Source organism: Anser brachyrhynchus (assembly GCF_964034855.1).
Source record: "Anser brachyrhynchus genome assembly, chromosome: Z".
Classification (NCBI taxonomy): Eukaryota; Metazoa; Chordata; class Aves; order Anseriformes; family Anatidae; genus Anser; species Anser brachyrhynchus.
Window position 1 is genome coordinate 78,992,497 of NC_137697.1, and position 60,328 is coordinate 79,052,824.

At 43.1% G+C, this 60,328-nt stretch overlaps 2 long non-coding RNA genes across 2 annotated transcripts; one reads left to right on the forward strand and one right to left on the reverse strand.

The window, feature by feature from the left end:
- Positions 1–8,022: 8,022 nt before the first annotated feature.
- Positions 8,023–29,534, reverse strand: LOC308186069. Its single transcript, XR_013943894.1, has 4 exons — positions 29,399–29,534; positions 28,931–28,971; positions 19,220–28,489; positions 8,023–13,338 (listed from the first exon to the last, which is right to left on the reverse strand). It is a non-coding gene; the product is annotated as an uncharacterized lncRNA (long non-coding RNA).
- LOC308186068 lies at positions 21,396–42,546 on the forward strand. The gene is made up of 3 exons (XR_013943893.1): positions 21,396–21,532; positions 21,679–30,265; positions 41,541–42,546. It is a non-coding gene; the product is annotated as an uncharacterized lncRNA (long non-coding RNA).
- Positions 42,547–60,328: the final 17,782 nt, after the last annotated feature.

A 60,328-nucleotide genomic window follows, 5' to 3' on the forward strand; every position in this document is an offset into this window, starting at 1 on the left:
TGTGCAGGATGTCTGCTGGTGGCCAGCGGCTGGCACTCACAAGAAATAATCACAGACAGCAGTCCCGAGCTTCTGCCAAAACCTTCAGCAGCCATCGCTGAAGAAACCTCCCCAGTTTTCCTGTAGCCCTCTTTAGACGTGGGAAGGCCACTGCGGGATCCCTCCAGAGCCTTCTCTTCTCCAGGCTGAACAACCCCAACTCCCTCAGCCTGGCTCCGTAGGAGAGGTGCTCCAAACCTTGATCATCTCTGTGGTCTCCTCTGGACTCACTCCAACAGATCTGTGCCCTTGTGCTGGGGGCCCCAGAGCTGAGCGCAGGGCTCCAGGTGGGGTCTCCCGAGAGCAGAGCAGAGGGGAACAATCCCCTCCCTCGCCCTGCTGGCCACCGTGCGGTTGGTGCAGCCCAGGCTACGAGTGGCTTTCTTTGGGGATACTCTTCTGGAAGCAGGTAAGTTAAGATCCCACAAAATGAAGTCTAAAAGAAAAGATGAGTAGCACAAGACTCCTAATGTACTTTTCCAGGACGACAAAAATTGCCACGTGAAGTAAGATGACAAGGAGCAGAAGTACAACTTGACACGTATTCTGGCTTGGTAGGGTACACTTGTTTTCCATCCAGTGTTACCGTGGTTGTCTCTACAACCAGCCTTGCGAAGATTAATAAGATTAACAATTTGTAGCTTAAATGGGGGAGTAACACCTTATCATTGTTAAGTTACTCAGTAGCAATGAAGAGATCCTACAGCAAGCTGTGAGAAACTGCATACATTAATTTCTGTTTTTCACCTGTCCTCTGAAAAGCTACTGCTAATGATGCGCCAATACCCAGAAGAGAAGGCTAAGAAGCAAATGGAGCATCTCCATCTGAGAAAACACTGCCACAACAAGGAAAACGTAGAATATGTACTAGCCAAATTCTCATTATGTCAGCTGGCCAATTAAGGAACCAGGAGGATTTTGCACTGTCATCTGACACTTTTGTGCTGCAAAGAGGTTAAAAGCCCATTCATCAGTCCCACAGTCACCCTAACTGTGTCTCACTGTGCCTACATCTACCTCCCTTTAATGCGTTTAAGATAGCTATTGCTCCACAGGTATCGAAAGTGTACGACACTTTACTAGGTTGACAGGACTGTCAGGACGTATTTAAACAAGTCATTTCAAATTTTAAATGGGTCAAGTGAAACGAATTGTTCAGTTGCTATGACAGCTCTGCTTTTGTTCAGTATCCACTGGAACAGCAAACTGTGCTCAAAATAAGCGGTTAAGACTGCTGTAAAATCAAGACTTCTGACCATTTCAGAAAGCAAGCGTGAAAATCTGGTGAAGTCAGCCAGGTGAGTGCAAGTTACGTTCCCCGTGGTGATGCAGCCTGCGGCGTTACACGCCTGCAAAGGGGACTGCCCGTGTCCAGCCTCCCCTCACCCAGCAGGCAGGGAGCAGATGCTCATTTCGGACGGCGCGGCTGTCGAACAGTGCGGGTCGCTTGGGTGCACACGCTGGCTGGGAACATCGCTGCACCTCCCCCCGAGGAGAACCCCCTGCCCTCGAGAGGGAGGGAGACAAAGCAGTAAACGAGGAGAGGGGGAAATCAAATTATTTTCTGGCACCTGCAGAAGGCATGAAAATCTAAAAAATAAACGGCAATGTGTTTTCAGCACATCTCCAGCAAACTAGATATGCTTGACTTGAAATACATTCAATGCATTCAAAGGCACACTCAGGAGTTCACTCAAGATGCAGTGCAAATGGATCTAGTGCAAAAAAGGTCCTCTGCTCCTGTCCCTTGACTTGTACTTCCTACATATGCACAGTGTGGGCTGGCTTTTGTTATCAAAAGGCTGCTCATTTCTGAATTTCCCACCCTTCTGTGTGGTTTTCTTCTTTCTTCCTTCCTTTCTCTCTTTCTTTCTTCCTTTCTTCCTTTCTTTCTTCCTTTCTTTCTTCCCCTTTTTCCTTTTTCCTTTTTCCTTTTTCCATTTCCCTTTTCCTTTTTTTTCTATCTCTTTTTTTCATTTTTTCTCCCCCCCACCCCCCATTATAAATCTGAACACTGCATTAAAACAGAGATTTCACTGCACATTGTATTTTCTGAAAAAAAATGGTTGTCAGTTAAAAGAAGTTATATATGAAGAATCCTGGTTATAAATGTGTGTTACATACACATCTGTACTACTTCTGGTTTGCCAGGTCCTTAAGAGATAGAAAAGATTCTCACTGTTTCTGTTGAAATTGTTCCATATTAGGGAAAGTCTTTAATTAAAAGACTCTCAGCTGTATTTCTAAACAGCCTGTCCTTTACTTCAGTGGTAAACAGTTTTTCTCATGAGGATCCCCATCTTCTTTTTAAACACAGAGAAAACGGTGTCCATAGCTAAGTTCATGTTTTGAACATACCTAATATTCATATAAAAGACGTGCTCTATGTCACACATGCTCCTCATGAATGACAATGAAAATTTACAAAAGAAGTAGAGAATAGACTTTATATTTAATTCGATATACCAGTTTGTATCTGAATAGATATGAATTTAAGAATTCACTTTAAAACTCCCATGTTTGAAAATGAGTTCAATGGTATAAGTCATCATGTAAAAGGAAATATCACCAATGCTGTTAGTAATGTAGATGGTATTAAACACACAGGTGGGTGATTTTTCTCCTGGGAAAGCTGCTGAACTTTTATTACACCATTAAGTAAATCCTGTTTTCATTTTTTTGAGGAGCATGAGAAAATGGCATTGCGTTATAATATAAGCTTTCACTGTGTGATTTCCTAATTTTTATTTTTTTTTCCTACATGATTTATGTGTAAAGTTCACATTCCTAGAGGTGAGTGCTTCACAGGATGACAGAAGAGGCTGGGAAAGATGTTTATTAATTATCTCAGTTTGGGCACCCAGAAAATGACAAACACACAGCTAATGATCTCTTGTAAGTTGTTTGGTGTCTCCGTTTTGCTTGGACTCACAAAGAAAATTTCTTCTTAATGAGGGAGTGCAGCCACTCAGACCTGATCCTCCCACGCCCCAAATGAATGCCCTCCTAACAAGTTACTGATTATTTCAGGGAACCTTTTTTCCCTCCTTCTCTTCGCAAAATGTACAAAATACTTGTATCGAATGACCTCTCCCCAAAACAGGTCTTGCTGAAGTTGTTATGTTTCTGCGATTTTTTTGAAAGAATCTGCACTTTCTTCAGGACAGGAAAATTACCTACTAGCTTAATTCTCGAGTATTTTAGGAAACTATATTAAACTTTTCAGAGAGTAATGCATGTACATCTCACAAATTAATTCATTGTGATGCAGATGGGAAAAGAGCAACATGCTATCTTTTTTTGCCTAAACATTATCAGTTATTAAGTAAGAGAACAGAAGCAGTAAAGTATATTGAGTAGTTGATAATAAGGAAATAAAAATTAATTAAAATAAATACCTTATAAGTAACCCAGAAATAGAAAATTATTTGTCCACATTATCTCATAAAATCTATGAACAATGAATACAAGAAGCAAAATCACTGTGTTTTGTTGCAGGATTTCAAAATTAAAAGAAACAAAAAATATCATGACTAATGCCACTATATCTGTTTTTTTGTTTTGCTTTGTCCCTGTAATTCTTTCAAATTAAAAGAAAAGCAAGCAGAAAAGGACTTGCACTACTGTATTTACATATGGCAGAGATGGCAGTTAAAAAAGTCAAGTTATCCAGTTCTCCTGTTTTTCTCATTATTCTGCTTTCTAGCATCACAGCCCTGGAAAATGTTGGGACAGATGGATGCTCAGTCACTCCAATATCTCTGTCCCTTTGTGCCCAAACTAGAGGCTGAAGCGATAGTCCTAAGATACACATCTCTTCTTGCAAAAACTCTGAACGTGCTGGGCCCTCCTCCCCGTGCACAGGCAGCCGGGAAGGGGCTGACTTCCAATTCTGTCCCAGGGCAGCAGGTAGTGCTAGGGCACGGGCAGTTTTTGGAAAGGACAAAGGCCGTCTGGGGACCTGGAATTGCAAGAGGAATTTTCATGGGATGGCCCGAAAGGAGAGCGTCGTTTTCAGGCAGCCGGAGACACCGCCTGAGAGGCAGGCACAGACTGAGAGAAGCAGCGTGTCCCCTGGGCAGTGCACGTGCCATATTATAGTTGGCTCTCTCTGTTTGAGTCTCACTGCAGCTCCTTGTTACGGGATGCAGATACATCAGATACATGCAGATACCTTGTTCTGAGTTTTGTATTTGAGTATTGAGTTGTGAGCTTTGTATTGCTGTAGTGGAAGGCTCTTGTCCCCTTCCAGGCAGCTCTTTTTTCTGTTCCTTTTTTCCAGCTCAGTAAGGCTAAAAAGTTAGGGGGGGTAAAAGCAATGTTTTCTGCCCCAAGGTATTTCACCCTGCACTCATACCAAAAGTAAAATCCTGTGCCTGCTTTCAAGAGGAAAGCAGGAGGACTGGGGGATGTTCTGAGTCATGGCATTCTCTGCCCAGGTCCCCATTAGGTGTGATGAGCCTTGCTCTCCTGGAAATGGCCGAACATCTGCCTGCCGATGGGAAGGAGTGAAGGAATTCCCTCTTTTTCTTTGCTCGTGCACACAGCTTTTCCTTTACCTATCAAGCTGCTTTTATCTCAACCCACTGGTTTTCTCACTTTGGCCCCTTCTATTCTTGCCCCCATCCTGCTGTGTGGAGGGGGAAAGCGGCAGCTCTGTGGGGCTCAGCTGCCCACCCATGGGGTTAACCCATGGCAGACATCCAACAGGAGCATTTCATGTAGAAGAGGTATGACACAACTGGAGACGTCCCTTTCGGAAGGCTTTGTCGCCACGCTTTTCTCTAGCCTCAACAGAGATGCGATGGAGCTGAGTGTGCTCCTCCCCACAGCAGAGCAGGGAGGCCTCCGATCTCCTGGCACAACCAGGCAAAAATGTGTTTCAATAACAGACTCAGTGCTCGTGACATAGCTACTCCTTGGTTCACAAAGAGAAGTGCTTGGACTCATTCAGAAATATCTCCAGTCAGCATGTTTTTAAATGGTTAGTACCCAAAAGACTGTATCTATTACATCTATTAGTTGACGTGGCTTAAAAGTGAGCTTTGTCAGTTAACACAAGCAATGTTTTGGTTCCTTCTGACTTAGTAGGATGCAAAATGAAAAAAAAAAAAATTACTAACAGGTATACGTGAGCATTAAATGAGTTGGTATAAAATATTAAACATGCAAGACAGAAATGACTTTCACTGCAGTGTCATTGCCAAAGTACTGTACCTCACTTAGCTAGCTACCTATACTAACCATGCCAGAGTTAAAATAACCATTTTGCCTGCTAATATTTTAGACAGATAAAGTTTTGCTTTCCATTTCTTCTTGAGTGGAATGATAATTCTGTCTTTACATGTACTAAAGGATGAGTTTTAAAATTCCATCATTGAAAAGGCTTCAGTGAATGCAAAGATGGTCCCGTGCTGGCCTGCAAAGTGTTTTCCTAGATTCCTGTAAAGCTTTAATGGAAGGGCTTTGGTGAATTTTATAAGAATCACCCTTATCCACTGCATTATCTGAGGCTGTGTTTGCATGGCCAATGGTGATGAAATTGCAGCATGGCATCTTCTCTTGTCCAGGCAAATACAGTTGAACATTGTCATCAAAACAGAGCAACAAACAATGCGCCTGTCTGGGGCACACACTACAGTTGTCTTTTGTGTGACTTTCGTTTCTACTCTTTCCCATACTAACAAAAGTAGATCTGACTTGGATATGCCCACATGTATGTCCATCACACCAACATTTTGCAGAGCTCCTGAGAAATATGTGTAAGATAATTTACACTGCAATCTTAAGTCAGGCAAAGGTACAGAAAAGTGGTTTTAAGATTTTTGTTTATAAACATGTACAAGCCTTTGAGCATTTCTACGAGATGTACAGAAGGTGACTGGGCAAAGTGAGTTAGAAAACAGTGTGAAGATAACAGATGCTTTTAGCAACTTACGCATGAAAAATTTTGCTCTTTGCATTGCTTAAGATTCAGTGGTCCCCAGACTGGAAAAGTTGAACCAGTTCCAAGTTCTGTTGAGATTACAGTTGGTAATGGAGACAGCACAAATCAGTAAACATAAAATGACAAGAACCTAACTCTACACCCACCATCTAATATCATACAATTACAATTGTGCAACAGGCATTTATAGAACAGTCTAATTCTTTCAACATAATTGACTCTTCTAGTACTTTATGACCATCTTCCTAGGTCATCCCAGACAGAGAAGGAAATGAACCCTAAAGCTTCTAAAACACTTTCTGAAACATTGCATTAACTTCTCATCTTTTCTGATTACTTTCTCCTTCTCTTCTCTCTCTTGTCAGAGAAAACACAGTGACTGCAACAGAGGAGAAGTTAAGTGACATTGAAAGAGAGACACAGGAAATTGCTGAGATCAATATGTGCAAAGAATGCAGGTGCTCAGATTAGCTCTGCTTTTACAGTGAAATACCTGATTTAGTTTGGATTTTATCTTTCAAAGCCTTGGTCAACTCATAGTGGTATGAACGGCATGCTCTAGGCTCCATTTAAATATGCTTATTGGAGACTGAGAACCACCTCACACTGCTCCAGTGAATGTGTATGACCCACGGGCTGGTAGTTGTCTCTGGAATGATGACTCCTGTTTTGTAGCATGAGAGAGCAGGTGTATATTTTATTTTCTTTTACAAAAGAGAAAGGCAACGAAGCTGGTGAGGGGTCTGGAGAACAAGTCTTAGAGGAGCGGCTGAGGGAGCTGGGATTTTTCAGTCTGGAGAAGAGGAGGCTCAGGGGCGACCTTATTGCACTCTATAGACACCTTAAAGGAGTCTGTAGCGAGGTGGGGGTTGGTCTGTTCTCCCACATGCCTGGTGGCAGGACAAGGGGGAATGGGCTAAAGTTGTGCCAGGGAAGGTATAGGTTGGATGTTAGGAAGAACTTCTTTACTGAAAGGGCTGTTAGGCATTGGAATGGGCTGCCCAGGGAAGTGGTTGAGTCACCATCCCTGGAGGTCTTTAAAAGATGTTTAGATGTGGAGCTTAGTGGTATGGTTTAGTGGAGGACTTATTAGTGTTAGGTCAGAGGTTGGACTAGGGGATCTTGGAGGTCTCTTCCAACCTAGATGATTCTGTGATTCTGTGAAAAGTATAGACTTACTTCACATCATAGACACCATTTTCTTGTTTGAGAAATGGGCATTGCTAGGGAGACCGATCTCAGCTCAGCATTGCAATTACACAGTAGAAAATTCAAGCTTGTTTTCAGAAAACAACACATGTGGTGTCATGCCGAAATGTGTATGAGATAGAAGATGATAAGTTATTATTAAGTGCACAGTGGGAACTTGCTGTGCCAATAGTCTGTTGTACCAACATCCAGCTTTCAAAACGATATTGACTTGAATTCTTTCATAATGCCTGTCCTTGTCAAACAAATTGTTCTGCTATTTATTCTATTTCTGCTGCTGCTATACTGGTGCTCTGAGGATGTCAACTTCTGGAAAAGAGCCAGCTGGCCTGGCAGCACTACTTTATCTGTAGACTCTGTCTCGCTGAGGCTTTGACAGTATGCTGCTTAAAATCAGTAGGATTCTTCCGGTGACTTCCATGTTCTCCAGACCAGACCCTGAATACTTCCTTGGCCTGCACTGCCACATGACACACAATTACAGCACATTTTCAAAAGAGGCTATTGCCTGCAGAAAGTTTCTCTTCCAAATCTGATGATCTTGGCCCTAGGAGCGGAAGACAGGTTGTGGAAGCAGAGGAAGGAGAAAAAGGTTTACAGTTTACCTACTTACAACATTTTGTTCTTAGATATATGCATGTTTTTTGTTAAGAAGGGATGACTATCACCATCTCACTTCACAGATGCCAAAACCCCTTTTCCCTGGCAGTCAGTTTTAAAATAGTTTTACCTGGGGATATGGGCACGCAAAGCTCCAGGCCTATTTCCAAAACTCTGAAATGTTGTTCCACAAACAATCACACACCCATGTATTCATCACGAGTGTTTCTCTGCAGTTTTTTCTGTCATTTTATATAACACGAAGAGAATGTTTTTCTATAACAATTGTTCAGGTGCAGCTTCAGTCCTTGCTGGGTTTGATTTTTCTGTGGTTTAGAGTCTGTTTTTTTAAATAACAGCTCCTGTCTTTGCCTTTTCACAGCCAAATTTATTATTATGCTACCCAGTAATAAGCGCCAAAGAAAATAATGTGTATGACTAGAGGGGGGTCTGGAAAACTGACCTCATTTCTTCTACATCTGACAGTTACCTGGAAGACCAGAGCCCTACACTTCCTTGGCTTACAGGCTTCTCAGAAGTCACTGCTAAAGGGCATGAAAGCCTACCACAACTTCCACGTGATGAGTAAAACATAACGAGGGGAGATTATAACAGGAACCAGAGTACTCGGGAAAGTGTCACTGAGTTGGTAACACTCTGACCTTGTGGCAAAGACATTTGAGCAACTAGCTTCTGTTTGTACAGATTCAGTAATAATAATGTAATTGTGTGACTTAGCCACATGAAGAGTTTGTTGAACACTGTTAGTCATTGACAAACTGAAAAGTGAATACCAGGGGAAATATTCTTTGAAAAACCCTTTCCCTTAATCAGCTACTTTACTTTACACAATCTCTTCTAGGTGTGGACCTCATACAGGTAGAGGTTTTTTTTGTTGTTGTTTTCAGTTTGCAGTTCTGGCAACATTTTTTTTTTTTTCAGGTTTGGAGTAAAAATTATTGAAAACAATGCTATCAAAAAATGGAAGAAATCTAATTAGAATTGACAAAAGCACTAGCTGACCAGTCTTGCCAGTAGCCAAGAGCACAGCTGTGGACACGACCAGACTTTTGCTGAGTACAGGGCCCAGGTGAGGACGGTGGCTGCCAAGCCCACCCCTCCCCATGTGCTAGTGGCCCCTGGGGTTTATGGATCTCCTGGGCAGCCCACCCGTGCGTGCTGCATTTGGCACAAACAGGCTAGTATGAAACCCTTTTGGGCACTTAAATGAGCTGCAGTTTGCTTTTGATGCTGCTAGGGGCCTGCTGACCCAAGCCTTCACTCCAAAACACCATCAACTCCAACAGGTATGTAAAATTTCACTAAAATTGCATAAAATTGTGCAGTGCCCCACCAAACATTTCTTCCTCTCTATTTTCTACAACTGATTCTCAGAGGCACACACAAGGTGATAACATAACCCCTCATGGATCTCCAGGAAAAGACAAAAACTCTATTTCTAAAAGCTCAGATAAAAAAATGATTTTTTTGGTTTTGCTGCTGGCATATGTGAATGAAACCACTCAAAATGAAAGAGAAATATTTTCAAATACAGCTGAAGACAAATATGTTCATTACACCTCTTTTAGAAACAATGCTTGTTTTAACATGTGGGAGTTTTGACTTTAAATTTTTTGGGGCAAGGGTTTAATGGCATTGTGGTCCTCTCTGGAAAAATCAGGGTAAAGTTCCTTGCATATGGGCTACGGTAAGAAAAACAGTAGTGAGTATCACATGTGATTATTGGGCTAGACAATGCAACACTCTTATTCCCATTATCTTAAGTCACTTTCAAGACAACATGACATGAGTAGCAATGCATGTCTGAGTATTTCCAAACCATAGTTCTTCTCCTGAACAGTTTCACACAGTTCCAGGAAATTACATAGCCGTTGACAAGGCAACACATCACCTTCAGCCGGCAGGCTACGCTAATCATTAAAAACATCCCCTTGACTTCCAAAGTTTTTGAATGCAGCCGTGCCTCTGCCCTTTTTTCGTTCTGTCATCCTATGCTGACAATGATTAGAGTAATTTTGCCTATGATGAAGTGAACTTGTAACCTGTGCTAAAAATTAGGATGCATGTGTTTCTTTCCACTTTTGAAGTTTTGTGATCACATCCAGAATTCTACTGCCTATGGATAGCATCAAAAGTTTTGAACAAATATTAAATGTTTTTCCTGCATATGTTACCTGGTTTTGTATATGTTGGCGTACTCCCATTTTATTTTTCTGTTTCATCAGAACTCATTGCAATGTTATAGTAAAGGAGGTTGCTGTCTCCTGTGTTTTTTATCGCACCAATGCATCTGTGCAGTATTCGTAGTCTCTCTTAAATCTGGATAAGTGGGGTTAAAAGAACCCTGACAGTTTTTAAAAGCTGCTCGTCTCATGTTAAATGCATTATAATTCAATACTGTGAGGCATCAAAGCGATTGAGTTGGGTTTAGGGGACCCTGAAAGAGGGAGAGCTGCCACCAGGGCAGGCTGGAGAGAGAGGGCACCAGGGCAGCCAGGAGTGCACCCTGTCCCTGCCCCTGCACCCAAAGGAGCCCCTCAGAAGGTGCAAGAATTTACACGAAGACTGTTGTGGGAGAAAGCATCCCCTAAAAGTGGTTTCTTCCCGCTGCTAATTAGTGGCTGTTTCATGACATGGGACATTGCTGAATTTTAGGCATTGTACCTATGGATTGATATACTCTCCTTAGAGTTTGCTATAAAGCACTTCACAGAACTATGTATTCTGAATATAACATTAATACTGTACACGTATACAAACGTTACTGTTGATGTGCCAGTAAACATCCATTTTGTTTTACTGCCTTCAGGCAAAAAGCAGGGTGGCAGGTGTCAGAGAGCTTTCTGCTCCGGAGAGAAAAGAGTTACCTTCTGAGCCCTAACAGTCTGTAACATTCCTTTTATTCTTCCTTTTCAAGCCTGTGAATAACAATAATCACACTTCTCTGCTGAAGAGGACTGGATGTTCCCTGAGGAGTTTGCAGCAAGGAGATTAGTGAGGAATGATAGGAGGTGGTCAGCCAAATACACAGAATCAGAGGAAAAGGCTGGGATTGTTTCTAGGATGGCTCAGGTTGCTTCGACTCCCTTAGAGTACATTCCCGATCACTCCCTAACAAAAGTACTAAAGGATGATACTCTACACACGATTCAAAATGCCTTCTTCATAATAAGCATTTTAACAACCACATTGCACAGTTATAAGCTCATAATGTCAGGCATCAATCTGTTTGTTAACATATCTTAATATACCAAAGTGTATGGAATTGATAGAATGCAGTATAAAGTACTTATGCACCATTTTTCTGTTCAGGTGTGTTTTCACACATTAATTAAACCAGGCGTGTGCTCGAGAGAGTTTACAAAATTCTAATAAGTAACAATATGTATGTGAAGATTCAAGTATGTAAGTACGAACCCCTACTTGAAACAAGTAGGTGTCAAAGAGCCATATGAGCGTGCATTCACATCAATATATTTTTAATTACCTGGGATAACAGCGATGTGCATGTTATTTTCCATAATATACTGATTTAAACTCTTGTGGGCTTTTTTTTTTTTTTTTAACATATGCAACAGATGGTGGAAAATTCTTTGTCCTTATTTCTGAAGTACACCTGCACTCATTTACAATGGCAGTCAAGCTGTGTTAGAACATTCCCCTTTTCCTTTGGTATGCTTGCTTGGCCTTTATCTAAATTGTTGCTTGAGAGAAAGAGAATACAAAGTTTTTTTCGTGTGCAGTTTTACTTTCTTTTTTTTTTTTTTCTTTTTCCTTTTTAAAGAGAACACTGCATATATAAGAAGCAAACATCAGAGGACTTGAAAATAGCAAATGAAAAGAGAAAAAATCAATACAAACCTAATAGAAAATTGGAAAACAGTCTTGAGTTCTGAGTTACAGTATTTCATAGGCTCTTCAGTAAAACTTGCAGACAAAAAAACTAATTTCTCAGATGTTTTCTTCCACACACTTTGCACTATAAGTTGATAATAAAACACAAAAGTCTTAAAGGAATCTTTCTCCTTACTTGCATTAAAGTTTACCACACAGTATTTGACAAATATAGTGCTAGACCAATGGTTCTCTAAAAAGATAATCACATAAGTCATTTTAAAGCACCTTCTGCAACAGTTAAAACAGGTTAGTTAGCAACTTGATAAAAATAATTCAGGGCTACTCACAGTAGAAATGAAAGTTAGGCCGAACAATTTATTTGACTAGGTATCAAGAAATTAATTTATTGTTTTAAGCAAATTGAGGAAAATTATTAAAGCTGCTTGCTCCTAACTGACTGGGATGTTGATAGATTAATCAGGAAAAGGGGCCAGGGGATGAGGTTTTTCTTTGTATTGCCTCCAGTATAGTACCAGTATAGACGCGGGTGCTGGCACACCGTGGTGGCCCTGGCTGCTTGGTCAGGTCTGCACAACCCCCTGCTGTACATGTGCTGGGTCTCCCCATGCACCCTTATCAGCGCCTGATTACACGTCCTGGATGAGGAATAACGAACCTGATGTATTCCTACCGCAGGGATGTCTCTCATCTGGGGAAAGAGGAGAGTGCCCAGGCTGCAAGGGGGCTTGCAGCAGGTAGCAGGATCTGCAAAACATGTCAGTCCTGTCCGACCTGCTCTCAAAGAGATCTCACGGCATGCCTAGCTGCTGGAAGGCTTTTTCTAATGTTTAGCCTGAATCTCCCTGTTCCTTAAATTCACTGCTTCTCACCCTGTTCACCTCAGATGGAGGAAACCGATGGCTGTCCTCTCCTTTGCAACAGTCCTTGAGTTTGTGCACACTTTTAACCATCTGTCCTCCCCTTCTCTTTTCTCCAGGCTGCACTGTCCTGTTTCTTCCAGTCTTTTCCTTGTAAGTCATGTTTTCTAGATTTCTGACAGTGATCGTGGTTTTATTGCGGGGCCTCTTCAGCTGGCTCACGATTTTCTTGAGACGAGGGACATAAAATGAAAGACCACAGAGGAAGGATCGCTCAAGGCACCTCGCAGCTTATATCCCTACCTATGGGGCTTAGTGAGGACAGCCACCCGGTCAGGCAACAATCCTCAAATTGCCTGGTACCTGCTGTATCCACCCCCAGGCTCTTGCCAAACCATATTCCTGCACGGACAGAGGGATCCCTGATGTCAGTTCTTCACAGGACCTGCCAGCAGTAAGAAAAGCCTATGTGTTTGTGGTGGGCATCGCCCTGGCTTACTCGGTGCTCTGGCTGCTGGCGGCCCAGAGGTCAGCCCGAGGCAGGAAGGCGAATCTCCACCTTCAGAGACGTTCAAACCCTGATGGCCATGGCCTGAAGCAAGCTGCTGGAGGCAGCCCTGCCTTGGTCAAGGGTGGCGCTGGACCATCTCCATCGGTCCCTGCTGGAATATGTACAGCATGGTGTGGGTTCTCAACCAGCAGGATCTCATCCCAGCAAGCTGGCAGGGAAGGGAGGGAGCTGCCCCACTCAGGACACCTCGCCTGGATGACACACGGGGCCACAATCCTTTCACTCAACTCCAAATGCTGGAGAAGACAAAGAAAAAAAAAAAAAAAAAATCCATGAGTATCTTTATCCAGGCAACACCCAGCACGTACCACCCCTTCACTGAACAACTGCAAAATGCACTCCTGACCCGAAGCTCAGGCATGATGCAGAAGGTTTAACAAGATAAAGGGTAGGATTAGGGGGAGGCAATACAAAGAAACGCTTGCTAGATATTTATTTATTTATTTATTTATTTATTTTGACTTGTGTGTGGAAGAATAGATGTGTATTCACAGTCATAGAGGACCTGAGCAGTTGCTGGCTACATAAAACTGCTGTCTTTATTTGTTGCTGTTAACACGCTAGTTTAAGCTGATATGCTCGTCTGCACAGCATGAGCTTTTGCCAGACTTCTCTCACACATAATGTTAAACCTGTGCATTTTTGTAGGTGGGCGTCTTGTAGGCATTTTTGTAGTTAAAGTTGTAATGCATTATTCATTTAGGCAAAATAAACAGCATCCAGGATTATGAAGATGGAAATCAAAAGATATGAAAACTTTTTATGAGGCGGGGTTTCAGTGCTAAAACATGGAACGATCCACGTAAGCTCTTTGGCAGCCTTGGTTGAATGGGAGTTTTATCAACAAACCACTTAAATGTCTGGTTCATATGATAGTTTTGAAAGTGAAAGTAACAACACTGAAAAAAAGAATGAATAGTTAAATATTGAAACGGCTGCAATTCAGACCGGCTCACACATTTAGTGAGCCATCTTTTTTTCTGACAGAAAAGAGTAACCCATGTTTTAGCACAGGGTTAGAAACCCAACATCAGGAGCATCAGCCTAAACTTAGGTGAATCCTTTCTGCATGCCTTTCAGGATTTGTGTCATCTGCATGTTTTTATCATAATATAAATGCTAAATTGATATTAAACATATAATATTTTACTTCTTTTAGCAGATATTTTTCTTGATTGATAAATTCTGGTCATATGCATCATAGTTTCTTTATCAATTACTTTAAAAGGTGTTTATGTCTAGCATTTATTGTTCCTTTGTTTGCAGACCAAATCTCTTGGTTTTGAAATACAGAACAACATAAAGAGTACCACCTTATTTGCCTTTTCTTCAGGTTCAGCCCCTGAACAGCAGCGGTCCCCAGGAAATAATTGTTTTTGTTATGGTTGCTATAGCATTCGAATTGTAATAAGCTGCCCTCAGCCTGCTGAGTACTAGGTTTACACAGGGAGGATGTACAGTAAAAATGAATGAAACTCTTCTAGTTTTATACAAAGACTGTAAGATGGTGATAAAAATTAAATATGTATAAATACCATTACTCCCAAATAATTCATCCATCAATTTTTTTTTTCTCTCAATATTACCTACTTCTCCCAAAATGGATGTAGTTCTAGGATAAAGCCAAGTAAAGCACAGAGTTTCAGACCCAAAATATGTGGACAAATATCAGGCTAAAATCATTTGCTATCCAAATCCCATTTTTTTCTTCATTTATCAGAAATTTCATGATGGCTACAACCAGTGCACTTTAGGGGCTGATCCCGAAGTGTTGTTTGCATAAGAAAGTCATTTCTTCCTGTGCAAAGCATGAGCAAATGCTTCAGAAGCAGGAGATTTTCTCTGCTGAGTGGAAGATTGTATTTGTCCGTGCATGCCTCCACTTTCGCAGGTCCCTCATACATAGCTAATGCGACTTCCAGACACCTGCATTATAGGCTATCTAGTGAATGATTTCAGGTAATGAAATAGCCCCTCCAGGTACCTAACACCTCCAATTCCTGAAGAGGGAATAAAAATTGAATATTAAATCATTAAAAGAGGTTGTCATTTTCTTCTCTTTCTTGAATTGCCTGACATGGCACCCTAAATCCCAAATAAATCTTCTGGGTATTTATAGGAAAGAAAAAAAAAAAGTTATTAAACAGATTTCAAAATTAATACTTTAAAATATCAGTGAGCCTTTAATAGCTAATGCCTAAGTAAGTATTATGCTAATAATGAATAAACAAGACAATTGGAAAAGCCAATTTTGGCTTTAAAGCTTCACTATATAGACAAGCCAAAATAGTTCAAAGGCACAATTGTATTGCTACCAACTTGCCTCCTAAAGGCTTTTCATCAGTGTAAAGACATTGATCTTTGAAAATAAACACTTAGATAATTTACATCATCATGCAACATACACTTGGGGAAAGAACTGTATTTTACATTGTACCAGGGGGACGTTATTTAACATTTGGAGGAAAAGAATGAGTACTGTGCTACTTCTATACACACGTGAGTGTCTACTTTTACTGTTGTAAATGTTTTTGATGGATCACACCTGGGAGATGTATGTGAAATTATGGCATGCTTCCTGCTGCAATCAAACGTCTTGCTCCCTGCTGCTTTGAAGGCAGCTTGCTTCAGCTTGCTTTGTCTCAGAGAGGAGGGAGCCATTGCAAAGGGAATGGAAAACCTGGAGTGGAGCACAAAACAGCCATTTCCAAAAGCCTATAGATAAAGGAGAGCTGTCAAAAAATAGCAGGTGTAGAAATGGCCCAGCGTGAGCAGAGAGGGCTTTGCAGCGAGGGTAGAGCTGAAAGGCTCACGCCGCCCACACTTTGTGGCTTTGTGGGTTTGCAACTCCCTTCTAATATTTGTGTTGGCTTGAGGCCGCATTAATTATGTTAAGCATCTTCATTTATGTATTCATTCCTGAGGCAAAAAATGACCTCGAAGTTGCTTACAATTCTTGCTGGTACTTAAAGAGGTGTAAATTCTGCTGTAGGACAGCCTGGGCTGCTTGTCTTAGGGAGGAAAGCGAGGAGGAAGAGATGTCTTCTCAGGGGCAGACAGCTATGGTGACAGGTCTTGGGTGGTCCGTCCTGTGGGAAACCCTGCCCTGTAGAGACCCTGTTTTCTGAGGGGAATCACGAAATACAGGACACCGTTCCAATCTTTTGCCCTTTCATTCCTTCCTAAGCCTGGCACTCACGAGGTGCCTCTTTTCCAGGGCGGTGGGTAGACACCGGGAAAGAAGCCACAAACAATCCCGACGCTTTTCGTTCTCTTCCCTCCTCCTCCCACCTGCCCAGCCCAGCGCATCAGGAGGGAGGATGGGCTCACCCTCCCGGCAGCACTAGCCGTGGGTAATCTGCAGGGATCACGGGTTAGTGCCCGACCCTCAGCATCAGCCAGGAGGCATGTAGCACCGCCGGGATGACTCCAGAAGTGACAGCAGGGACCACAGGGTGTGCAGGATGTCTCCCCGCATTTGGTGAGCTTCCGTTCAGCTAGGCTGCTTTGGATTCAGTGTATTGGTTACTGCTGGCCAAACTCAAATAAAAGTACCAAGATCCCGCCAAGGAGCTTGTACATCCTGAGCACATCCTCTTGTGGGGTCCCCCAAACTCTTCCAGTTGTCTATCATTAAAAAAAGTCTCACTGTCCCACACCAAATACATGGCTTAACTGGCTCGTGCTGAGATCCTTGAACAACGTGGTCACTCATTTGTGCACTATCCTTTAAAACTATTTTTTTCCCTCTCTCTTTTGGGCTGTTTTGTAGAACGCAGTCCAGAACGTGAGTGCTGTCGATGACCAGAGCAGCTAGGTATCTGACCTGTGAGAGCTAAAGCTTCAAGTAAAAGTCAGGTAAAAAAAATCATCTGAATGTGAAACATGAGAAAGCTGAGCTGCAGACCCACTCTGCCGTACGGGACATCCTGATGTAGTGAATTTTCAATGTCCGGAGGAGGTCCAGTGTGTCTAAAGCTGGACAGCATGAAGCAGGAGAAGCCCCGGTAGGACTGGCACTCTTGCAGAAGCGGCAGCACCTGCAGACATTCACAACTGCCCACCATTCACAGTGGAACTGCTCTGTGCACTGGGTGGGTAAGGGGTTATTTCCTGGTGTGCCCATTTAGCATTCACAGCTTAATACGTTCTGCACGTAAGCTGTAGGTACTTCTTTTCAGCTGGGAGGTTGTATCAAGGTTTCTCATATTGCTGTTTTATCCTCACTATGCCCATAAAGACATCAAGCCTATGTCACCTTAAGCTGTTATTTAAAAGAGGACTTTTTTTTCCTACTTTCCAAGTATTCTCTGACACAGGACATGCAGAGGAGAAAAACAGCAGCTCAGGATCCTTGCTTCTTGATCCCTTAAGAGCAGTATTTGTTCAGCACATGAGGAAGAAACTGTGTGTGTACTCAAAGATACCAGCATTTACTTTACATGTAATGGAAAAAACAGGCATCTAAAGAAGGACTTTTGCAACAGCTGGTATTTCGTGCCAGGAAGAAGACAGACTTCTTCACACGTGTCTCAATTTAGGAGAGTTTAGCATGGTCAGGTTGGCTGGTGAAGGTCAAAACAAAGACTAAACCAGATCAAAAGGTATCATTCGTGAACAAAGCCCCTGTGAAGCTTAATATTGATTTAAGTTTAGACAAGTTACTATTGGTTAGGGACTGCGCTAGTTATCCTTAGGTGATCCAGCTGCTTTTAAAAGCTCTGACTGTGGAATAAATTGTGTTGGCTTTAACATAGTGATGATTTTTTTTTTCCAGTCTTTGTGGTTGAGGCAGTCAGTAGACAAGACAGTGCCTTTCAGAAGTATATTGTCAGACTGTAGTGTGTGTCATAGAGCTTAGAAAGTGGTCACATACAAATGCTCAATATTACTAATTGGCTGGAGACTACCTGCCATGTACACTTCATGAAAACAGACAACAATGTGTAAAACTAATGGAAAGAACAAATGGTGTTCTCTACCTCAGCTCTTGGCAAACATGCGTCGCTTTTTGCAGAGGAAAGCATATTCAAACAAAAAGATCTTAGGCAAACAGAGAACAAAGTTAAAGCCTTGGCAGCTTTTATTTTAAGAATGTTTGCTTTCATAATCAAGCAATTAGTGTGATTTAACAATGACCCACTATCTACACTAAAACACCAAAGCAGCAGTTGTTAGTAGAGAAACACAGAGCCATGTTAATGGCAGCTTTATTCCAGCCAACAAAAATGCAAAGTCCAGGGTTGGTACGGAAATGAAATGCTAACTCCTTCAAGCAGCATATTTCTGAGCCTATATGAACAATAGGCTGAATTTTCCAGTTCTGATGGCACTTTCCTGCTGTGAAACACAGGGTCTGATCCCAGAGGGTTTTGCATGTCCCTTATGCCCATGGTCATCAGGGGAATACTCAGGCTCAGAACATCTTGGTTAAGCCAAAGTTCCAAAAAGAAAAATGTAATAAGCTGTGGTTCCATTTACTAAAGGCAAGTTCTTATTTTCCTTGTGAAGCATTTATTTCTGGGAGATACTCCTATAAACCATATCATATGAGATTCCCTCCCAGCATCAGGATGGCTAGCATTGCCTATGCCTTTCTGAGACTGCAGTGTTGTTTTTCTCCCCGTTGCCTATTGTTATTCTAATGTACTCCTGTGATCTGACAGCTGCTGATGAAGCAGTTAGTGAATATTCATTGTCTCAAGGGGAAGGGAATGAAAACACAGAGGTGCATGCTGTTGATAATCAGGAAACTTTAAAAAGGTCAAATAAGTATCTTTGTGGAGCCACCATGCGGATTATGATTCTGGTTGAATCAGACTAGTTGTGGTTTTAAAAGGAGAAAGTGGCTCTTATCTTGGGCCAGCTGTTCCGTATTTGATAACGATATATCGTGGGTGGGGGCTATGGCCTGCAAGTAGGCAATTTCTGGTTACTGCTCTATTTTTTGAAGTTTTCACTGAAACCATCTATTGGGTCAGAGAAGCAGAGGATTATTATATGCAGAATAGTCAAAGAAGTGTTTTCCAAAGTACTGACATTACTAGTGTTTAAAAACACCTCCCCAGCAAAGCACGTAAAGTAGCAATAAAGTGGACCTGACGATGGCATCCTTACCTTTAAATTAAAACAGAGAGGACAGTTCCCAGGCCATGACACCAGCGGAAGCAAAGCTCCCACCCTGGGCCAACGAGCTGCTCTGGATCTGTCCGGGGGCAGCTACTTGCACTGGCTGAAAACACACCAGCAGCGAGTCGAGCAGCTGTGTTGGCCCCTGAGCTCCAGCACACAGAAATATTCTCCTTTTGGTTGACTGATGCCATCAGAGCTCACATGAAGAACACGCAGGGAGGGATGTTATAGCAGATAGCATCCTGAAGTTCAAAGGAGAATTTGGCCATAGATTTCTCCCTTCCTCTCCTTTACTATCCTGCTGCAACGATTGAATGCAAACACCACTGGTAGAGGTGGAAAATCATTTTTTTTTCCTCTCAGCTCTTCCAGTTGCAACATTCCTCCATAAATTTACCATAAACTCCCTTCATATTCCAGTTTTGAACTTGTTTTCTGGTACTGGTTGCATACCTCCTTTAAATCACCACTGCAGAATTCCTGGTATTGAGGGTTTCCCAGGTGGCTCCTTTTGAAAAGACTTTTTATAAATGGCATAGGGTCATAAATATTAGTGCCTGAGGGAACAGTGCAGCTTAGATGCTCAGGTAGGTTAGTCTGGGTAGCTGCAGGGACTGGTGGTGGGATGCAATGCCTCTCATGCATGGCTCACCACCTCAGGGATGGGTGCCAGCATATTGAACTAAATAGGCTGATGCACGTCTGCTGAAAAATATTAAGTAAATGTGAGTGCTGCAGCCGTGCAAAGCATCTGTAGCATGACAAGAAACATAAAACACCATTTTATGTGCTATTCTACTAGCTTTATTTCCATTTGCGTGCTGTATTGAAAGAAGAGATTACAGTTGGCTTCAGCTGCCTCCATGCACAGTCCTCATTAAGACAAAGACCCCCGGGAACCGAAGGTCACTCCTCTGGATGGAGAAATGCTCTGCTGCAGTGCTGCACTTGGTGAGGGGAGCTTGATCCTTGGACAACTTGCCAATGTGCAACAGAGGTGCGGGCACCGCAGAGGCAGAGGAGCTGTAGCCCCCCTCCAGGCACATCCCTCCTAGTTCAGCCTCGGCTCCGGCTTGGTGCTGTAGGCGAGGGGAGAGCACTTCTGATTTCTGGCATGGTATCTCTGGCCTCTGATGGCTGGAGCTTTTGTGAAGCCCTGAGTTAGAAGCCGGGTGTGTATGACACAGACACCCTCCCTGACCTTGTGCTGCGTGACACGGGACCCAGGTCTCGCCTTCGGCAGCTCTCCCTGCCCCTGATGCACTGGTGAGCAGCCAAGAGGAGAGGCGCGGTGGCGCTGGGTGGTGATGGTGCAAGACCAGCTGTTCCGCTTTGGGAATGACTTGACTTTGGAGCAGAAGTGAGAGAAGAAAAAAAAAAAAAAAAAGACCAAAAAAAGCCGTCAGAGGTGGAGCCCCGTGCAGCACGTCGTCGCAGCGCAGCAGCAGCACGGTGACTCAGCAAACCCTCCCCAGCAGAGCACGACTCAGCACCCCAGCGGGCGCAGCGGGGGCTTTGCCCAGCAGAGAGTCACCGTCTGCCGTCGCCTGCCAGCCCTGCTCTCAGCAGACGCCCCGAGCCCCGTAGTTTTGTCCGCCAGGGCACCAGGCTGTCATCCCCTTTCTCCTATTTCGGTTTCTCCGCACGTGGGGTTTTGGGTGCTGATGTGACCTACGGCAAGCAGGCTGTGCTGTGCCCACACCCCCCTGCATGCGCTTTGCACAGGAAATGCAGACACAGTGCTCAGGAGCCATGGCTGCATACATACATCTTGCGTCTCCAAAAATCGTTATTTTTCTTTGTTTTCTCATACCTTTTTTTAAAGGCAAACAGAAGGGCTGTACACAGGCAAGGCACCTCAGGACGTCTTGGAGCGATAGCCCAGCATGGCAGCACAAAACTCCAGAGTTTAGCAAGCTGGAGACGTGACGTTTATCGCCCTGCGGAGTGTGGGAAAACCAAACCCAACCAAACCAAGCCTCGGGGAGACAGCTAGCCTCTTCTCTTTTCTAAATAAAAACTAAAGATCTCTTTGATGAAGGGCATTGTGGTGATCCGCTGTGGTGCTGTGGGAAGGCAGAGGCCCGGGTGTCGGGATACTTGGCTTCTTTTTCCATCTGAGAGAGCTGCTGAGAGACTTCAGCACAGTCACTTTCCATCTGTCCTGCCTTTTACTTGCCTGGAAATAGTGTTTGGAACAGGGTCTTTTTGTTAGTATGTTGTGGTTTCCTCTGTATCAGAACAAAAGGACCACAATGATGGCATGGGCCTCATAAAACCAAGGCTGTCACCAGCTCTGTAAGTTTTATCTCTAAACTCATTTTATATATATATATACACACACACACACATATATGTATATATATGTTCTGGATTAATGTGATTAGGTAAGTATATATATATATATTCTTTCTGTCCTGAATATTTTTTATTTGCCCTCATAGTTTCAAAGAAGTCGGCTGGAAAATGTGATAGGAGAAGATACACAAAAGAATTCGTATTTTCAAGGAAAGAAAGGAAAAGCAAAGACAGGGAGGAAGGCTTGTTTTTCACACAGCACGTTGACCGTGACACCTGGCTTTTTGCTTCTGAGAGTCTGTGGATGACGACGCTTTGCTCAGGAGACCTGAGCCGGGAAGACCAAGCCCCACATGCCAGAGACAGCAGCTTTCTGTGCGGTGCTGCCGCAGATCACATCTGGCTGGGACCGAGCATCCCAGAAACACGCGGAAACTAAAAAGGTAAAAGACAGGTGAGATTTCAAACCTTAAGGGCCTGATCCTTGGCTGAGCTTGGGCACGTAGAGAGAAGGGGGGTAGGTATTTATCTGGGGCAATTTCCCTGTCACTTTGTGTGCAAGCACATCGAGACGCCCGGCTTTCTGCAGCCAGCAGAGCGTCTCACAGAGCGAGGAGACCTGCACGAGCAGGCTGGAGACACGGTGGTGTTCCGTCTGCAGCCCAGTGGGTGCTCCAGCAGCTTCGGTAAAGCAATCAGGAGCTGCTCTCTCCCCATCCCGAAATTTCGAGTAAACCATCCTGGTGGGGCAGAGTTCAGCACGGGCTCGTTGCGCGGCACGCCGCTGCCATCACAAAACACCCCATCACAGGTGGCCATCTCACCTGTCCTTACAGACCACTCTTGAACATCTCAGAACATCAGCCCTGCAGCGTGGGCTTTGCATTTTTGTAGAGGTTTTTGACAGAGAACTGGGTCAGGGTGGTCGAGTGCAGTTACAGCGTGATGCCAGACCCCGGAGCAGGGAAGCATCAATCCATGCGTTTACGTCTCGCCCTGTGCAGAGTGGCACATCAGCACGGCCTCACGTGCAACCCTGCTCTTAGATGTTTTCCTGTGCCAAGATATTACTGATATATTCTGGGTGGAATCGGCAGGGAAAGCATAGGGAAACTGCTTTTTATAATCAAAGAGTCAAACTGACTCTTTAAAATCAAAGAGTCACTTTTATTTTGCTTTGTTTTTATGGCTGTTATTTTTATTTTGTTATTCTTCTGATATTTTTGTGTTAATTTTTATTACCTTGATTTCTGTGCCATATTCCTCTTGCTCCTTTACATACTCACAGTGTTTTCATTCTGTACCCTCCATTTGTAAGTACCTCACACGCGGTAGCATACAGGTGTTCTTTAAAAGGCTCTGTGCAATTTCAGAACATGTAAAAGGATAGAAAAAAGCAGACCACATGTGCCCTAGTAACTCGTTGGATGCACTGGGCCATCATTATGCAATTGTTCCGCGTGCAGCCTGGCTTGTACAGTTCCTGTGCCTCTCTGCTTGGGTACAAGCTGTTACTGCTGCCGAGAGCACTCCGCATTAGTCGAAAGTCACCAGGTTATGGCGTGCTTGCCCATGCCTGGTGCCAGGACCAGACTAAGCAAATAACATCCTTTTCTATCCCTCAGCCCCGTGTTTCTACCTCCGTGTCTTCCCCTTGTTAATAACTGTGGTTGTTTCATGGGGCAGCTGGCTGAATAACGGCCCCACCACAACCCCCCCCCAAAAAAATTACCTTGTCAGATGAATCGCTTTGCTGTGCTGCGTGAACTCTGTGTGCAACCTGGCTCCTGGTTTAAATCACTTCTGAAATAACCCTGGCTGAATTCATACTGAAAATTATTAAACGTGCTCACACAGTTCTGTGTGGCATTCTCCAGGCCTGCTAACAATAAGTTTTTTATGCTAATCCTGCTCTATGTGGGAGTATTGTGACTTGAAAAGTCAAAACAAAAGCTTAGCTAGAAGGAGAACAACAAATATGTGTCTCAGAATGTTGCCTGCATGCGTGCCTCCGTGTGTAACAACGGTAATTTTTTTTCCTCTAATAATTCCACAGATTCCATTTTGACAAACCAGAAAGAGCTAGAAATTGGTGACAAGCCTGCATTTTGCACAGCTGGAGAACAAGATTCACAGCCACTCCATTTCCTGCTGGCAACAACTCAGAACTACACTAAAAAAAAAAAAAAGAGAGAGAGAGAATTGGAATAATTGGATCAGTGCCCTTCTCTCTTTTTGTAAAGAAAATCTAAGTAGTCTTTTTTTTTTTTTTGGTGTACGTTGGAAATGCAGACTCTTAGTTATCATTTCTTGTATTGTATTACATTATATTATATCACTTCTCTAGCAGCATTACAACGGTGATAGTGCAAGAGAGAAAAGTCAAAACCTAGAAAAAGGAGTTTTAGTTAAAAGTGCAGGTTTGTATCTGATTTGCTTTTCTGAAATATCTTTTCAAAAAACACACAGGCAAATGGTGCTAATAAGGGATTTCTATGTCAGAAGCACAGTTCTCTTATCTCCCACTGAAGTGCTAGGGATCCAAAATAATTACCCCTTCTTTTTCCCCAGTGTTCCTGGAAAAAAAAAAAAAAAAAAAAAAAAGGAAGAAATGGCATATTTGGAAACCCAAACAGGTTTTCTGAAAGGGGGATAATCATATGAGATATCGTAATATTCCTGCAAGGACTGTCTCACGGAAATGAATAGATTTCTGTGCAGTTTCACTTCCAGTGCTTGCAATACACGCACTGAAGCTGTACATATGGGATAGACATATGAATGGTTTTAGTTTTCTAGAGGTATTCTTTTCCACCTGAAATGGCTAAATCTGGCACTGCAAGATACACACCAAAAGGCCGGGCCCCGAATTAATTCTGTGATCTCACTCATCCGTTTATATCCATTTTCCCTATGGGCAACTTATGTCTGTGCAGAGGAAGAAGAGAAGACTCTGCTGGTCTGCCTGAAAACAACGCCTACCGCAGCAAAACATTTTCTGACATTTTGGTTTCTCAGGTGAAGAGGCAGGTCATGCTGATCTGCCACCTTTCCTAATCCTCCCGCACTGCCGCTGAGCCTGCCTGGAAGCCTTGCAGCAGCTCTGATAAGCAGCATGCTGTAGCACGCCGCTACAGGAGCCGATCCTGAAGCAGATCTTGCTGCCTGGAAAACGCTCTCGTCTGAGTGGTTTTTTTTTTTTTTTAATTTATTTTTTTTTTTATTTTTTTTAAGGAACCAGATCGCTAAACCTGCAAAGAAATTTGCAAGAGATAATTCATGGGATAATAGAGGTAATTGATGGCTGTTCTGGGACCATTAAACCCTTTTCATTTACTACACTATAGGCAAGATTTTTAACTCCTCTTCAGATGTGCAAAGCCAATTCAATGACACACTGAGTCACTAATTGCCTTTAAAGTTTCATTAAAAACAGATGCCTTGCTAAAGAGCAAATATTAGTCACAGGCTGATCAAGGTGCAGCTAGGGTTCTGAGCACGGGCTGATAACACAGCTAATGATGTGGAAAACAGCTGCTAATGCCAGCATGGCATTCTCCTCCGCGCAGCCACAATTAATATTGATAAACGCAAAGTGCCTCGTGGAAATGCATCCTGTTGGCTGCGTAATCAGAATTCTGATGGAGAAAAAAAAAAAAAAAAGAAACATGAACAGATACAGATACAGAGCTCATTTTCTTCTTTCCTGTTTCTAATATGCAGTGATGAAACTGGTGTAGTGTCTGCCAGGGGCACATTCTCATGTGCATGCTTTTTAAAATTTGTGAAGTATTTTAAGTTAAGCAATATTCTACAAAACTAATAATGAAATGTAATAAGATGCCAGACCTGTCGTAATCAAAACTTCCCTTGTTATGCTATCGTGTGTTTTGCTTTCTCTCTCTTTATGCTCACTCTGTGTAATGAAGTACTTCAGGTAATGCATTTACAGCAGTTTAATTGCTTCCACAGAACACAGGCTTTCTGGGATGATTTTATGTAAGAAAGCTCATGGCCTTAACCTGTTTGACGTGGGCTTATTTCAGCCTAGTGTGTTCTGGTGCAGCTAGGTAACACATTCACAAGTTATGTGCAAGTGAGAATATCATCACATCGGATAATGCAAAGTACTGAAAATGGTACACTTTTTTAGGAGGGCTGGGATGGGGGCCCAGGACTCGCGCCGCAGGGCAGGTGAAGTTGAAGTACTTGTATGTCCTTGGAAAATGATGCAACTGCTATCTCTGGATACCTTAATCTACATGATACTGGTGTTAGGGGGGTGGTTGGACCAGATGATCTTGGAGGTCTTTTACAACCTTAATGATTCAATGACTCTATGACTCTATGATTCTGCCTTATTCCCATTTTATTCAATCTGCTTTGCAATGGGTTTAAACTAAATCCAATCTTCTGGAATGAAAGGCAATGCAAACTAACCACTAAAACGCAGTGTAAACTGTAACTTCCCAGTACATTAGCTCTCCTGCAGTGACTGCCTGTGCTTTCCATCTCAGAGAAACACAGGGAAACTTTCCCCAACGTACTACATCTAGCGAGTACTGAAAGCAGACGCACAGCTGATTTTGGAGAAGGGGAGACGTGCTGGATAGCCTCTCTCTGGTTTATCAGAGGACAGTTTGTATGCAGACATATCTGAAGAACACAGCAGAGCAATAATTCAGTAGTAAATTGTGTATATGGGGCATAGACAAGTTGCTGGGAGGGGACCATGTAAGCGCAAGCATCTTCTCTATCCCATCAATCTTTTTTATTTATTTATTTATTTTTATTTATTTATTTTTTTTAATAGCATAGAGGATGAATGGCTTGCTTGTAAAGAGTTTTGGAGAACTGCAGAGGCAGAATGTGTGATGCATCTCTGATGTCTGCTGCCAAGTGTTGTGCAACGTGTGGCCTTGGTATGGTCTGTGGGAAAGCCCCTATTTGATTTCTAAATAAAAATTGTTTTAGTGCAAATTCTAGGCCTGTGAACACACACGGATTGCTCAAATGTTGCCCCTGACTCTTTTATGACAGTCTATAAATAAAATTCACAAGAGCAGATTAGGAGATGCTCTTACAGGAATTCTTCACATGAGTTGAGCTCTCTCTGCACCTCATATGAGCTACTAGAAGTCCAGCGGTTTCTTTAGATCTCCTTTCTGTACCTTTTCATGACGGAAATACTTTATGTTCCATGCAGAACTGTTAATTTGTCTGTATCTCTGCATTCCACCACTCTCCACACAGAGTGAAAACAGAGCCTTTTTTGCCCTGAGTGCTGCAATGCTGTAAGTGCTCTGGTGGCTTTCTTGCATGTTTTTCCTCATTTTGTGATTAGTCTTCTGAAATAATTTGTGTTTTTATCTTAAGATAGTAAGAACATTAAAAATGTCGATATTTTTAAATTTTTCTCTTGCTTTGGGAATTTGACCATGTTATGGTTTACCGAATACTAATACGTGACAATCTTTAGTAACAAGTGTTGATGCTATTTGCTGATCATGGAAAACGTGTTGCAACATATAATATTTTGCTTACACAACAGTTTGATCTAACTCCCAGATCCTTAGTAAATAAATTTATGGCATTTAGATTTAAGTCAGCAGTATTTATTTAAAAAAATACTTACAAAATCTAGATATTAATTTTTTTTCATTTGGGAAGTTTGCCACAGTAAAACATGTTCTTTCCCTTTCATTTCCTGTGAGCGTTGCTGACACCCACACTGGAGTTTAATGGTGTGCACCCCACTGTGAGACCCACCTGGCTGGTGAGACTCACGTCTTTTCAAAGGGTAGCTATCTCTCTTGCTTATGACTGACAAGCTAAAAGGAAAAAATAAGAGAGAAATATCCTTTTTTTAGTGTAGTATAAGCATATCCCTGTAAAATTCATAAGGCAATGCACACCATTTTTACATCTTGGGGTCAAAATGTTATCAGCAACATATGTGTTGTTTTAAAAGGCATTCGTTTTCTGTGTATCAATATATATCTTTTTTTACTCTAAGGAAACTGCCAGATAATATATATTGTTTATCAACATGAACAGCAACAAAACCCATTTATCCTCAAGAAGCCAATCTTCATTTGAATTTTGACAATACAAACCAAACACAAACTCTACAGATACTGCCCCATGGCCCTGTGTGGTTCACTATTATTTGTGCAAGTGACTTGTATGAGAATGTGCACAGAAGAAAAGTTACATCTGCTAGAAATCAACGCATAAGCTCATGGATACTAGCATTTATGTTGGATAGTATAGATATGGGAAAAAAAAAAGAGAAGAAAAAAGTTCTTCATCCTGTGCATTCCCACTGAAGTCAAAACCAGGTCACGGCCAGTCATGAGATTTCTGACTTGGAAGCAAACTGCTCTAAACTGACAGCTTTGGTGGAAAAAAATTATCCAACTTTACATGTAGTTTTCTATTTGGAAAATCCCCATCTGCTTTTTCTTTACATCGCAGTCCTACACAAACCAGAACTCAGCAATTCAGTGCAGAAGTTGGTGCAATTCAGATTCAAAAACTTCACATCATTTCGAAATCAGACCGCATCGCTCTGCAATGTTACGGTGCTTTCCAAGCAACACAGCCGGCGGAGGCACTGCCTCATTCCCTCCCTCACGGGAACGAGCAGGATTCCCATGCCTTTCCAGGTGCCATGAAAGAAGTAATCACCCTGGGAATTAGTTCATAGGAAGAAATGTGTGCCATGCTAACACAATACCCGTGCTGGGACTCTCAAGTAGGAAGCAGGGGGAAGGCCATCTAATAGTGATTTGATGGAAATGAAGTATCTCAATGCAGTTGATTATGATATGAAATGAAAGTCTAAATACTATATCCTTTCACTGAAATGAAGAGGAGAATAAAAGTTAAAATCCAGAACACAGGGTGGTAGTTTTAAGTTTTGTTCAAAAACTTTCTAAACTCCATCACCAACATCTGGAAGAAAGATCAGATTACAATTAGTATTAGGTTGGTGAAAGAAATAATCAGAAATCATATTAAGAAATAGCATAGCATTTACACTTCTATGCCAATAAATAAATATGTCTTTCCGTTAAATATATATATATATATACTGAGTGTAAGGTTAATGTCTTGAAGATTTCTTGGAGACATTATTTTGAACCTCGATTTAAGAATTTGAGTCTTTTAATTTACAAGTTTTTTAAAGAAATCCTTTCTTCATCATGCCCAGTGGAGCTAAATAGATGTTGAAAACATTTCCACAAAATAAATGAATTTAAAATATTTCTTGTGTTGTTCTTTCACAATTTCTCAGCTCTCAGCATCTTAGTTCTAATTGTTCATCACTCATTGTTGTTCAAGATAGAAAATCTAAACATCTAAACGTACATAGGAAAAGGAATCCTAACTTACTCCATATTTTTTTCTTTTAAGCTCCATATCACCGAAGTTACCTTTAAAAAAAAAAAAAAAAAGATTTAAATAGTAAATTCTTAGGAGATTTCCTTGAAAACCACTTTCTTAAAAACACCTCTCCTCATATTTTCCAGTCTTGTTCTTGACATTTTTAGGTAGGAAAAAAAAATGGGGAGAAGAGGGAGAAAGAAAAGAAAACATCTCCAGAATAGATTATTAAATTGCCAGAATGTTTACATAAAAATGCCAACAAAAGAAAAACACAAGTAAAAAAATCAGTTAATTTAATCACAAGATATTTAGTACTTTTGCTGGAGAGATCTTCAGTGCCCAGAAAAATAAAATGTTAAATCCCTTCTTCTCATTCAATTTATTCAAACAAAAAGATAGATACAACAAATCACATTCCTTAGAAATTCTCTTATTTGCATAATGAACTGAGCAAGGTGAAAATGAAAGACTTACCATTAACTTAGGCACGTTTTACATGCTGGAGCTGCAAGAATTCTTCTTTTCATCAAGTTCTCCTTTGTAACTTGCTTTCTTCACAGAATCAGTCCAAGCTAAACTCTTTCTTCTCCCAAGGAAAATACAGTTGTTCTTTTCTTTGGTTACAAAACATCAAGAAGAAAATAAATAAATCAATGATCAAATAAACCAAACCTGCAAAACTCACCAGAACTCCTTGTCTGAGGCACACCAGCTGAGCACTCACTTTGTATATGGATAAATAATGAGGTCTGCATTATCACTGGGTGGTATCTGGTTTTGGAAACTCAGAAGCCCCCATTTCCTGGTGAGAGGAAAAAACTACTGCATCGGTAAGGCACCATTTCCAAATTTACAAAAACAGAAAAAGCTTCTGGAAGAAGAACTGCCCATCCCACGTCCATCAAAGAGGTGGCCTCCTTGGGCGTCAGGGTGGGATGTCCCTTCCTCAGTAGGTCAAGGCTCAAGAGGAAGAGTGATTGTGTGACCGGTACAAGGGAAATTGATGCTCTGGTGTCAGCTCTGAAACACACCACATATTCAGTCTACCACATTATTTGCTGTCTCACTGACTTAGCTTCCCTGTCTATGAATCGGGAAGTTTCTTATCGCCTTCTGCATGTTGCAGAACTGGGGTGAAATTCCTTGGTATTTGTTGTGAGTTCAGATATTCTGGGAAGACACTTGGAAAATAATTGGGCTGGGATGACCAAGCTCTGCCTGGCTAACATCTTGCTGTTATTTATTCCTTTTTTGATTTACAGTCTAAAGAGAAGGGGCATGAGAAGCTTCCTCCATCATACAACCCTCTAAGAGCCTTGCTTCTGTCTCTGGTAATTGTGGGTAAGTCAGCATCCATTTTTACCCTACAGCAGAAAAAATATGCACTTGATATTATTTATTGTTAGGGGGGTTGTAAGATATTTATTTGGCCTATTTGCAAAATATACGATTTAATAATACAGGAAGGATTGGTAACTGCATATAGGGTGAATAAAAGTGAGACCCACCCACCCAGAAGTGATGTGTCCAATTTAAGCGTGTTTCTGTTCATCTTCCTGCGCCAGTGTCGGGCGCTGCATCGACTGAAGGCACTGCATCACCAAGGACCATGCGCAGAGCTAGAATGCTATCTGCCACTTCTAAAGGCACGTACTGTGTGCTGAAAGGCCTACAGACGTTTTTCGGAAAGCCCTGCCAGAAGCATACAAAGCCATTTTGTTAATCACAAAACAATTCAACCGACTTGAATTTAAATGTATAGCATGTACATTGTTTGTTTCCATGGGCTGTATAGGCAGGCATAAGCAACCAAAAATAGCTGAATTGTGCCTGGGCCTCTGTCTGGGGTGTCCTTTGGTGCAGAGCTACCACAGAGCGTGGGTTTAGCTGTAGGGTGTTGGGAGAGGTGAGAAATTTCTTCAGTGCTTTGCAGTCAAGGTCCCCTCAGGAAGCAACACCTACCTCTGCGCCAAGCTTCAAGCTCTTTCCTTTTCCTTCCTCCAGCGATGAACTTGGCCCAAAGCACAAACAGCTTTTTCTTTTTTTTTTTTTTTTTTTTGTTACACCAAACCACGCTGGCGGACCTCCAGCCACATCTGAAGCAGTGAAGTTACGTGGAGGGAACCACTCTCTTCTCACCTCCTGCCATTCCTCTTTCCGCAGACAAATAGTCACTTCACTCCAGAAATTAAAAAATCTGTGAAGATCTTTTAGGAAGAGCCACAAAAGATTATAACCAGATCAAGCTGACTGACACATACAGGGATAGGTCTTTCAAGCATATGTAATACTGGAAGATATTTATGATGGGGACAAGAACAAGCCAGCACAGCGTCTGTCCTACAACCATGACAAGCAGAACTGTATTTGCATGAGTGCAGTCTTTCAGGCTATCACTTTGCATGTTGGGAACAAAAAAAAATTAAACCATTTAGACACTCTTGTACACTGAAGGCCAGTAGAGCTGTAGAGTATGTTACTGTGAGACAAGTGCATGAAGACTTATTTGCAGAGCTAAGTATTTCCCCCCTTTGTTCTTCTGTGGAGCCTGTCATTATAACCAGAATTACAATAATGAACATTTGGGAGCCAAGAGAGAGATGGTAATTATTTTTCCAGTTGGGGAAACTGAGGCACTGAGTGTCAAATGGACTGTGTATTTCAGCAGGACCACATCATAAATTAGTTCAACTCAGAGTCACAATTAGGCCAGCATTGCGAGCAAGTCATAGGAAGAGCAAGAAATAGAAACTGGAGTGCCACCGCCATGCTTCATGGTTCAGTGATAGCTTGGCCTCTGAAACAAGAGGGTTTGGAGAAGAAGCCCTCTTCCTAAAGGCCTTATAGGAAGAGCCACAAAAGCTTCAAACTGGTTCTGTGCAATTCGTTTCACATCCCCATGCAGTAGTTCAGACCCAAGAATACACTACATGAACAGAAAGTTGTACACAGTTACACATTTAGAGAGAGATGTTGACAAAAATAATAATAAAATGACATCAGTTGTTAGAAATACTCTACAAAAATTCTGTGGCTACAACAACTGTTCTAAGATCTTAGCATAAACAAAATGCAGCCATTTGCAACACAGGTCTTTCTCCCAAAATTCGTCCAAAGCTTAAATGAAACCATAGTTTTGAGGTTTGGAAGATCAACCTAAACCTTTTGTTAATTCTTATAATTTTCTCCTACTCCATTTTACTCCATGCTGTAAAGAGCATTAAAGTCAGCAAAATAAGATCACCTGCTACAAGGCTGGTGGGAATAATCCAAAATATACCCAGAATCTCATTGGATCAGGCTTCTACACCACAGAAATCTGGGCAAGCACGTGTTGATTAACACTGATTGCTATCTTCCCTCTAATAAAGGTAGTGGCTGGTGATAATACAGGATGAAACATGTAGAACAACTCACAGAAAAGAGAAGTGCTGTATATGTTATCCTATAGATCTAGTTTGATCTGTAGAAAATAGAATAGAAAATCCTAATAGGTTAGGATTTAGTTACAAGAAGAAACAGTTTTTTATCTCTTCTCAGCACCTTAGTGTCTGCATGGCATCGTGCACACTATTTTTACCCCCTTATACAAACCAGTATTTAACATGGACGCAGCACGGGGTAGCAATTAAAATAATAATAATAATAATAAAAGTCTGTCATCCGTAAATAGTAATTGCTCCTTGAATGTACACTCTTCTTTTACACTTTTTCTTTGGAGAAAGTCTGTTTCTGCAATCTTGGTACAAGGAGACAACTGAGCCTCTTGCATGACTGCCAAGGAATTAATTCTACCGAGGCTAATAAGTAAATAGGATAGCTTGTACATTTGTGCACATTCTTTGATTTTACTTTTTTTGCATTTCCATCCAGTTTGTTGCACAAACCTGCTAATAAAGCGGCAAATACTTTTTCAATTACATCCAACTAAAGGCAGAGCTTTAGTGTCATCCAGAGCATAAATTTAAGGATGAATGACTACAAGCAACTAAAAAAGTGCTTTAGTTGCCAGGATTTGGACCTGAAGTTCCTGCTTGTTATTATAAATCAAAGTTAGGGAAGGAGAAAATGAAGCTCAAAGTCAGGCTTTTAACAAGTAGCAGTACTCATTAGCTAGCATGCACACACAAATGCTTGTTGCCCAGCACTTACAAGACATTCTGTGGCAGTCTGTACATTCTGTGATGACCTGCTAGTATTAATGAACATGAGCTGAGTATTTAAAGGATTAAAAGGTGTTCTCATTTTTTTTACTTTATTTATTTATTTATTTATTTTTATGAAAGGTGACAGCTTAGATACAGCAGTTCCCTATTTACTTAGGGTCACGAAAAAAAATCTCTGTCAGAGATGGGAAGGGAATCCACCCATGACTCTACCTGAGGGCCCTGAAAAACTAAAATTTACCTAACTGATGGACACAACCTCTATTGGGATGTGCTAGGATGGGAAATCATGCTTTGAGGAATGCAAAGATTTGGGGCATTTTGGGAGTCCTAGGACCATGCTGGTACTTGACATTATATCCAAGGGTCCAGCTACAGCCCTTCAGCCATCATTCATGCAATTTTATTCCCCACCTCATGGCGTGTGATGGCTGAAGTTTTAGTTTCGACAGCTGAAGTTTTAGTTTTGTTCAACCTTTGCAGTTATGAGACTGAATTTTGAAACTGTAACTGACTCCTCTGCAATGGAGGCACTGTAATTGCCATGCACAGACTAGCTGTAGCACTGCGTTTCTGCACAGTAAGCATGTTTACACATAGCTTTTCAATTGTTCTAGCAACAAATGGCGAATCTCATGAATTGCTATATATTACTGTTCCACAGACCACCTGGGTGGGGGAAGGCAACATAGTTACTTTGTAGTTTTGAAGCAACTGAAAATTGCTTTTGAAGGAGCCATTCAAAGCTGTGTTGACTTTTCAATCCTCTGCCCGGGGACATTTTTGTACTTTTTTTTTTTTTGAGGTAGATTTAATTTCCTGCCCTTCTCTCCCTTTGCTGCACTGGGGGAGGATTGCTGGTGCCTTACAGGAGTCACCAGTAACAAAGAGAGACATGAATGCTAATTTTGCCTGTTCTCAGAGTTGGCCAAAGAAGGTATTTTAAATAGGCTGAATGTCACTCTCACGCTGCTACTCAAAGGAACTAATGGTTGGATTAGGTTTGTGAATATAAATTACAGGATTTCTAGCTTCATTTCACCACCATCCCTATCAAATAGCTTTAGGTGCAGACTCAATGCCAGATGGCTCCTCAGATGTGTCAGATGTCCATGCAGAAAATTCATTTCATGGTCACTTCTTTGTTTTGTTTCCTTGAAGACCCTATTGATTCCTGCTCCCCATGGAGAAGGATTTTATTGAACTCTTGGGAAAGAGAAAGCTGTTTAGATGAAACTGCTGAAAGATCAAATCCCTGAAGAGCAGGCAGCAAACAGCAAACTCAGCTAAACCAGACATGCAACATGACAGAATGGGGAAAAAAAAAAAAAAAAAAAAAAGGTATTCCAATTTACATTCCTTTAGATTGGTTTAATGCTAATGAAACTCAATCAAGACTTAAGAACGTGGTCCTCAATCTGTTTGTTTGGCATTGCCAGAGATGATTAGAAGGGTCATGAGGCTTTACTTTGTTGTTACAAACTAAATTTATTTAGTCAAAAAATATAAATTTCAGTGTGAATACGTACACGTTTAGGCTAGAATTGGCCAGGAGAGTTTGACTTGTACTTGTAAACAGAAAGCAGTGATATAAACTAAACTGATAAAGAGGGTTAAACTGCATAGAGAGTCTTCATTCAGGGGCTTTTACAGTTCAGCTAAATCATACAGAATGAATGAGTTGTGTGTTTAGGTCGGATGTGATCATAAAGAAACGTCTGGCTGTTGGAAGCGTTATGCTGACCCTTGTGGCTGTGAGGGTCTCCACCTCGGAGCAAACAGAAAAGGTAGCTCCTGAAACCACTCGCCGCAGTTATCTGCAAACGAGCTGCCTAACCCTACGGTGATGAACGTGGGCAGGGATGCTGCGCTTCTCTCTCCCACCTTGCAGGGACGTCAGCTCTTCAGCATTGCAGCAGCATCTCTGTCTGCTTGCAAGAGAGTGTCCACATGCAAAGGCCTGTGAAAGCACACTTACTTGTCATGAAAAGATCGTTAGATCAAGAATGCAGAATTTGGAAATTGCCCGGAGCAGACAGATTCAAATAAAAGCTACAGGAGATTAAAGGATCCTGGAGCAATGCCATGCAGTAAATCTTTTCTCTGCATGTCCTTAGCAAGCTTAGTATTGCCTGCGGAGCACTGGAAGCCAGCTCCAGTGCCTGCTCCGGTGTTAGAGCTCAGGACGAGAGCTGGATGACAGGCTGGAAATGATCCTGATAGATTTGTTTTCATATGAAATTGCATTTACACCTACTAATTCAACTGAATCAGAATGATCTGCAGATGAACATCATTGCTGCAGTTTTGAAAGGTGCAGTCAAACAAGTTTTGTTTGCCTCCTGCTTTATTTTAAAATTACTTTTCTTGAGAAAAGAGATGCAGCCCAAGTGAAAACAAATTGTAGTTACATCTACTATGTCATGTGGCTATTGTTAAAGAATGCGGCACTAAATACAAATTCAGAAAACATCTGTACATCTATATATGTATACCCACATCCATATCTATATCTATATAGATATACAGATATATTTATCTATAAGATAAGATAAAGAGAAAAAAGTATCACCAGTTTACTATTTATATTACCCTACAATTAACTGTATCAATGACTGCTTTGGCATTGCATTAATCTTATTCTTTGTTTAGGGATTAAAAGAAAAAGTGGCTGCATTGAAATTGCTTTACCAAGTATTTAACTATCCACTGATGTCTTTAAAAGCTAGAAAGTTTCCTTAATAAGAAACTTAAAATATATATATATATATGTTAGGAACATAATTTGTAATAGTTGAAATGATTTATCCTAATGAAATGACACCAGAATGTGTGCCATGTTAGGAATAATAACATATCCAGGATTCAGGGGCCATGTCTTCAGAAGGGATATTAAAAACTAAAATCCTGCTGTCAGCAAGTTTAGGAGCCCTGATATTGCCAGGATGCTGTGACACCAGTTTAAATGCTGTGTAATTAGGCTTGTCCTCAGCAGGATTCATTCAAGGCGGCGCTTTCAGGCTGCCGGCTGTTACTCTGCCTTCTAATATTAACACTAAAAGAGACGAGCTGGTTTGAATGATAGTAGGCAGGAGCAGGAATTAAGTCATGTCTCTGTGCTCTTCCCCCTCTCAAAGGACCTTTGCTCTGACCAGAGGACACATGAAGATACCTTGCAAAACAGTAATTTCCCTGCACAGAAACAGTCTCCAGTGGTGCAAGGGAAGATTTGGGTCGGGTGTTAAGAAGAATTTCTTCACAGAGTGGGGGTCACTAGAACGGGGTGCCCAGGGAAGTGGTGGAGTCCCTGTCACGAGGGGTGTTTAAGAGGGGTGTGGATGTGGCAGTAGGAGACCTGGCTTAGTCTTGATGGTCTTTTCTAACCTAGATGATCCTGTGATTACAACAACGAAGTATTATACACATAGAGAGAAGCTTATTGATACTTGTGTGTTATCTGCATTACTCTTCATGGGCAGTATGTAGTGCACCGTCTCTTCTGGAACCAGTGTTTTGTGCAGTCAAAGCAGACTAGCAATAATGCAGACTGGGCTATAGACCTGTAAAACTGATTGCAAAGCAAAAATCCCCCCGAAAAGTAGACAGAGAATACACCGTTAACATAATAAATCACGGCTGCTTGTAATACAGACATTTTAGGTGTACAAGTGCATTTTTTAAAAATAACACTTGCAAGGCCACAAACTTAAATTTCTCTTTATTTTCTTCTTCTTGCTCCTTACATTATTTCACATGGTTTTCGCTGAAGACTGGGGTATATGTGGTCAAGTGCTGGACACCAATGAAGTTACTATGCATTTGGTTTTCTATCTACAGATGGAAGCTGGTGTTGTACTTACACCAAAGCTGGTAAAAGTGATACTGTCTGCATTTCCACCTAATGGAACGTGGCTTACTCTCATTGCAATATTTGAAGCTGGTTAGAGTCCATCTCCTTGAGGATGCATTTTCATTGTTGTTGTTGTTGTTGTTTGGTTCATAACTAGTTTCAGTAAAGTTGCAGGTACAGCCTGGAATGGAAGTAGTTCTGTAATGTAAACTGAAGTGGAGTGGAGAACCCGAAATAAAAGATGCAGGACAGAGTGTAGAGCTTCATTGTGTTAGCATCCAGTCACCCCTGAACCGAATGCCAAATTCCTACAGGAGCACATGCAAGTGAGGCACCTGAAATAAGGTACGGACAAAAAGGATGCTCCTGCCACAGTGCAACGCCTGAAGACTGATACGAGGCATGCCACGGAGCCCGTAGGGCTGATGCTGAATGGGATGCAGATCAGTGGAGCTGGAGGAGGTCCTCAGCAGGCGCACGCCAGCCTGGCTAATGTAACTGTGGATTTTGCATGCACATTGCAGGGTGCAGTCAGGCCAACTCTGTGAGCCTCTGGAGGAAGCTGAGGGACTGCTTTCCATGCCGGTGCTGACACTCTGCTTTGCAGCCCACTGGACGCACCCATTTCTCTCTCTGACCATCAGGAAGTCTTCCTGCAAGGCTCTCTGCTTCCTCACAGATGCCCTGCAAGGAGGGGGTGTAAAGTCCAGGAAATGTCAAGCCTCACGCAGCTGCTGCCCCAGGAAACAGGAGGAGCAGAGGAGCAGGAGCATTGAGAGAGAAGGAGAAAGTGACGTGGCCCAGTCTCCTTGCTACTGCAGAGGAAGCACTCATGGCAACAGCAGGTCCATATTAGCACTTTGCCTCTGAGACTTCTCCTGTTAGAAGTTATTGCTCTGGTTTTAAAGACCCACTGAGGTCAGACCATGTTAAAATGTAAGGATCCATGGCTGTCTTATGGCATAGTTTGTAAACTGTTTGTAAAAAAATTCACAAGTTCACAGGCTACAAAACTATTACAATGTTCAGCTTTCTATTTTCCTCTTCACAAGAAGCCGGTCGCACAAAGAATAACAAAGAAGCACTTAAGTGAAGGACTTTTCTCCTGAAAATCCATTTAAGAATAGGGTGAAGCTCTCTCAGCTCCACAGTTGCAAAATGAGGAAAACACTTACAAAATCAGTTAATGTCGATGAGATGCAATGGTGGTGGTCATCCTGCTTTGAAACTGGAGAAAGTCAGACTCCAGTTGTATACAACCAAATTCAGAGTCAAAAGAGTTATTGCTGGTACTAAAGGGGGTGGTAGGAATGTGAGCTGTGTATGAAAATGGTGGAGATAATAGGCCAAACCGTCAAAACGTGCCTAAATCCGTTTTGAAAACAAAAACTGGAGCTCCTGGAAATTTTAAGTTCAAGCTCTGGCATCTCACGGGGTTCCTTGCCCACAAAACCCTCAGAAACCTCCTCTTAGTCACTGTAAGTGCCCAGGAAGCCCTTTCCACCTGGATTATGACCCACTGTCTTTGCCAAACCCACCTGGATTTACGTCAGATCTGGAACCTGGTCGCTGATTTTACTCGGGCTTCAAGTTATAGATGTACCCTGAATACCTGTTGACCCAAGACTTCTGCTGGGCACTTCTGCTAGGAAGACAGATCTGCTCACAGGTCACTGCAGAGAATTGGTCATGCACTTGGGTGAATATAGTGAAGAAAATCTCTCTCAAAACTATTTGTTTTAAAATCTTAATAAAAAAAAAATAATGGAAAGGCTCAGCTCAAATTCCTTTTTCTTAAAGGGATAAGTACTTTGCTACAATATATCCACACCCACATAATACATAGTGTGTTAGGTGAAATTGCTTTGTTTGAAGATAAAAAGTAGTTTCAAGAGCCCCAGAACTGACATAACCAGGTTGCCCACAGATTTGCATCTCTTGCTTGATTGACTTTGATGTTGAAAGGAAGCAAGAGCTGCATTTGAAATTTACCCTGTCATTAGAAAATTTGTCCTTTTCAGAAATGAATTCTCCAAGATATTAGAAAATTAAATGTGTTATAACTTTTTCAGTAAATGCAGCTCTGAAAGTCTTCTCTGTTCGGCTGCTCACATGCATCTTGCAGGAGCTTATTAACCTTCCTGTAACTGCAGCTGGCTAAGGGACATGGCAGTTGTGCTGGGATCTCGACATACGTGATCCCTCTCCGCCCATGCATGAGCTTTGTTTCCTGTTGGATAGGTCAGCACCTGCAACTTTCCTGCACTCCTATACAGATACAAACAAGATCGCTATCTTCCCCCAGAGTTCTTCATACAGCTGCCTATTATCTGACCCATGGGGTGACTTTCCAGTATAACAGGCTTAGTGCTTCTGTGTGTTGTTTGTCAAAGCGTGGAAGAAAAAGCTGAACTGAGGGTTACCCTCCTGAGGTCTGCCTGGCCAGGGTTAGGTTTCCTTTTCCCGGGGATTCTGATGTTACTTGGATTACTGCTGGATTAATGCACTCATCCAGCTCAAAGGTAAAGGAGACTGAGGATATCTGGTCTGACTTTCATGTTGCTCTGTTGCATCCAGTTACTCCTCTGCTGAGGGGGAGAAGTATATTGTATATTTATTCTGAGTTACCTGTCTTCCAAAAAAAAAAAAAAAAAGAAAAAAAAAAGAAAAAAAAAGAGAGAGAGATCTCAGCTTTACTTGAGGACTTCAGTGGAATACCTCATCTTCTGGACATTTTATTCCTGTGATTCTTTGCCTCATCATTTATCTGTCTAGAACATGTAGCCTCGTTATTTTTCTGTTCATCACATCAAAGAATCCTTCAGGACAGCTGTTTTCCTCCTGCATCAATACTTTCTGTTTGTACTTGAGGCACCTGTTTATCTTCTCCCTGACAAGCCATTATCACACTGAGCAGAACTCAGGAACACGGCTGAGTTTCTGGGGCAGACAAATTCTCTCTTCCACTAAGCGTGAGCTATGGTCACAAGTTCACCATGCAGGCACAGACCCTCACCTGCTTGCAGCTGCTGACACAGCCTCACCCTCCTGCAGCTCAGCTGACCCCCACTTCGTCCATCACCCACCTCCACCAGCACACAAAACAGTTTTGGTGACTTTTGCATCTGCACACACAACCGACAGGTGCTGAGTCTAACACATGCCATACATCGGAGCAAAACCACTTAGCCACTGTATTTTTATCTTTCCTCAGTCTATACTGCTAAGGATCACAGCGTCCCTTGTCTCTACAGCAGCATACTGTGATACTTCCACCATGACACCCAAAACTCTTCTCTGCTGCTGATGATACGGCCAGCATCTTCCCCAGCACAGCCTTGCCTGTCCTTGTGGCTCTTCCCAGACCTGAGTATTGTTGACTTGGAATTTTGCATTTCATATTCCCCTAGTGTCTAGGAAATTCTTAATTATTGATCATTGCTGAGCTTCTGTTCTGCTCTTCCAAGAAAAAATCAAAGTCACTTTAAAGCTTTGTCTTGCCCAGCAAATGATATGAATCCCTCCCAGCAAATTGGTTTTAAACACAACAGTATTATGGATTCTAGCCTCACTGTATTTATAGGCACTGTTTAAACTTTAAATGATAAGCCTCGAGATGAAACCCAAACTTTGTGGACAAACAGTTGAACTCGCATTTGCCTGTTATTCATTTCATTTGGCTTTGCCTCCAGACTTCATCTCTTCCAGACAGTCAACAAGTGCGAGCAAACATCCAGCTGTTACCTAACTACAAGTAATAAAACCGTCTCTTAGCACAAAAATGCTAATACTCCACTGACCTGATTGAACCTGAATTCCGTGCTGCCAGCCATGAACCACAATGCAAAGGCCGAATACAGACCTCCCGAATTACGTCCCTTGGCACTGTGCAAGCTTTCACAGGACTGAGGCCAACCAAACATTACCTGAGCAGGGTGATGGGCACACTGCTGGGGAAGGAAGTCTCCTTGGAGGGTCAGGGCAGGGGACTGGCACTCAGGTGGCCTTCCATCCTGCCAGACTTTGTCTCCCACCCTGGTAAAAATCCTTCTCTGGAGGTTTAGTGAGTGCTTATTTGACCTGAGTTCTTGTTAATGGGAGTTAGGCGATGACGAGTGTCGTGACAGCTCACCCAGAGCCTTGTGTGTCGTGCTCCCTGGGGCACACTCCCTGCATGGGCCACTGGGCATGGAACAAGAAACTTTCAAAGAAAAGGAAGTCTATCAGAAATACAAATCTTGCCATCGATCATCGTGGAGATGCATGAGCTTTTCTGGGATCCCCTCTTCCATCTCCTCTTTCTGTTTCTTTCCTTTGGAGCACTTCCTTTCTCCCTAGGCAGCTCTTGAATCCCGATAGCTGAGGAGGAAAAATAGATTTCCAACCTGCATCTTTTTTCTATAAAACTTGGAAGCTTTACTGTAATTTTCTGAGAGGTAAAAGCACCGTCCAGTGCTCCATTCCTCTTCCTGCGTTAAGAAGCTCTTACACTGTAAAGTCCAATATCTCTCAAGACTCAGTGAGTTTCATCTGCTATTTGACTGACCTGGCATTACATCTAACCAGTGTACCTCTCTCCTGTTCATTATTATTTTTTCAGATGTTGCCAGAGAAAGAAATAATCTCTTCAGGGAATAAGTGAGAGGAACTGAAAAGGATATTCATCCCAAGGTAACCACTCCATCACTTCAAATTGCATTGAAGACAAGGAAAGCAGCTTTTAATGGTGTCAGAACATAGCTATGATTAACAAAGCACCTGACGTGAGTACTTAAAGGATCAATTGAAAATGGCAGCTTTACAAGTCGATGGCTCAACTATGGGCCAAATTAAAGAAAAGGATGTGGTCTCCACTAATATCAGAGCAGTTTTCATAATATGTTTCTTTTTCAATCGATAATCCCACTCTCAAACTTTCAAATGTTCTGACTTAAGACATTCGTCTGAATAAACCTGGTACTAGCTGGAAGCTTATTTTACTCCCTGGACGTCTTGCTCCTCTGAGATTTAGAAACAAGAAACCACCTCTTCACTTCCTCATTACCTTTTGTGACATGCAGAAAGCAAAACTCACATCTATATCAGAGGGAAACTGCACAGACTACTTGTAATGAAATTACTTGTCTTCTTCATGATGGCACTGTACTAAAACCTGTTAGTGTTTCCAGGTAGGAACAGAAAATGGGGGGTGGGAGGGGGTGGGTGGGTGGGGGAGGTTGTCTATAGAGAAGAAGGTGTGCCGAACAGTGAAGAAGCCAACATTTCGTTTTTCAATTGAACTTTGATAAACCCTGGTTATACACAAGTCTCTGCTTTAAGGACATCATAGAAGTAAAGGCTGCTAGCCTGAACTGAGGCTACGTACATGAAAATGAAACAATAAACAAACAGGAAAACTCCTAGCAAACTCTATTAAGAAGATCGATATCAAGAAAATGTTTATATGTGTTAAAAAAAAAAAAAATCTGATTTATAGGATACTTTCACAACATGGAACTTAAGGTTTACGTACCACTTTTCCTACTTGCTTTTAGCTATACAATCAGTGCTGATATCTACTTCATGCCCGGGTCTGGGGCTGCCCCTGGCTGCCCCCCTGCTGCTCTGCTTCGTGGCTGGCCCTGGCAGTGCCTTGACACGCTTTGAACTGAAGCTAAATCCGCTTTAGAGACAAAAATCGTACGTGCAAAGACAGTTTTTGCTGTAATAATAGTCTCCTTTTAGATCGCCCGTCAGGAGCTGAAATCTTTCAGGAGGAAGGACGACTGCTGTCTCAGCAGTGGTGAATCTCCCCACACATCGCGAACGGAGAAGTGACATGTTAAATGGGGAGTCACCAGTCAGCCAGCTCCCACCGGCGGGACAAATGTCAAGGTACTCTAAGAGCAGGATGCCCTCTAGAGCATTTGGGCCGCAATAGGCATTTGGTTCAGATCTACGGCGTCACTTGGAGATGGCAGGCATCCCTCACTGACCATGTGAATAAACACTGAGCCTAAGATTGAAGTTAAAAAGTCACTGAATGATAGGCATGGCATGTATCTGGGGTTTCTACACGCCAGCCACACCGTGCTGCTGCACCAGCTCGTTCTGGAGCTTGCTTATCAGCACCAGGTTTTGTTTCAGTTGAGTCCACGGCCTCTGCTATCGCAGCTGTCATGTACAGATAGTCTCCCTGCCCAGCTGACTCGGTGGAGTTGAAGCAGAGATCACACCCAGACCCATGAAAACCTCACAGAAACCAGCGAGGTGGACTGGCTCATCAGCTCCCTGTGTGGCAAGCCAACTCACCCACTATACCTTCTGTGGCTGTGAACAGGGCTGTTAAGAATTGTCCCCTTCACAGAGGATTTTGCGCATCCATCATTGCAATTTCCAGTGGAGAAAAGTCAGTGAAACGAAGTGCCCTGTGACATTTGAATGCCTTTTCCAGCCCTAGCACGTTGTAGCATTTTTTCCTCTTTTTTGTTTTGTTCTGTTTTGTTTTGTTTTCAGGAGAAAGGCTGCAGTATAACTGACTGAGCAAAGCTGACAGCTGTAATCTGGATGTACTGCACTCTGGGGCTCCATGCAGGGACCATCAGCTCCGCAGGCTTTGGAAAGTGCAGCTCAGGGCTACCAAATCTGGGGGGCATTCAGAAAGGGCATTTAACTGGATATTCTTGCATCAGTTGATTGTGGAGAGCGTCTTGGAAAGTGTCCAGGTGGCTTCAACAAAGGTTTTATCTAGTGCTTGGTTGGTAGAGACAAGGATCTATATGACATGGCAAAACAAGATCTTGGTTTTCAGAGAGCACAATGGCTTTTGTGTGTGAACTTTGGTCCAGCATCTTCTGCAAAAACTGTTGTCTGAAAGGCAGGGAACAGCAGCCAGAAATTGCAAGCCAGATCTGTCCTATGTACTTGCCATGAATTCATTATCTCTTATTAAAATCTTAGCTTCTGCATCCTTAACTGTGCTCTAGGAGGAGGGATATTTTCCTTTTTCTTTCTCTAAATATTTATTATGGTTCAGTTTAAAGGTTCTGTAAAAGCACTATGACAAGTTTAGCTTGACTGTGCCTTAACAATGAGTACTCACCTGTCCAGAGGACTAAATGATATATTGTCTCCAGTGCAGGGTTTCTTCACTGCAGCCACAGAGCCCCAAAGTCAACATCACTCACCACTAGTTTTGTGTTTCTGTCTTGAATATCTACTCAGATATTTATATTTCATTTCACCAAAAGATTCCTTATTTTCTACAGATTTCCAGCGTCACACTTCCCACATCTCCTGGTGCAAACACAGCACATACATGCACTCTTTTTGCAGGTGTTTTCCCCTCACCTTGAGGAGCACCAACATCATAAACGTTCTTCTTTAGCTTCCCAGCCATTTCCAGTGGCAAAACTTCCCAGTATCTCTCCAGTGCTACTTCCCAGTGGCCACCAACGTCGGCTGTTAGCAAAGATGCAGACAGCTGTGCCAGGGTTGCCAATGCTCCACAAGATGGACTGCAGAAGATGCTCATTCTCATCATAGGCTGGGTTCATCTGACAGCCTACTGCTGACTTCTTCCCCCGTGCTCACTGCTGCACACACAGCTGGTGGAGACTACCTCACTCCTGCCAATGACCTTGTCCTCTGAAGTGTGATGTTGTAGATTATACTAGCATATATTACAACACTGTGATGCATATACTGGAGCGCGTTCCATAGCTGACTTGTTAACACTGAACATCTTTAAAAGACCTCAGGCTGATGAACATGCATTTTGAAGGACCTGAGAAGCATCTCTTCGTAAAGATGACAAATTCTTGTATATTAACTGTTTTAATTAAACAAAGCAATCATTTTTAGTCCAGCTGTGTCATGCCAGAGCAGAAAGAATTAACAGACAAACCTTTCTGTGACAACTAAGTCGGAGAGCGTGTGGAAGGAATCCCGTCTGTACTGTTGGGTTGTTCCTTTGCTTGAGGGGATTTGAGCCCTTATTCTGCCCAGAGAAGTGAGTCACTATCCCTGGAGGTCTTTAAAAGACGTTTAGATGTAGAGCTTAGTGGTATGGTTTAGTGGAGGACTTGTTAGTGTTAGGTCAGAGGTTGGACTGGGTGATCTTGGAGGTCTCTTCCAACCTAGATGATTCTGTGATTCTGTGAAGTAGGTCTACCAGTATCTCCTATGGGGACAGTTAAGACGGATTTAATAGCGTCTGCACTACCTTGATCTGCTTTAAAAAACAACAGTAAGAAGATCAAGGAAAAGCGCCCGTGTCTCTGACAACCTGGTTAGGCTCCAGATTTACCTGAGAGGTTTGACAGATCTCAGCATCCCAGGCCAGTGACCACTGCTGGTGGCTAATGTCCACGAGGTGGAGCTCCAAACATTAAGATGAGCCCTGTTAGGACACTACGTCTTGCATGACACTCATTTACTGCCCTTTCCTGGCACAGGACTGCTGAGCTACGGCTCAGTAGTCCATTTTTCCTATGAAATGAGTGCTTATTTAAAGAGTCATCTTGTGATTTTTCTTTTCTATCTGTTTCTCTGACTTTATCTTATAGCTGTTTGCTCTCCTGTTCAATCACAGAACCTCTTAGTACGAAAGAAAAGAACAAGTTTTCTTATTAGGAAAATAGGCCATACTAACGAACAGACCATGTCAGGTCAGCTTCACTTGACTCTCACATTGAGAGCTCCAGATGGCAGAGATTATAAGCAAAGTCAGGTGGTAGATAATGACAGTTATTGGCAATGGACGGGCAGAACCATATTTAAGAATTCTAAGTGTTTCTCTGAAATTTTTGAAGTAGTTTCAACTGACCTTTTTTCTGTAACTGTGGGAGGAATTGAAATGTCTTTCCATCAGTTCTGGCACAAAGAGGTCATGGTAACTTTAGAAGAAAGGAAACAAAAATAAACAAAAAGAAAACAAAATAGCAATTAGGGTAATCTTACCCACCCTTAAAAGGGACTGTTTGCTCAGGAGATTTTTGCTTGTTTTTCTCATATGGTCAAGAGAAGCAGTTCTGGTGTCACCTGAGGCAAGAAAAAAGGTATCTTTCTTACTGACAGTTACATAAAAATTCAAGTATTTTTGAGAGCAGTGTTACGAGTGCTCTCTATCCCTGCTCAGCCTTTAAGACTCAGCCCTGCCTGAGTCAGATGTGCTACTTGTGATTTTTTTTCTTACTGCCCCTGGCAGAGGGGCTTTGAGAGCAGCTCAGTTTGGACAGGGGTCTGTGTCCGCACACTGAGCTCAGACCCAGGGGACTTTTGGCTCAGATGCTCCACCCCAACAGGCTCTACCCCGAACGGCAGCATTTTAGTAGCAACATATTTCTCGGTAAACCACCAGAGAAGCAAGACCCTCAACTCTGAGCGCATTGCTTTTTCCTCCTGGTAACGAGAGATAGCATCAAAGTAGGAGCTAGTTTGACTGAAGCCTGTTTGCAATGCAGTGGGAAACCACTGTGCTGCACAGCACCAGCACCCAAACACACACAGACCCCACTCCTTGGAACGGGGATAGATGGGGCTCATGCCAGGGACGTGTTGAAGCAGGACCTCTGCTCGTTGCAGTGGCCTGCGCTCTGGCTCGCTGCCCATTTAGATATGCCTAAATTCCGCTGCTGCTGTTTGGACCGGAGTGATGATTCTCCTACTGCTTTTTGATGAGTGACTCCTTCAGCTAAAACAGGAACTGTGTTTTCGTCATCTGGCTTTGACCTCCCGTTATGAGAGCAGTGACTCACTGAAGGGAAGCAGAGTCCTAGTACATGGTGCCTCAGCGTTGGTAACATTCCCATCAGAGCTTGTTAATTTGGGTGCTAATTTGCTTCCATTTTCAATGGCTGAGAAACATTAAAATTTACTGCAGCCTCTGCAGAAAGGCAGGCTTTGCCCTCTGGACAAGACCTTTCCCACCCCGTCTCCTTGTCCCACCTGACGAACTCCTCTTCCTGACCAGTGCCTCAGCTCTCACCACGAGTCCTGCCTCATGGCCCAGACAGCCCCACTGCCCACCAGTTACCCCAAATCCAGTCATCTCTCATGGTGGACACTTGGACTCCTTCATCCCTGACCCCAGCGTCTTTGCTCTCGGGTTTGGCTCATAGCTGCAGAATTGTACCTGGCAGCTCCCACTGAAGCCCACCAGCTGCATGGGTGCACTCCTGCATTGCTGATCCTTAGAGACCAGCTTCATGCACTGCTGGCCCTTGGTGCACTGCATTTTGTTGGACACCCACGTGGAGCTCTTACGGTTTTACTCATCAGGAGATGTTCAGGTAGTCTTGCGGAGGAAGCTTACCCAGTACAGCAGCTCTCAGATCGAGTATTTCATGAAGCAAAGCACTGGAAACTTGTTTCTCTGACCTCCTGGAGTTACTGAGGGCATGACCACAAAACTTACCTAAGTGCTTAAAAAACACCACTGAAACTCGGCTCAGTCAGAAATCAAATACAGAAGGCGAAATATAAAAGCATGGGCACAAAAGATCCCTGTATCTCTTACGCTTATGCTTGTATCCTGCATTACATAAGGTACGTATCTCAAGATTAAGACAGACCAAACATTTTCTAATTAAGCAGCTACATTGTGTGTTTATAACATAAAAAAAAAATCCCTTGAATGTCAGTACCGGTAAGTGACTTCTAAGTAATGCAGGTGGCCACACAGAGGTGAGGTCAGGGGGCAGAAAAGCATCTTTTCCTGTTGCTGACTATGAATGAAGCCAAGGACTGAGACCTGCAGCCGTGATGGAGACTTCATGCCTGCAAGTACAACCGCGGGTGTTGTTGGGTGAGCTGGGCAAACAGCACCGGGGGAAGCACAGGCTTGACCCCTCTCCACTGCAGGGCTGAGCTTCCCCCGAGGTGGTCCATTCATGGAGCAGGCTGTTGAAGTTACATATTCATGCGCACTCTAACACAAACAGTTCCACAGATCGGGCTTTCTGCTCAGGTCCGTGCCCGTGTTGCAAGCCAGAGGGTGCAGCTGACCCCCCAGCAGGGGGGTCTCGCCCTCCCCTCAGAGCCAGGTCCTGGGTAGCCCTGCAAGTCCTGGCTCCCTCTCTGGCTGCCAAAAATGCAGGCAGCCCGCTCTGCCTGCGAGGAGGAAGGCGTGCTGCCCTCTCTGTGGCTGTGCAGAGGCCATGTGGACCATGGGGACGTTAGCTCTCATCCTGCTCAGCGCGTGCAATGCGGCGTGGGTCTGCGGGCAGGGGCCAGGGTCTGTTACAGGCCCTCCTGCTGCTCAGCCTGTGCATCGGGACCCCCAGATGGGTTCCACTCGGGCGACCATAAGAGCATGGCAGGAACGGCAGCAGTTCTGGGCTGCAAGCCCAATGACAGGGCAAGAGGTTGCCTGCTCTTCAGGCAGGGGTTTCGCTAATTGCTTTGAATTAACTTGCATTTTGCCAGGAGGGCTCGTACGCCGGTCTGGGAACTTCTCGGTGCCAAATCCCAGCGTTTCTGGCCAACATCGGACACCTCCCTCTAGACCAGGATTAAGTGGCTTCGCTCCCAGATGGCAGGATTTACAGATGAACCCTCCCCGTGATTTTCTGCTCAGCATGATGACTCTGAGACATCTCACCTCCCTGCCCTGATTCTCCTCCCGTGTGTCATCCAAAGCTGTGATTTCTGTGTGATTTCTGCCTTGGGAGCTGGCTGATGAAGAGTAAGCTGCTGAGCATGTCAACATGCAGATTTCTAGGATCCAGCCCTAATTAGTCCAATGTATAGCTGCCTTGTTTTCACAAGGATTTTTCCTCATACTAGCTAACTAAGAACAAAACCAATCATTATTTTTCCTACAGGATGTAGGCAGCACAGCCCTCTGGAAAAAGATATTTTTTTCCTGACATGCTTTTTTTTTTTTTTTCTTGGCATTGTTTTTTGAAGAACGTGTTCACTGTGATATTCATGCCATGTCATCGCTGATCTCCAACCTAAAGGTGAGCTGCTACAGACCTGTTAATGCCAATTCATGGACCAATGACTAGGTCTTCCTGTGGAAACAAAATCTCATGCATTTTGTATAAAACAGTGGCTATCAATTTTCTGGTTGTTTGTTCCGGGTTGTTTGCATTTGGTTTTCATAACGGCATTTTTTTTACTTTACTTCATAAAGTAAAAAACAAAACAACAACAACAACTAAAAGCTAGACCTTCAACTCCTGACTATCCTTACTTATGAACCTGTTTTAAATATACCAACATGAAGTTTTGAGAAAATAATCTAATAATAGTTGAAGAGATTACCTGTTCAGGAAGAATGGACTACAGGGCCGAGGTAAGAAGTCATTACTACCATCTTAATACCTGCCATATTAGCCAATTAAACAAAAGTTTTGATCCTATTAAAGGAAGTGTTTACTTTGTGTGTTAAGACAACCAGGGACAAAACCTTTTGCCAATTGTAAAATCCTGCTCACAGGATGAACACGCTGTGAAAGGAACACACAGAGTAGTTCCTTCGTACCCCATTATCCGATCAAAATTTTCCTTTTTCTCATGCAAATACAGTTTTATTGTAACTGCCAGTCCAAACTGTTAAATGATCTGAAAACCCAGCACAACTATAAACTATTTGCAAGTAAATATGGAATTATGGTATTGAAACAAATTTAATTTGCTTTTGATTTTTCACAAAGTAATGCCAAAAAAAAAGCCTCTAAGACCCCAACCTGCAAGTTTAAGTATGTTTTACTATAATGTGATACGGGAATTTAAAGAGCGTGTTCTTAGAATTGGATCAGTGCAGCTGAAGGAAAAGAGAAAAAAGTTTCATCTGTCTGGAGGCTTGTTGGTCTTAGAGAGTTATGGATGCATTAAACGGGTTATGACAGTCCTGCACCTGTGGAAGTCAGGAAGAACAGTTCATGTAGCTAATGGCAAGAAGACTGTCATCCTCATTGCAAGGCCCCTTTTTAACTAGGAACAAAACATCTCAAAGAGCTGAGGAAAAACAGGCAATGCTACAGAGAAATCCTTTCCAAGGGTCACAAGAAATTAAAAAAATATACATTGTAATTCTTCACAGTAATATTGCTTTTTTAGCTATTTAACTGATGATAGAATAGGCACCACTGTTCATCTTGCATGATGTAATTATTACATCAATAGATAAGATGATTTGGTAAATAAAATGAGCAAGAGGTTTTCACGTTATTGCTACTTTACCATTGATTATTTCAAGCTTTTATTGAGTAGTGGTAATCAACCTTTACTTGTTTAATAAATTCTTATCCCGAAGTGTTGATTTTTATCAAAATTACCTTCTCAGTAAAGGGTGTAATTTTCTAGAGCTAAAATGAAGGATGTTCTCAATACTGGTAATTGTCCAATTATTTAGTACAATTTTTACATTTTAACAAGCTCAGTGAGTTTCAAGGCAGGCTGAACACACTGTGTGGTTTATAAGCATGCTAAATAGGAAGGCACCTGCCAGCCTTTTAGTTTTACATGGTCTTCTTGTTAACTAGGAAAATAAGAGTTGAGCATATTTTATCTTGCTGGCTGTAAAAGAGACATCACCATTTTCACGCACCACAACACAAAACAAACGTTATTCGAGTCACTTTCCACTCAGAAACCGTGTTCGTTATTAGGTGCTGATTACAACGCTGGATGAAACCCAATGAAAGCAGCCCTGCACGACTCAGCAGGAACAGCCACCACCGGCACTACAGTCGCACAAAGCTGGACAAGGCCGAGGTGGACGCGCAGCACACCCTGCCTGGGTAAACCGCTGGATGCAAGGAGCAGGACGGGGAGAGGCAGTGCTCGGCTCTTGTGCAGCGCAGAAGAAAAGGGACAGTGCTCAGCACTCGGGGAACCCTGGGAGACCCCTTCTCCTTTCAAACCCGCAGCCTGGTCTCACAGGAGCAGAGAAGCAATACGACCCAGGTTACTCAGGATTTACGGCATGCTGACTGCAGAATGAAAACCTTAACTAGCCTGGAAATAAAGCACGAAGTGATCCTAATCTAAATGCACAAGGTGGTGGTAGAGACATCTGTGCCTGGGAAGTCTGGTGTTCTTCTGGAGAGGGAGGAAGATGATGGGTACCCTGCCCACAGCATGGGCACTGCCGCTACATCTGCTGGTCACGGGTACAGCAGCAAAGGAGAGGACCTGGGTGGCAAGGGACATGTTTTAGGGTTTGCAGCTGAACGCACTGAGAAATGAACAGCCGTTCAAGACGCATGCTGTCCTCTATTGCCATGCAGCTGTGAAAATACTACACCTGTGCCAGGCTGTGGTTAGGCAACAATAGTTTGTACCTGATAGTCTTTGTCACCGGAAAGACTGGCTGAATCTCAGCACAGAAGTGAAACACAGATTTTGCTCCGTGATTTGTACCACCAGTAATTCTGACAGCCAAACCCCCCCGAGCAGCGAGAAACAAGTGTTGCCTGACAATATTATTGATTTTCTTATTTTGCAAGAATCACCAAATAAGCACTAGAGGGCAAGGCTGGAAGAGAGCTAAAAACAACCAGATTTGGACTGCAGTAAAACACTTGTCATACTAATGAAATTTCCTTTTGATAAATGAATGTAAATCGGGCTTGGAAGGAACACTCTCATTCTAAAGTCGGCTGAAAGACCATAAACAGAATTATGAGTGACGATATAGCAAACCGGGGAGGGTTTCTTCAATACGACAGCAAAGGTGTAGGTGTCAGGACTTGTTCCATTTAACATCCTCATTAATGATGCAGAAGAAGAATCAAATGGCGTGTAATGAGGGTTGATACCTGGGAGGATTAGTAAGCACCGGTGAGAGCTGCAAATTGATGCGGAGAAGCAGACGTCGGAATCACGGGCAGAAAAGAACAAAAGCCACAAGGCACGTGTGCGGGAAATAAAATCTAATAAAGAGAAACGTGAGAAAACCAAAGCCAGAGGAAACGTCACTTGGGCAAGGGCAAAGTGAGGTCAGCAGCAGGCGGGCAGCACCCCAGGCACCCCCGCCACCACCGCCGGATCCATCCCTCGCATCCCCGCTGCTACTGGAGTGCGCAGAGCAGCGACGGAGGTGGGAGGGAAGGACGCAGAGACTGGTCCTGGGGGAAGCCTGGCACTGCTGCAGCTGGGCTGCTGCTGCGGCTTGGCACAGCCCGGGCTGCCACTGACATCAGAGCAGGTGTAGGAAGGCGAAGTGCAGCCTGGAGGGCTGAAATCACAGCCTCGGCTGCCAGCCCAGCAAAATGCAGTGTGAAGCTTTCCAAACGATTTGGGCTGTACCGTGCACGGAAATTCCTATGTTCCAGAAAGCAAGAGCAATTTCAGTGAATTCTAATTAAGGCAAAACCCTATAAAATCTCATGTGGTCAATGAGAGGGTAATAATGCAACATTAATACCTACTTGAAAGTAATCAGCCTTATGCAGGTAAGACTCATAATATGTCTGAGCTCAGAAAGGTGGAGCCGTATGGAATGGAAGGGGAATTTCTAAGCAATTACAGGTGCTTAGAGTCTGACTATATAGCTCCAGTAGTGCAAAAGGCATAGTAAATGCCTTCAGATGCCTTGTGAGCATTGCCTTAGCTGCTGTTATGAAACAGGGCATGCTAAATCCTTTGAGGAGCTGTGGATTTCAGCTAAGATGTATTTCCTCTCTGTGTGCTGCAGCACATCCTGCAGCTCTCCATCACAGCCCTGTAAAACCCTACTGGAAGAGTGGTTTTGAAAATGCCACTGAGCAGCACCCACAAACACACAGGACTGCACTGGGAAGAGCAGACTGCAGGCACAGAGCATCTGAGACATCATGGGCAATTCGCTGGTTCAGCAGGGCCGGAATTTGAGCTGAAACAAGAATTAGATGTTGCTATCCTATTTTATCAGTGTTATCTCCCGTGTAAAAAATGTAAAAAAAAAAAAAAAAATCTAGGCAAATTCAGTAATTTCTTCCTGACAGCATTATTAGATAATTAGGGTGTATTGCAAGTTCATTTTTCATATGCCCACCTAAACTGACTCAGCTCTTAATTTCAGCGGGGTCATAGCAGTACAGCAATGTGAAAGGAGTACCTCAGCAGATATTCCTCATGCCCATTCACCTGCAATAAGACATAAAATTCTTAGCATCTCAGAAAAGAAGGCAGAAAACCCATGGGGAACTTTTTAACTCCACAAGAAACATGCAGAAATGAAACTGAAGCCTACAGAAAATAATCCATTGATGTTCGCAGGAAAAAAAAAATAGGCAATGCAGAGAGGTAATTTTATCCATACACCCTGGCCAAGGAGGAATACCTCGGTGCAGAGGGTTCTTTGCAATGCCAGAGATACACACCTAACAGCTGCCTGTCCCACAGCTCATCTCTGTGCGGGCTCCTGTGCGGCGCGGTGGCAATCAGGAGGTGTGGGACAGTGCCAGCAAGGAGCCCGACCCGCTCCTGGCTCCCTCTGCGTGGAGCAGGCTGAGCCCCTGTCATCAGGCAGACGGGCCATGGCAGAGCTTCTCCAGCACTGATGTCAAGTCCAGGACTCTGCTCAAGCCACGTCCTCATGGGCACCTGGCTGGGGGCAAAGCTACAGCTCCAGTGAGCTCTGGGGAAGCAAATGCCGTGCTGGCATTTCCCTGGAGGGAAGGAAGTACCTGAGCAACCCTGCCCCTTCGCTAGGAGGTGAGCACCTCTCCGGGTCTGGACACCAGAGTGGGTTATCTGTTCTTCCACCTGTCCTGAGCAGCAAGCAGCTGTACAGAGGAAGGTGCTGAGCAGCATCCAGGGAGCAGGAGCAGCTCCCTGCAAACCATGGAGGCTCTCTGTTCAGGGCAGGAGAAAGCAAACCATTTTGGTCAATGGGGTTCCTTGGGCTGACCGCGATTCTTCAGAAAAGAAAAACATTTTCTTTGCACGTGAAGGATCACGGCAAGAGCACCAAATGTGAATGCCATAATCACAGATGTGGCCTTTGCCACTCCAAATTGTAAAGAACAGCTGTTGGTTAATGGGCCAGACATGGCGAGTTGTGATTGTTGTGACAATTGCCAGGCTGACTGGGACCTATCTGCACAGAGAAATCTACGCCAAAACATCCCACTGATTTCTGACACCCATATCTTCCCTTCACCCTTCATCTTGCTGCATTTTGCTTCTGACTGCAATCCACTTGACGAGGGACTGTGCTGTGCTACATATCTGCCAGCTGTCTCACACAATACATCTTTATCTTCATCACACTGTATTTATCCTGATGAACCCAGCGTGTTATTAAGCGCAGGAAATAACTGCCACGGATTCACATATTAGCTAAACCTAAAAATATCACAGACACATCATAATCTGGTTGAGGGGCTTCTAAGCGACCCATTTGTTGACAATAATAGTTACAGCATGTTAAGAATAACCCAGAATCTGAAGTTTTTTTTGAGCAGTGGTCACACAGATGGCACAGCAAGGTACTAAGCATGAGATGTGTACGAAGATGACTGAGCCTTCCCCTCCTGCAGGGTAAACAAAAGGTGATCTTGGCTCTCCTGCATTACTTTTCCAGCTAGTTGAAGTGCTACTAGTGCTCATCTTTCTCCTGGCCATCTGCAGACTTGAAAAAATTAAAACCTAAGACGGCTGGTAGAAAAAGGGAGCTGCAGCACTCTGCTCTCCAGGTGTTGTCTAAAATCAAGGGTAAAGCACTGTCCCCGAAGGAGAACCAATGCCACCCATGAGAGAAGTTAGTGATGCTTAACTTTATAAAGTTTGTATTGTTTTATGTATAGATACGTGTACGTTTATATATGATCCAATGATTCTAGAGGAGAATGTCCACTATCACAAGTAATTATCTTCAGGGTGGATAGTTGGGTAGTTCTGTTTTAATTCTCACAGTTCTTGGCTAATTTGTAGTTTTCCAGTTCTAAGGATGCCCTTATTTCAGGCTGGTTACCATCTGGTATCTGCTTTGGTACCCATGAGGGTCTTGCTCTGAAATCAATAAATTCCCACATGTTATGGGACCTGCAAAGCTTCCACACAATGTGTAGATCCGATTGACAGCAATGGGAGTTACTGCATGAGATGCTGATTTTTGTAATTATGTTTACTGCATCAAAAAATGTACTAGCATCCAAAATACAACATTTCTGTTTAAATGTATAAGAGATGAGAAATGTTTGAGATACTAAAATGTCTTGGTGAAAAGATAGACCTCTAAATCAAAGGCTTTTGTTGTATAATTTGTTCTTTTTGAGGAATCAGTATAAACCACAGTGACAGGATCGCTGTTTCATAACAATAAGTGCACCTGGAAATGCCATACCATAAAAACACTGTCCAACACAGGTGACATCTCAGTTGTTTTATCATAGAGGGTAGGATGGAGATCAGAAGAAAGAAATCATTTTTGTCTGGGCAGAAGGCTTTAGGCTGGACAGGGCTGGGCTGGGCCTGTGGCTGGACCCACCTAAAACACCAGCCTGATTCTGTTGACACCACAAGAATCACTTCAGGTTTCACAGGTTATCCAAGCTTATCCAGGTTCTTGTACTTCATGTGATTAGTGCCACAGAGGTGCCTCTGATGGAAAATTTACCTTAAATCAGCCGCTCGGGGCTTGAGGTCAAGGAGGATTCCTCCCTGAAGTGAAAAGATGGTTCTTATTTAAAGTTATGAAACCTAACTGTTAACTCTTTTCCTTGATTTGGTTCTTTGAACAGACTGTGTGACAACCGTACTGCCTAATGAAAATGAGGAGTATGAACAGATCAGCTCCATTTGTGACTCTGGAAAGGACAAGCTGATCGGTCCCTGGGGGGAGACAGGGAGAGCTAAACGTCAGGGTTTTTTATGTGCAAGGTGCAATGCAGTAAATTAAATCTCTTCTTCATGCACTTCCACCCACACAAAGAAACTAATTGTATGACTCTGCATGCTGCAAAAGTAGGCAAATAGAAGATATTTGCAGGCTGAGCATCATCCTTGCGTTAACAGAAAAATAATTATGCTCATATTAGTGCATAATCCCCTAGCCGCACTTCACAATCTGTGCAGGGATATTTTGTCTAGAGAGATGCAATATGGGCTGGAGTTTGAAAAAAAAAAAATCCCAATGCATTTAGGCAGCCAGGTGCCACTGAAAGGTGAAGGAAGTTGGGCCCCTACTTCCTTGTGTCTGCCTTTAAAGCTTAAGCCATGACACACTCCTCCATCAACACACTTTTTAAGAATAGTGTGTTGTGGTCATGCTTCAGATAGGTGGGTGTAGGCCTTTTGAACAGTGGAACATGTAAAGCTGGCATATCTGCCATTAGCCTTGCTGAGAGAAGTAAATACCGAGCATCTCTAAAGGTAAGAAAATGTTGATGAGTGTTCCTGAAAATGGGTAATGACTTAGACCCTCAGTTGATATGAAATTACAGGCATGAAATCAAGGAACTGAGATGAGTAACACAAACTGCAGAGCTGATGAACCCTGAATAGCTGGAAATGCTGTCCTTTTGCTTTTATAATTGGAATTCTGGGAGGAAAAGGGAGATATGAGAGATCAAGAAAGCAATGAATTTTGTTACAAAACAAACCAAATCTGACTCATCAGCATGAGCAGCAGAAAGATCTTTATAATTTGTCCTTTTAAGCCAGGGTAATGCAATTGAAAATTGCTTGAATAAAGAGAATAGAAAAGCACAAAATTCACTCTTTCTTGTCTGGGCCTGTTTTCAATCTACCATCTCTTTCTTTTCTCTTCCTTTCCCTTGCTGTGGGATAACACCTGACTCAAGTTATTTTCAGATGGCTTCATTTCTCATATATGTGAAAACATTTGGAACAAGCCTATAAAGACAGTGGAGTCATTAAACATTTATGTCTAAGTAAGTAACAGTGTCTGTCTTCAGACAGTTCTTCAGCCCTGACGCATTTGAACTGCATTGTAATATGAAACTAATTAATTATGGTAATATGAACTATGCTTATGAACTAGCTTCTTCTTAAAGGGATGGAATTCTCTCAACTTCATAAGAATGCTGAGGTCACATAGGTTCTAAATTCCCAAACAACTGAAATATTTAGTAGCACCATGAAATTGATCTGCATAGAAGTAAGATGTCCATGTACACAGGCCTTGCCTGGGGCTTTGTCAATGCAATTTCTTTGACAAAGAAGGACCCACATGCACTTTCCTAATGGAAAGTGATTCACCGTATTAGTTTGAGACACAGTACACTGCAACGCAAGCAACTCATGCAACTCAGTTGCATGCTGTATGGAAATCCAGGCATGACTCACGACACTCTGTATAGAATTGCAAGCAGACATTTGCGATAACTAAGCAGAATTTTAAAATCACATCCCCTTGCTCCATGCAAAGGGACCCCGGAGGAGCAATCCTTTTGGATTCAGCCAAGCACTCAATCAAGTGCTTAATCCTACGTATATGTTAACGCAGGACAAGAAAGTGATTTAAGGAAGTGAGCAAGATTTAGCATTTCTTCAATGGTTTTACATCACCTACAGCATGTATTTAAATGAGTTTCTAAACTGAAGACACGAAAGGCCATTTTCTTCCCCCACTAAATTTTACTCGAGTCTGAGTGTCACATAGGGTATTTATAGAGAAAAACATTCGGCTGAAATCTGAGATCCTTGTAACATTTTCTGTGGCTGTCACTGGATTGGAGAGCACTGTTGTCTGAATGGATGCTCAGTCTGGCACAGCTTCAGCCTAGCTTTTCAAAAGTGCTGAGCAGATGCACTGAGATGTGCTCAGCATGACCCAGTACCAGACTTGGGAGCAAAAGATGGAGAGAGATGAGAACAACATTCACTATGTCTAAGTTTAGATGTGTAACTGCAGTGCCTGAATTAGGCCTGTGAATCAGAAGTGAGCTGCTTACATACTCGCAAGACATTGGCTCCATGGTGTGATTCAGAGTTTACTCTTACAGAAGCTCTAAAGGAGGCTATTTCTATCAGGTTTTAGAGGAAATCTAAAAGAATACTCAGAGTACTATGAATAACTTTCCCTAAACTATTTCAGTTTTAAAAGCCTTGAAGGAATTTTCACTGCAGCGTCTTCATAAGATACATAAAATTGATAGAAAGGGAATTGAAAGGGCCAGTTGAATCTGGCAAATCAGCAGATGGGTGCCACAGGCAGGGGTTTGGCTACTTAGACCATGGGACTCACATCGAGAAACCTGGTCTGCTGGGGGCTGAGGGGGTCCACCTGTCAGAGAAAGGGAAGTACATCTTCAGCCATGGGCTTGCCAAGTTGGTGAAGAGGGCTTTAAACTGGAGTTGCCGAGGGAGGGGAACCTCAATCCAACCCGCCTCTCCCAGCTTGATGCCAGTGTCAGTGACAGATGCCCAGAGCCTGGAGAAGGGTCATGGGTCAGCAGGAGAGCACCTGAAGAGCAGTGCAAAGGAAATCCAGCCACTGCAGCCAGTAAGTCAGCTTCATCAGGGGCCCAACTCAAATGTCTCTATGCTAACACACGTAGCATGGGGAATAAACATGAGTTAGAGATATACGCACACCTGCAGGGCTTTGGCACTGGCATTACGTATGGCATTATGTATGGCATTACGTATGCATATATAGCATGGTGGGATGCCTTCCATGACTGGAGCATCAAGATGGAAGGACACAGGCTCTTTAGGAAGGACAGGAAGGGGAGAGTCTGTAGCCCTCTATGTCCTATAATGTCCTTCTCCAAGTGACAGCGGAGAGGTGTTACGCTGGACTTCATTCTCACCAACAAGGTGGGGAATGAGAAAATCAAGAGCAGCCTTGGCAGCAGTAATCATGAAATGGTGCGGTTTAGGATATTGAGGGAAGCAAGGAGGGAGGACAGGAGCACAACAAGCTTGCTACCCTGGACTTTGGGAGAGCAGACTGCGCTCTCTTCAGGGATCTGCTCTCGGACAAAGCCCTGGAGGGAAGAAAAGCCCAAGAAAGCTGGTTGATATTCAAGGATCACCTCCTCCACACTCAGGAGCGATGCATCCCAGCATAGAGGAAGTCGGGCAAAAATACCAGGAGGCCTCCATGGAGGAACAAGGAGCTCCTGGCCAAACTCAAGCAGAAAAAGGAGGCCTACTAGGCCTCCTAGGCCTTCTAGGCCTAAAGGAGGTGGAAGCAAGGACAGGTAGCCTGGGAGGGATACAGACACACTGTGTGAGCAGCCAGGGATAAATTGGGCAAAGCCAAAGCACTGACAGAATTAAATCTGGAAAGGGACATCAAGGTCAAGAAAGGCTCCTATAGGTACACCAGTGGGACAATGGTAAAAGTAAAACAAGGGAAAAGTGATCCTTTTGCTAAGGGAAACGGGAGACCTGGTTACCTGGGATATGGCTAAGGCTGAGATACTCAACAACTTTTTTGCCTCAGTCTTTACTGATAAGAGCTCCAGCCACATAGTTCAAGTCTCTGAAGGCAAAGGCTTGGGAAAATGAAGAGCCACCCAGTGTAGGAGAAGATGAGGTTCAAGACCAGCTAAAGAAAGAAATCATGTACATTTTATTTATTTATTTATTTATTTATTTATTGTCACGTGCTATGACTCTATGATCTGCCTGGATTTTTGCAAGGCATTTGACAATGTACACCATGATATCCTTGTCTCTAAATTGGAGAGACATAGATTTGACAGATGGACTCATCGGGTAAAGTATTAGCTGGAGGGTCACGCTCAAAGAGTTGTTGTCCTTGGCTAAATATCCAGGTGCAGACCAGTGATGAGTGGTGTTCCCAGGGGTCAGTATTGGGACCGGCACTGTTTAACGTCTTTGTCAGTGACATGCACAGTGGACTGGGTGCACTCTCACCATGTTTGCCAATGGCACAAGCTGTGAGGTGCAGTTGACACGCTGGAGGGAAGGGATGCCATCCAGAGGGACCTGGGCAGGCCTGAGAGGTGGGCCTGTGTGACCTCATGAGGTTCAATAAGGCCAAGTGCAAGGTCCTGCATCTGAATTAGAGCAATCCCATGCACAAATACAGGCTGGGCAGAGAATGGACTGAGAGCAGTCCTGAGGAGAAGGACCTGGGGGTGGTGGTTGCTGAGAAGCTCGACGTGAGTTGGCAATGTGTGCTTGCAGCCCAGAAAGCCAGTCATAGCCTGGGCTGCACCGACAGCATGGTGGCCAGCAGGGCGAAGGAAGGGATTGTTCCCCTCTGCTCTGCTCTGCTCTCGGGAGACCCCACCTGGAGCCCTGCGCTCAGCTCTGGGGCCCCTCCGCAAGGACACAGAAGTGTTAGCATGAGTCCAGAGGAGGCCATGAGGATGAACAGAGGGCTGGAGTGTCTCTCCTGTGGAGACAGGCTGAGGGAGCTGGGATTGTTCAGCCTGGAGAAGAGAAGGCCCTGAGGAGACCTCACAGCAACCTGCCAGAGCCTAAAGGGGGCTACAGGAAAGCTGGGGAGGGACTCTGTGTCAGGGAGTG